At 43.9% G+C, this 72,089-nt stretch overlaps 3 protein-coding genes across 4 annotated transcripts; 1 reads left to right on the plus strand and 2 right to left on the minus strand.

Annotated features, from left to right (window-relative positions):
• Positions 1–17,161: 17,161 nt before the first annotated feature.
• LOC133895496 (cyclin-dependent kinase C-3) lies at positions 17,162–21,826 on the minus strand. 2 transcript variants are annotated; one of them, XR_009905609.1, is made up of 11 exons: positions 21,537–21,826; positions 19,839–19,920; positions 19,643–19,733; positions 19,534–19,560; positions 19,292–19,389; positions 19,135–19,207; positions 18,927–19,041; positions 18,669–18,786; positions 17,860–18,025; positions 17,706–17,763; positions 17,162–17,488 (listed from the first exon to the last, which is right to left on the minus strand). XR_009905609.1 is itself a non-coding variant. In XM_062335844.1 (11 exons), the coding sequence occupies exons 1-11, from the start codon at positions 21,650–21,652 to the stop codon at positions 17,441–17,443; spliced, it is 972 nt and encodes a 323-aa protein (XP_062191828.1). In that variant the 5' UTR covers positions 21,653–21,824; the 3' UTR covers positions 17,162–17,440. The 2 variants fall into 2 exon arrangements, 1 of the variants encoding a protein (XP_062191828.1); XM_062335844.1 differs by having other exon boundaries at positions 17,860–18,005; positions 21,537–21,824.
• A 2,257-nt stretch (positions 21,827–24,083) lies between these two features.
• On the minus strand, positions 24,084–24,914 carry LOC133895144 (MDIS1-interacting receptor like kinase 2-like). The gene has a single exon (XM_062335325.1). The coding sequence runs from the start codon at positions 24,912–24,914 to the stop codon at positions 24,084–24,086; it is 831 nt and encodes a 276-aa protein (XP_062191309.1).
• Positions 24,915–60,089: 35,175 nt separating this feature from the next.
• Positions 60,090–61,544, plus strand: LOC133894829 (5-pentadecatrienyl resorcinol O-methyltransferase-like). The gene is made up of 2 exons (XM_062335000.1): positions 60,090–61,017; positions 61,114–61,544. The coding sequence occupies exons 1-2, from the start codon at positions 60,202–60,204 to the stop codon at positions 61,411–61,413; spliced, it is 1,116 nt and encodes a 371-aa protein (XP_062190984.1). The 5' UTR covers positions 60,090–60,201; the 3' UTR covers positions 61,414–61,544.
• The last annotated feature ends 10,545 nt before the right edge of the window (positions 61,545–72,089 follow it).

Genomic DNA, 72,089 nt, shown 5'->3' on the forward strand with positions numbered 1-72,089 from the left:
AATAGCCTATGCTTCAAGGCAATTAAGGAAACACAAGGAGAATTACCCTACCCATGACTTGGAATTAGCTGTCGTGGTTCATGCACTCAAGATTTGGAGACATTATCTGATAGGGCAAAGACGCGAGATCTTCCCTAACCATAAAAGTCTGAAGTATATCTTCACTCAACCCGATCTCACTCTCAGGCATCGTAGATGGCTAGAACTCATCAATGATTATAATCTGGGATTCAACTACCATCCAGAAAATGCAAATGTAGTGGCAAATGCTCTGAGTAGAAAAGCCTATGTCAGTATGATGATAATACAAGAAAGACAACCTGGACTATGTAGAGAGTTTGAGAAGCTTAATTTTGGAATTGTATCCAACACAGAAGCAGTTGTAATGGAAATAGATTCTACCTTGGAGCAGGGTATACGCAAGGGTCAACAGGAAGATGAGAAGATTCTAGAGATCAAACAACTCATTAAGGAGGATAAGGCCCTAGGATTCATAGAAGATGCGAAAGGTGTGGTGTGGTATAACAAAAGAATATGTGTTCCAGATGTTAAGTCTATTCGGGAGTCAATTCTAAGGGAAGCTCATGACTCAGCCTACTCTATTCACCCGGGAAGCAGCAAGATGTACTAGGATCTCAAGGATCATTATTGGTGGTATGGAATGAAACATGAGGTAGCAAAATATGTAGCCCTGTGTGATACCTGCCAGCGAGTTAAGGCTGAACACTAGAGACCAATAGGGTTGCTTCAACCACTAAAGGTACCCGAGTGGAAATGAGAAGAAATTGACATGAATTTTATAGTGGGAATACGTCGAACACAGTTCGAGTATGATTTGATTTGGGTCATAGTAGATCGGTTAACAAAGGTAGCTCACTTCATACCAGTCAAGGAGACATATCGAGGACCGAAGCTCGCAGAGTTATACATGTCTAAGATTGTGTGTCTTCATGGTGTACCCAAGAGGATAGTATCTGACCGAGGCACCCAATTCATATCACGTTTTTGGCAGCATTTGCATGAGTCCATGGGCACCGGATTGAACTTTAGCTCAGCTTATCACCCGCAGACTGATGGACAAATAGAGAGGACCATTCAGATTCTAGAAGATATGTTGAGAGCATGTGCTTTAAATAATGGTAAGAGTTGGGATAAGAATCTTCCCTATACGGAATTCTCGTATAATAATAGCTACCTAGCAAGTTTAAAGATGGCTCCTTTTGAAGCACTATACAGAAGAAAGTGCAGAACCCCGCTATCCTGGAGTCAGACCTGAGAAAGCCAAGTATTTGGCCCAGAAGTTCTAAGGGAAGCAGAAAGGCAAGTACAGGAAATTCGAAACAACCTGCGAACGACGCAGTAAAGGTAGAAGAGTTATGCAGACAATCGATGTCGGGAGCTAACCTTCAAAGTCGGAGACTTCGTATATCTCAAGATATCCCTGATCAGAGGCCTTCACAGATTCAAGGTCAAAGGAAAACTGGCACCCTGATACATTGGACCATTCAAAATACTAGAAAGGAGAGGTGAAGTGGCCTATTAGCTCGAACTGCCATCCCACCTCTCCTATGTCCACAATGTGTTTCACATATCGCAATTGAAGAAATGTTTGAGAGTTCCAGAAGAGCAACTGCCGAGGGAGGAATTAAATGTGCAGGAGGATCTCTCTTATTCGGAATACCCTATCAAGATCCTCGAGACATCAGAATGTGTTACCCGGAATAAAAGGATCCGTATGTGCAAGGTGCAGTGTAGACATCATTCAGAAGTGGAAGCCACATGGAAAAGAGAAGAAGATCTGAAGGTAGAATTTCCCCATCTATTCTCCGATCTTTTCGAATCTCAAGGACAAGATTCATCCTAAGGGGGGTAGGTTTGTGACACCCGTTTGCTTTGCTGTGGCCTGGTTCGTCACCTCGCGTAGCGCAGCCCAACCCACTTCCCAGCTCTCTGTCTCTCTCTATGACAACTCAGGCCTGCTTGTCATCCCCGTCCCTCCGCTTCGCCTGCGCCGTGCGCAACCGCCCCCCACGCTGCCTGATTTTGCCGCCCTAATCTCCGTGCCCGCGCCCACGATCCTGCAACCACCCCGCTCTCCCTCACGCCTATAAATGTCGCCCCAACCCCACCGTTCTCCCGTTCTCCATCAGCCCCACCACCCATTCACCCCGAGTCTCCATTGCCGGCCGTAGAGCTCCGCCGAGCATCGTCCACAGCAGCTGAGCCCTCTCCGGTGCTTATGAGGTCATCATCGGCTGCGCAGGAATGCGAGGAGTCTTCTCCGCCGCCCCTCGACCCTTCCTGCTAAGCATTAGTAAGCACCGTCATCACCTCTCCGTCTCCAGTCCTTCACGTTGCGCCCCGAAGCCTGCTGACCGCCTCTTCGGCATCGCAGGACCCCAAGGGAGCTTCGTTGACCTTCAATTTTGTCTCCCCACCATCGGGACCGTCATCTCATCGAGCTCCAACCCCGCCACCCGCTTCTCTCCATCGCCAGCCTGCTCCGAGCCATCTCTGACCGTCGTGAAGCCTTCGGTGAGAATCCCCGTCGCTGTCTCTTTCGATTGCACCATTTTTTGTCATGGTTGGTAGCTCATAGCGCTAGTTCGAGCATCACCGACGATGCTCCAGCCATGCCCACGGCGGCATCGCCGTCTCTCTGTCACCGTAGGCCGCCAATCCTCTCTCAAATGCCCTCACCCGTCCGATTGTAGGTGCACGATAGAGATTAGAAGCCCAGATACCCTTTCGCATTTTAAATCTCAGCCATCCAATCTAGATCATGCACCCTAGATTTAAATAACCAAATCCCAGTCACCTTGCCATGTCGGTGCCTCGTGTCGCAACCATATCGGTAGCCTTGTCCTACATGGCAAGCCGCGTCAGCGCATCTACGCCCAGTCAGCCACTTGATAAGCCAGTGACATCAGCATGATGCAATATTTAGGTTTTTAAATTCAAAAATAAATCCTTAAATCTCTGACATTAGGAAATTTTACATATAGGCCCCCAAACTTTTCTATTTTCACAAAAAGACACTTTTTGGCCCATGTAATTTTACTTTTAGCCCCATGTAGTTTTATTTAATTGCATATAGGCCCCTAAAATTTTACAAATAAGTCCCTATAACTTTCTATTTCTACAATTTAGCCCTTGTTCTTTTTCAAAAGGCCCCCCAAGCTTCAAACCCTTATAACTTTTTCGTTATAGCTTCGTTTTAGGCGATTCTTGTGCTCACGCGATGGAGCAGCAAGTGCTATCCGTTGGTAGGCTTTCCGTAGCACTTTGCTTCTGTTTAGTGTACTGTTCTTAGATGTTTGTGGTTGCTTGTTTTTGATCTGCGTGATTGCAATAGGAGACGAGCAGTACATGAGCTTGCAGGACCAGATCTTTGAAGAGTTTGAGCAACCTGCTGCTGAAGGCAAGTGTCCTTGATCACATTGATTCAATTGTAGGAAAGTGTGTCTTTTACTTTCTAATTGCATGCTTTTGTCAATATGAATCCCATGTTTAGAGTTTATTAGTACTTTCCATTATTATACTTGTCGTCGGTGTTGTAGTTGGGTGTCTTGGGTAGAAATGTTTAGTTATGCTGTCAAGTTAGGTAGGATAAATGTTAATTTGATTAATGGTCTATGCAATATGAACTACTTTGGGTTATCTTTTGTAGTAACATAGAACATAGGGATCTCGACAAGTTGGTTTGGTTGGTATGGCTGCTGTGTGCGCATTGGGCGATGTGCAAGTACCTGTTTTAGATCCTAAGGACCGGTTCATGGACATGTAATCCGGCATAACAGCATAACCACGAGGCTTACATGGTACGGCCTGGCCGATTGGATGTCCTCCTTATCCTGTTCGCACTAGTAGACGGTTGAGTGACACAAGATGAGGCTTCTGTAGTGGATGGAATCCCTGTTCATGGTGAAACCTTAGTGGGCGTTTATGGATTTGGAGGCACCTTATTAAGGCCTTGTAGTGATCTCTCTGCGCACACCTCGGAAGTGTGTAAGGTACCGATGGGTACCGACAAAAGAGTTGATCATGACTCGTAGGTAAAGTATGCAGACTACAGAGTATAAAACTAATTGATTCGCCGTGCTCACGGTTAAGAGCAGGCTTGGACTCCTTCATGATTAGTGGGGATCTTGGATGGTTGGTTTTGGGTAGTCGGATGGTGGTACCTCGATGAGTTGATAACCATATATGGGATATTTGGTGAGTCTAATAGTCGGATTGAATCCGATGAATTGTCCCTTTAATGTTGGTGTCATCACACATAGTAAATAGGATTGCTAAGTCATTTATGAGTCCTAGATTAGGATGTTATAGATGTAGCAAATCTGAGTCAAGCCTTTCTTGCCTTAAGCCTTCATATCATGTTTTCCCACACTTGCTGAGTACTCTATGTACTCATGCTTGCCTTCTCCCAACCTCTTGATGCTGCTTAGAAGATGAGGACTTCGAGCACATCCCGACCAATGGAGCTAAGTCCTAGGAGAAGGAGGTTTTCGACTTGAAGATCATGTTCTAGGCTGGAACTCCCTGGACAACATTTGTGGATGGATGGAAGACCCGCTACCGCTGGATGTTATCTTAGTGTTTCCTTTAAGACCTGCATGTCCTTTTGTAATGAATATTATCGTTATGTAATGACACTGGTATGTTATCACTTATGAGGTCACCGCATGTATGAAACTTGATCTTGACATACATATGGAATGCATCTGATTTCTTCTTTTAAAACTAGGTGTGACAAGACTAATCTAATAGTGTACTGTTGCTAATCCTAACATGCATTAGGGAATGAAAAAAATACCGGGTTACAATAAATGCTCTCTATTGAGTGCACCTAGGATATTTGCCCTTTCACAGGGATTCGGGGCCATCCGCCTTAGTGTGACAGGCCCTCTCCCGCTTTCTTTCCCTCTCTGATTCACGTGCTTTAGCCGCGGTGCGCTCCTTCACTGTCTTCCTCATGAGCTTCTCCTCTTGACGCTCTAGTCGTAGTTTCTCCTATTGTTGCTCGTACTCACGGCGTTCGTATGCTTCCCTCCTCCACCGCATGCTCATGTTTAACCGCCGCTTCTGGTGCTCATTTTGCTCAATGTCGAGCTATTCCATGAAATAACAGATAGATGGAGGAGACTGGACAAATGAAAGAAGATGAGAGATTAGTAAGACAATGCATGAAATCATATGGAAAGTGCCACATGAGTGATCTATGTCGCTATACTGGTGGGTACTCGTACAGTCCATATCGAGGCTTGTCGTACTGGTAGTTAGCACACATGACGTAGCGTAGATCATATGTGCAGGAGATGTCTTGGGACTCCTGAAGCCTACAGAGGTCATCACAAAAGCACATCGGTGGTTCGACCTCCTGGGGGATTAAAATCCCCTAATGTTTCTTAGGTGGGTTTGGTGGAGTTGAGGAAGATATTACAGTTAAGAGAGCTGAGAAAAGAGTGATGTATCAATGGGCTGGGGTTATTTATAGTGGCTGGGGGTTGGTGCATGAGCTTGCATGGGGTTGGAGCATAGGATTCACTGTGAAAGCTGGAAAGATTGTGGCATTGATGCTTGACAGAGATTCCCTGTAAAAGTTGTTGCTTTGTGTGGTCATTTCATTCTGCAATTCAGCAAGGAATTATTGTTGCCTCAGCATGGAAAGTAGAGAATCTTTTGAAAGCATTGGGCTTAGAAAAAAGTATTGGTACAATGATAAAACCGGACCATTTCATTGAAGAAAGTAAAATACATCACAAATAAGGGTCATCGTAAGCATTAATTGCATGTATGTCTCGTACACCTTCTATGACAATTTACAATGGCATGTAGTACTCCATCGCTAAATGAAGCATGCCTTATGGACAGACAGATTACCGATAGAGAGAAAAGATGTGTGGTACTATAGAAGAAAGGATATGGTCACGGGCAAGTGTTTTCTCATCATTTTACTACATGTAATTAGGATGTGTCCAAGATATAGGATAGGATGCTTAAAGCTCTGTTTAGTGGTCACTTCGTGTGTAAATCTTGAGTTATGATAGATGTGTTGTCATTTAATGGTTAAAGCTGACTCGTGTGATCACTTCGTGTCTAAAGTGTGAGACATGACAAAGATGTTGTGCTACAGCAAGGTGTTGTCATTTCATGCTAAAAGCTGAGGCAAGTGGTCACTTCATGTCTAAAGCACAATGTTCTTGTTTAGTGCCTTTGACGGTGATGCCTTTTTACTCAATGATATATGATATTTACAGAAAGTTGAGTACACATCTAATTGCATCTATTTTGCAAAACAATATAAAGAAAGAACATGTGTTGCCGCATGTGTCTACTACTATCGGGACATCTTGTATATAAACACAACCTAATCGATTCTCTAAACACAACCTAATTGATTCTCTACTCACACATCTCCTGACCTCCAATTAAATCGAGAGAATGACATATCCTCATCCTATCAATGGCCCTATTGATCCACCACCTCTGCACCACCATTTAGACGTCTATGGTAGAGATATCTATGGAAACTACAATGCTCTTCCTTGCTCGTTTTGGCCGCCATGTCAACATAGATATGTTGATGTAGTCCAAGTTTATGAGCATTTCGGTGACACATGACATCAATTCTTTCGTCATCCACATTTCAGAGTATGAAAAAATAATACTCACCTTGTTTCCTATTTTCACAACACCATTTACTTATCTCATATATATTTTTTTCCAGACGAATGATTGTGGGTTCCAGTACTGGATTGACCTGTGCATAGAACCAGACATTGAAGAATATATCTGTCACCTTCACGTCGTCATCGAGGAACTACAGGAACAATTGCACCAAGAGAGAGCAAACATGTCAGAAGAAGCTATATCCCACCTCCCATGGCGGGTTGGAGGAACAACTAGAAGTAAAATCAATGTGATCTTGCGGTAGGCAAATGATTTAATTTCGTATTTTATGTGTACTATTTTTCATTCCCTAAGACATGTAAGGTGAAGTGTCAGTACACCACAAGAGGTATCGTATATGCCATCATACGTTTGGTCGATATGTTTTTCATACTACTGTTATGAAATGGTCATTGTACGAGTAGTTTGAAGAAAGATAATTATATAACACCATGAAAGTAGTAATGACATAGCTACCTACAAATTATGTCCCCTCTTAGGGATGAGGCCCCTAGTCGCATCCGTCCTCGGGACCCTATGCCTCCTCGCTCTTACCTGGTTAGCTGAGTACGTGAGGTGGTCTAGTGGAACGATCGGTCGCACAGGACGTCTAGCCGGTGGTGGAGTGGCGTACTCATCCTGGGAGGGTTGTGTCCCTGAGAGTGACGTGCTAGGTAGCTGCGACGCACCAAGCTCATTGCCCTATCCGAAGATGAAGTCATACCTAGGGACCTGAGTAACGTCCCTGCTAAGCAGCTCCATGTAGCTACCATGCGCATCTACATCCTAGAGATCTTTGATCTCTGCACATGGAACAACAAAGAAAACATATTAGCATCAATAAACCGTGACATACATAACAATTTGTTATACATAAAACGAGTGTCATACCTGAGCCGAGAACGCGAGAACTCGAAGGACCTGGGTCCATGGATTAAGAGTGCGTCGCCCCGTTGGTGGCGTAGAAGGGGTGACCAGCCCTGGTGAAGGACTGCCTCACCATAGTAGGGGTTGAATAGGAAGCTGGGGTCGAAGATGTCCTCGACGGGTTGACGGTGAAGCACAAACGTACCGGTGGGTGCAGTGGCTCGATGAAGGTGGCGAACGAGCGTGATAGGATATGGGCCGACATTCGTGGTCCCGTCATAACGTCTGAGGATGAACTATAGCTCATCTATTAAAAGTCCTTGGCCACATTCCGGATAATGCAGCCAAACACCACGCTCATCTCCGCCCTTGGGACCTCACTGCCACTATCGAGCCGCAACTTTGACGAATGTGCCTCGGCATCAATCTAGCGTAGTATGTCCCTTTGCAAAGAAACAACACTTCAGGACGTACTTGCCAGGTTTGGACTTCAATGAGTACTTATCAATGTCATAATACATCCCCAGATTCCTTTGATCAATGGTCTATAGTAAATGTGGCAGATTCTCATATGACTCTTCGTAGGTCCTGAACCTCATCTCTATTACCTTCCTCTTCGCCCTCCATGCCTTGGTGTAACTGATAGTGTACTTGTACTCCTCCTCAATTTGCTTGATTATGGACCCTGGTTCACAATTTGAGCATATATCACATTAGTGACAAAGGATGAGGTTATCTTCCTGTGGTTGTGCTCAAGTTTGTCCATCATGCAAGTGTGCTCGACCACAATCAACACCTCCTAATAGTCAACCCACTTCCCCTTGAAGTCATGCACCCACCACGGGCAAATCTCATTCGCACATTTCACATCATATTCCTTCTTGCTTGACTTGACAACATTAATCTGCCATTGAAACGATGTTGCCCATTGAGTCACAATATTGTTCATGGCCTGACTGATAGTATCTTTAGCACCTTGAGTCACCTCATTCTGCGTATACTTCCAATCCACTTGATTCCCCTCATTCACCATAAGGTTATTGAAGTTGGGATTGTCCCAGTCTGTGAGAACCAGAGTATCATCCTCATCATCTGAGATATCATACTCAAGGGATTCATTAGCCTCATGATCATCCCGCTCCATCTGTTCAATTCGAGAAGGGTTTCATTCCCCTTGTCTGCCTCATCGGTAGATTCATTCGAATAAGTCGGTGAATGTGCACCATCCAGATTGACATCCTACTCATACTCTTCCTCTGACCCCCACCCTGCATCTCCCCAATTGCCTTCTTATTCTTCCATTGTACAAGCAACATAAGAGACCAACCTCTATGCACAACATCCTGCAGGTACCTCTTCCACACTTCAGCTTCCCAGAGCAGGAACACCTCCTAGTACACTCCTTCTCTATAACAGTTGCCCACAATCTTAATGGTCAACCAGGCATATAAGTGTCTAACACTTTTGTGCATAGGTCTGGAGTTACCCTTGTCCATTAACTGAAAGAACAATACTACCCCTTCTGGACCATATAATATTTCACTGTCCCTATAAATAATCATAAATTGCCACATATTTGATATACCTAGCAACCATCGATAAAAACCCTAACATTATTGCAATAAAACTACATCTACGATAGAAAATTCATTACGAATATAACCCAACATGTAATCTATACTGCAACAAAATATTCCTGAGTCGTACATCAAACACCTTTAAATCCTACATCTACCACATAAGTTATAACTGTACTATGTCTAAAACCTACATTTAATGCCTAACATATGTCTAAATACTACATCTAATTGCTAAAACATACGTATTAACATGATCTAATTGCTAAACTATATCAAACTCTAATTGTAAAATTAGATCTATATTCTAACCTACGTCTAGTGGCTGTCCTACCAGATTTGTAAAAAATTCTAGATCTAGCATCTAACCTATGTCAAAACCTAGCACTAGTGACTATCCTACCGGGTTTATAAATAAAAAAAGCATACATAATTATCCAATGCATAAAAGGGAAAGATACAATGCATAAACAAACAAGCAAATGTGCATCACCCAAACATTCATTATACTTAGGGGCATACTATAGCAAATTCATTCATATTAATCATGAGGAGGCATAAAAGAAAATTTACTAGGTTGCTTTAATGGGTTAAACACACTTGCTAACCTACGTTCTAAGCATCTTTAGGCTACTTCCTTAAGCCATGTTTTGATACCAGCTGTGAGGAAACCGTCCAAACAGTATTCTAGTTAATCACCAGGAGGATCATTATTCACAATCACAACCTCGATGATTAACCAGAATGCCATTCCGGTAGTCCCAACACGTGTTTGCTTCCAGGATCAGAATACATGCCTTTACAAATCACAACACAGCTTAAGAAAAAGAGAGTAATTAAATTACATTATAAATTCTTAAGGATTTACCAAGTTATTACAATTAACAGCAATAGAGAGCTGGGAGGAGACTAAAACCTGCTCAACTCCTAACTTGCAAAAGAAACTACACAACAGAAGACTAAAACTACACAACAAAAGCAGGATGAAGCCACATGCTCTTAGGCTCCATCACAAAAGCACGTCAACAGAGTAGGATGCACTACTCATGCCCGCCACCACCCTTGGCAGGCGTGAAGTAGCCATAGACCAACTTCTCCTCACCTGTAAAACCTGTAGAGCAGCTGAGTACGAAGGTACTCGCAAGACTTAATCTATAATGGGCAACTTATAATTAGCCTGACTTCAAGGATCATGCATTTAGATGTTAGCAAGAAAACGGCCACATGGTTAAGTAAAATTTACATGCAAAAGCAACTTGACACATACATGTGTGAGAACCTAAACTTAACTAACAACAATACCACTTACACCCTACAAAGATCAACTGTACATAATTATAACTGGAACCATACGAACATAAATGCAACACGGACCATCTCCATCATAACCAACATAAATAACCACAATCTACAACGGAACTCTACGATGGTTCTCATGGACAGAAGGCATGCTCATGACCGAGAGCACGGTATTTCAAAATATTTTTATACACTGCAGGGGGATACTCCTTTACCCACATGACACGAGGACCATTCGGCTTGTGCCACCCGCTAAAGTGCACACAAGAGGGTACTTGGGACAACCTTTCCCAATAAGCCCCAACCATTTGATACATGCATCGCTCGGTGTGGAGGTATCTAGAACTACTCCCGGAGCAAACTAGATACCTCTTTCAAGCCCGTCTGCTCACACCGTCGATGTTCAGGCCTAAATGATCACAGCTACAAAGGTATTTGGCTCGTCTTACTATTAGATTGGCATGTGGTGAGTACTTTAAGTGCTTAAGCCAACGACGACCAACAATCGGTACTTAACCGATGCAAAGCGGTCTACGGTATCCTGGCTCCCTCCTTGAACTACCTCAGGAACCTCCTCCAGGGCAGATGATACCCCTAACACCACTCACATCTCGTCTCATGCTCACCACTCATCAACTCATCATCAATATCATTGTGTAAGTAATTATTAAGCCTATGCTTGCGAACGATGAAACATTTCACCGCTCGACTTCTATCGTAAACCTATGCAATACTAAGCAACTCGTATCACATTTTAAGTTAGACATTAACATGATGATGCCCAGGCTACAAGGATATGGATCAACAAAAAGTGAAGGAAAAGATCATGCATCTACATAGATTCTACCCACCGTATTCCAACATTGACTCGACTCATGCATACATACATAAGGCATATTTATCAATTTATACCATACGAGATCTGAAGTACTGGGATAAGTATGCTTAGATGCTTGTCTTGCTACTCTGGAGTTTGCCTTATGCTACCCACGCAACACTCGCAAAATTCGGGGAGATGGGCATCATCTTCAATCACCACCGGGTCACATGCCGGTTCTCCGCTCACTAGAGAAGAACACATGCAATGATGAGTATGATTGAAGTGCAACAATGCATGCCACAATATGCATAAAAACATGTTAGATGTGTAAGACACACGAATTAATGTCACACTAAGCGGTCTAAATGAAGTCAAAAAAGTATGAGGAGGCCGGAGTATCCAGGTTGACTTGGAGTATCCGGGTTCCGGAGCCTCCAGGCCAACCTCCGGGAGAGGTTCTCTGTTAGCCATTTTCGATTTAACCCAGAACCTTCGGGTTGGTCCGGACTATCCGGGTTGTGTTGGATACTCCGGCTGAGGCTTCGGGTGAGGCTGCTCGGTTAAATCCGCCGATTTAACCGGACCCTCCGGGCTTACCGGATTATCCGGGTGGGGCAGACTTTGACATTCTCAAAAATCTTTCCTTGGGCGATTTGACTCGCATGACAAATCTATGCTACATAAACATGTATATGTCCTACACAAAGGTTTCTAGACCCAACTTGCACCTTAAACCCTAACGATTTTTTAATACAATTCAATGGGCTTTTTCTTGTTGAACCCGAAGTATCCGGGCTATCCAGAACAGCCATTTTCGAGGGGATTTTGGGGTCAATTTGATTTGCGAGCCATACCAAGTCTAAGGGAAACATGCTAGGGATAGTTCAAGGAGTCTGGAACTCACTCATCAACCTAGCAACACGACTTCATAGCTCAAATTCGTCCAAAACTACATTTTGCTCCAAAAACTCAAGAACATCTAAAGAACTCAAGAACAACTCGATTCCTCCATGAAAACGAAAATGAATTGGATAGATGAGTAGCTCATGAGCTTGTGATCTTGTAGATACTACATGCATACCTCAAATCCTTCTCTTGAGTTCGGATTTTGGGACAGGGAGAGAATGCTTAAGAGAGAGTGAGAGGAGGAGCTCCTCCCTTGCTTGGCTAGCTGGAGAGGGAGAGGGAGGCATGGGGGAGTGAGGGAGAGAGAGAGGGAGCAGGTGGCTGCTGCCTCTCTAGGTGGTTAGGGTGGTGGGTTCACATGTTAAAGAAAAGGTTTGTTTTAACTGCGAATTTCATTATTTTCTCTCTCGAATTCATTTATCTCATCCAATTGACTTTAGATGAATTGCATTAGAGTTCCAAAATAAAATTACACAAAATTAAACATAATGCTTAAGAAGTGTGATTATGCTTAATTGTGTAATTAAGGATTTGGGACATGACAGAGGTGGTGGCCGCGATTGACGCCAGATTTGTTCAAAGGCAGCCATGTTTTGCACGGCGGCCGCTAATCCCGCTTGGCGGCAGTTGGAGATGCGGAGAGCAGCATCGTGTGTGATGACTGGTGGACGTTGGTGTTGCGACCGAGTGGTGGTCGACAGCGCGCGCGGTGGTGTGGTGGCAGCGACGAGTGTGGTGATAGTAGTGAGATGGCGAGGGTGGTGGTAGTGGTGTGAGGGGGGCTGCAGAAGTGGAGGCTTGGTGGCATGGGATCCTGGCGTGGCGGGTCCGGTGCGGTGGTGGTGGTCCGGGGGGCACGATGACTCAACGGCAACCGATCTTGCATAGTGGTGGCTAGTTTGGTGAAGGGTAGCTGTGCTCAATGGTGTGTTGTGGTGGCCGACGGCAGGTGCGGTAGTGCAGAGGTGTGGTGCGGGTTGTGGTCGGCGGTGCAAAGGTGTGGTGAGTGGGGCAGTCATGCTCGGCTTTGTGGAGGCGAGTGCGTCCCTCGTCCACTGGTGTTGGGCCTACAGGGTGTGGCGGCTCGGTGACGGCTCGTGGTTAGCCATGCTCGACCTCAGTGCAGTGGTGGTGGCCCTGTGGAGCATGGTGGTGATGTTCGTCATCGATCGGCGTGCTGTCTAGTCTCATACAACTTGTGAAATGCGACAGCGTGATGTTTGGGTAGTGACCCACGAGTTGTGGTGGTGGCCGCGTGTGGTGGCAATGTGGGGGCAATGGCCCACGAGAGTTGTGTTGGTGGCAGCGGGCGGCGGCTAGCCCTGCATGGAAGTGGCTAGTTCGGTGTGACGGCCAAGGACGACACGACAGCGGGTCATGGATTGCGACGGCTAGTCCTGCTTAGCAGCAGCTAGTTCGGCGTGGTGCCAAGATGGCGGCAAGAAGATGTGTGGCACGATGCGACGGCTAGCCCTTCATGGTAGTGATTAGCTCGATGCGGCAGACAAAGGCACCTTGGTGGCAAGGCAGTAGGTGGTGGCCTAGCTCGACCCTACGGCGACCGGTCCCACTTAGCTGCGGCCAGTTCGGAGCGGGGGCAGCTTGGTACCTAAGGCGACGAGGCGGTCTCGGAGATAGTGATTGGCACATTGTGTTGATGGTCAGGTTCCTTTCTACGGCAGTTGATCTCGCATGACAACGACCGATTTGGTGTGTGGGTGGCTTGGTCGATGCTCTACATGAAATGGAGCTGTTGGGGCACAATGGTGCGGCGGCGGTCGGTCACACATAGTGGTGGCCAATTTTGGCACAGGGTGTTTGTGCTCGGCGATGTGGCGGGTGATGTCGTTGGTGGTTCGATTCAGTTGTTGGCGCTCGTTGTGGTCCTTTATCCGACCGACCAAGTAGATAGTTACTACAGTAACTTATTGTTTTGGTTGCGTTTGTTGTTTTCTCTTTTTCTGACTATAACCTCCCAAGGCTATACTCTTGTAATTTTTCCTACTATACCAATAGAAATGGGCTCTATCCGGTGCTGTTCATTTTAAAAAAAAGCTTTGCTACTTCTGAAACACACTAGCGATAAAAATGGTGAGTACTGAATAACATTATTACGACTATTATGTAACGGACTGATTGGTTAGTTTTGCCAACCTATAAAGATTCTGAATAGTAACAGTGAATAGGGGCGTGGAATTTTAGTAACCGCGAAGAGAACAAGCAAATTGTATTTCGTATATATATAGCTTTGCTTGCAGCTGATATTTTTAGTACAAGTGCTAGATCTTTGCTGTTTTTGCTTCGTATCGTCTTCTTGGCTGTTATGTTGATGGGCACCGGACAGTGCAGAAAAGGAAAGAAAAGTAGTTCAGCTAATTAAGGACTAATGGACGATTCCTGTCCATATTACGACATGTCCGTGAATACTGGAGTAGCGTCAGGAGCATATTGGACATGAAGAAATTTATAGCCAGGACACCGTTGCACTGTTTTCACATAGTTTTCCAGTGACAGGGTGACACAGTGCATAAATGCGCTCCGAGCCACGTACAAAGATGGAAGTAAATTCTCTAGGATCCGGTTCTAAAAAAATTCTCTTTTCTCTTCAGCCTAACCATCGGATCACGGGATGAATGGTATAGATAAGGTCTCACGAGAGTCTTTTTGAACAGTGTAACAGATTTGCTATACTTGGTAGAATACTTTTCTTTTTGGCGGTGACTCAAATTTCTCGCCTGCTGATCACTGTTATCACTTGATATCAGAAGTTTCATCATTTTAAGATCAAACTAGATGACAGAAAAAATAATGATTTACATAAAGATTTATTTGGGTTCTCTGCAGTTCAGGTAGAAATACCTGATGAGGTCAGAGTGTAATTTACTCTTCTGATTACTAGTATGATACTAACGGAAGTTGGTGAAAGTATGAACATGTCCTTGTTGCATTTTTTTCCCCACTCAGGTGTGCCTTCTACCGGGGAACGTCTTGACCATAACAATGTTGAAGCCCTAGAGATTTCGCTACAGAAGTGGGCAGTACATATTCCTCCAGTGTCCAACAATCTCTCCATTTGAATGGTCGGTCTGCCTCTTCATCTGCTCATTCGATCAGCCTGGCTCCCAGTTTTTTGCATTTTTTTTACTTATCCCTGATACTTCTGTTGCATTCCCCACATTGTTCCAGGCATCCTTCCTCCATCACTTCAGCTCCTGGAGATGACTACATCAGTGTTCATATCCAGACAAGGGGGGACTGGACGCAGGAGCTCAAGTGCAACTTCATCGAAAACTACTTCACGCCGTGCATGCCTAGAAGAGCCGCATTCGGAGAGTTGGGCATGGCAGAGCAGATGAGGTCCATCCGCACCATATCTGCTCCTCTGTTGTCTGTCGTTTGCCTGCCTGATGGATGTGAAACTGAACAATGCCTTGCCTCTGCTGCAGTCCTCCAAGGTTGCTGATTGATGGTCCCTACAGTGCCCCTGCACAGGATTTCAGGAACTATGATGTTCTGCTCCTCGTCGACCTTGGAATTGGCGCGACGCCTTCCATTAGCATCCTGAGAGACCTACTGAACAACATTAAGCTGGCTGATGAGCTGATGGTATCTTCCTATTTGTAGCATACTACAATCCACTTTCAGATGTCTGACACGTCTTGCCTGACTGTCACTCTTGTCTGAATATTTCAGGATCTGGCAATGGAGACCAGCAAGTCTGAAGACAGCGCCAACAGCTTGAGCGTGTCGACAGTGAGCAGTAGCAACAAGAGGCTGGTGTACCAGACGAGTTGCGTACACTTCTACTTGGTCACAAGGGAGCTAGGATCATTCGAGTGGTTCAAGGGGGTGATGAATGAGGTTGCTGAGATGGACAAGAAGGTGAAGTCTCAGCCCTCTGTGTGCCTCCTTACAAGTGTCATGTACTAATGAAGGGGGTCCTGATGGGTGCAACCAGGGTGTCATTGAACTGCACAACTATCTGACAAGTGTGTACGAAGAGCGTGATGCAAGGATGATTCTGCTGTCAATGGTGCAAGCCCTGAACCATGCCAAGCATGGTGTCGACATAGTGTCAGGCACCAGGGTAATCACACTTTGCTTCAGTAAAGAAATACTGCCATGATTTCACTAGTGAGTAATCTCGGAGGCAGTTGATGAACGTGTGAGATGTATTCATGCCTCAGGTCAGGACACATTTTGCAAGGCCTAACTGGAAAGAAATCTTCACAAGAATCGCTTCCAAGCACCTGAATTCTACAGTTGGTAATATGTTGCCCCAATGTTTTCATTTCTTCCCTCAACCAGCATGAAGGCATGACAAAATTATTGAGCACCGATCAAGTTATTTGTTGTTCTGATCACAAGAAAGTTTATTTTATGCATGCAGGGGTATTTTACTGTGGGTGACCAACACTTGCAAAAGAATTGAAAAAACTGTCACTTGACATGAGCCACAAGACCAGAACACGCTTCCATTTCCACAAGGAGTACTTCTGATGGGCCTGATCTCCGTAGTAGTACATACTACCGATAAAAGACCCAAATTTTTTGCATAGAATCAAAATGACCCTCTTCACCATATGTAAATGTACATAGTATAAGTCAGAGGGTGAGGTATTTTTATTAACAAATGGAGGGTGAAAATATTCTTCTGCGTTCTCAGACAGCAATTTGTTACTACAGATATACATGTATAGTTCATAGCTACTCATAATATGCTAAGCATACAAGAGACCAGGGCCACAAATCTGAATGTATATCATTCAATTAATTTTTCATGTTTATTTGATTACTCACTAACAGTGGCATTGTGCAGAAATCATATATGGTTAATTGGTTCTTCAATTATGCCTCAACCGATATTTCTGAAAGCGTACTAATTTTTGTTTTGAGTCAACTAGAATGCTGCTAATGGCACATAAGCAGTAATGGCTCTTCTTAGTATTAGGTTTTGTAGTTTCTATGCAGATGCACATCATATAGCCTTCCCTAAACACTGTTTGCCCTATGAATTAGACCAAGAAGAATTGCTTGCTATGATTTATGAATTAATAATCAAATACAGTTTGCCACAAGCAATAATGTACAGTATATACGCATATATATTTAAAGCTAGAAAAGACAAAGTTAAATTGCTCTCTAGCCCTAATCCAAAGTCAGCTGGAGAAACAAGACTTCAGTCTTCAAGTAATACTTACACCAGTGAGATCCCCAGATCCCAGTCTGATAAGGTAAAAACCTCAATCAGTCGCAGAGAACAGTGAATCTTGATTTTTTTTTTCACCATATGAGTTTAATTCATGAAGTATGCCACACCAAGGGCATCTTGTGCGGAAATTCTCTGCAAACAAAGAAAGGCACCAACTATTAGACTGTTTCCAACAATTTCCAAAGAAGTTGTGATGCGTGAGCAGGTCCATTGACACTCCTAAGAACAGTAAACAAAAAGTTGATATGAAGTTTGCATTAGTCAGCGTCCTTCATATTGAATCTCAGATAGCCAAGCAAATGTTGAAACATAGACCTATGTGAATTAAATATAAGACAGAACAACATACCTGTGTAGGATTAAGGATCAACATGCGTTCAACTAATTCAACAGCATGACAGTCAAAGCTGGAGAGAATTTTTTACCACATTAAATTCAAATCTTAAAACGAAAATATCAACTACTCTCAATGTATTGGTGTTATGCAATAGTAAGTGGATTACTTCTGTAACATATCTCTTAGGCGTCGTTTGGTAGGCGTCACAGGATGGATAGTCATAGCCTTGTACAATGGTAGCTTGGATACACCTGGCCAGATTTCCTCATTTGGAGATCCACAAAGTTCAAAAATTTTCGATAGCTGCTCTTGCTAAAATAGCATACAAGCTTCTGTCAAGGTTTTATGCATAAAATAGCAAAACTGAATGATGTCAATAATTTGAGAAGTACTCAGCCCATATCCAAGGAAATATTATAAACAATATGCTGCCATGCTTAGAATGGGCGGAAGAGTTATAAGAACTGAGTGTATGCGAAAAAATGAAAAGAGGTATTAATGTATCCCACTAGGATATACAACAAAAATAGAAATCACTGGGCAAACCGGGAAAAAGATATGAATTGACGGTCAAAGATAATACATAAAAAAACAATAATATCCGCATCCAATAATATAAGTGGTCTAAAGAAAAGTATAGAACTTTGATGGTCCAAAGAAATATATCTATATTTCAAAGATTGGTATAGCTAGTTGCATATTATACTAAACTTATAATTCCAAAGATTTTTAAATGGATATCAGTGGTGAAAGAAAAGGCATAACAGAACAAAGTAAGACAGGTAGGGATCATCACACTATTACAGTAGTGACACCAGATACAAAGGCACAAAAAGCTCAATTTGATGAAACTGAAACTCAACGTGTTTGAAGTTCATGATACAAAATTAATGTAAAGAATTGTTCACTAATAATATCCCAAATAGCACCATAGCAAGAGCATAGAAAAGGGTAGGGAAAAGATGTACATCATACCTCGGTTCTGCCAGGAAATAATGGTTTCTTAAGTAAAAATTCTGCAAATATGCAACCAACAGACCAAATATCCACAGCTTCAGCATAATTTGTGGCACCAAGAAGCAACTCTGGGGGTCTATGAGCAATTTGCAATGATGCCCACATCAGCACATAGCGAAGGAAAAAAAAAATGCATTGATATATGTGGGTAAAACGGTCAACAAGAGAAATATGTCATGAGGCTATCTATTTTCTCTGATTCGTTGTCCCACTTACCGGTACCATAAAGTGATGACATGATTTGTGAAACTTCCATCTCTAGTGAATGGTCTTGCAAGGCCAAAATCAGCAAGCTTTAAAAGCTTACTACCACTTATTAGAAGATTAGCCCCTATAAATATAGTTCCACGGATAAGGAATTCTGAGATAAGAATACAAATGATCAGAGAAGTAAAGGTTGAAGCTAAATCCAAATAGAGTTAACCTTTGATATCACGATGAAGTACATTGTTGACATGGCAGTAGTGCAATCCTTTTAGCAGCTGCCCCATGAAAACCTAAAGAAATATAAGTTTTACAGGGATAAATGGGTCATTCTTAAGAAACACATTCATATTTTCTCAGTAAGTACATTAGAGTACCTTGACTTGGGATGGTGTACTATGGTGCAATACTTTCTTCAAATCATGGTCCATGTATTCAAAAACCATGTAGATATCTCCCCTATACATGTGATCATCTGCATATGTTACAGCACAGTTCACATGATAAAAAATTATATGCAGGTAAAATCAATTAAACAGGACAAATATAAAATGCATCAGCAAGCACCGCACAAATGAAGATTGTAAGCAACAAAACAGAAGAGAACCGAGTAACGTACCTAATCCTCCTGTTCCATGCGCAGAACCTGAAAATATTCAAAAATGGTTGAGCAAAGTCATCATACTCTATTTTATATATCTAAAATTGACTAGATGAACATTTGTTACCAGGAGATACTACAATCTCTTTCAATCTGATGATGTTCTCATGATCCAGCTTTTTTAATAGTTTAATCTCACGCAAGATTTGGCGTGGAAACTACAGAGGTACTGAACAGTTCAGAGGGGTCTACAACGCGCATCAAACAATGTGCTTGCTCATCATAAGGAGTATTATTAGCTTTGTTGAGATCATAAAGCTTACCCCTTCTTTTCCATCATCCAATTTTATTTTCTTGAGTGCTGCTCTTTCCCCAGTAATGATATCCACAGCCTCAAATACCTCACTGAGATTTGTAGGGGAAAAAAACAAAGCAGTAAAAACTTAGCAGCTTGGACTTTGATGGTGATAAAGTAATTATCTATGAAAATGATTGCCGGACACCCCTTTTAATTCATTTTGGAATTATGAATTGACCCTAAGGATAAACAAGAGCATCAAGACCGGAAAGTTAGCATTTTTTAGAGAGCTAAAGACATATTAGAACATTACAGCCCACCTGATTCAGTGAGAAGAAGGTTTCAGAAATAATGACTACCTAATATGGTACACGACAGGGGCAAAGCGCTCTCTAATCGTCGGGCTTTCTGGTCGAGAAGAGGCTCTGATCATAACCGATTGCTGGGCAAAGTCCTTTACTGAATTACTTCTCCATTGACTGATTTTCTAGACCTCACAGCTTGCCTTTATAGTACCAGGCATACAAATATACCAAACCGACTGCAATACTGCTAGCTAACCAACTTGGACTCCTAAAGGTTACCTTCCTAATACTAATACTAGCACTAACCGGCAGGGTTGATGCATGCATGGTTTTCATAACACTACCTTATGGCTCTATTTATTCTCCAAGAATGCCATAAATTTTTCTTAGGAAGCTAGTTTTTTGCATCATCGTAGACTTTGTGTATTGCACGGTGCATACCCAAATTTGCAATTTAAGTGCTTGCATCGGTTAACCATTTTAGATACAGAAAAAAAAAGGTAGGCACAGTTTTTTCATTGCTTTCCAAAGAATATAATCACAACTTGTCATAGGGAGCAGTTTACAATAGTCAAAAGTGAAGGTAAAGAAAGTTGCAAGATTCAAACGAGTTAACAATAGATTGCAAAATAATATATCGCAAACACTTTAGAATTCAATATCCTGCACCTAATGTGCTCCAACATATTGATACATGGATTTGGGAAACCTGCTTTGTGCAGACCAAGGCATACTTCGGAAAATCATGCTGGTGAAAATTGCATTGTCTGAATGTCCAAAAACATGCAAGGTGATGTAAATGTGCTAAGTTGTTAGCGTAAATAGCTGAGGTGTCTGGTAAAATACATCTAATTAGTTGATACCTAACATTAGGAGATTTATTTTTTCTTTCATCACAATAAAAAATAACAAGTAGCTAGCTGCAGTGAATAGAAATTACAAGTTTTCATGATTGCAGAACATAAGAACTTTATCAGTGTATCAGCCTAACTATTTGTTGAACCCAAAATAAATTACCAAACAAGTAAGTAATCTGCAAAGGCACTCTAGCTACAATGCCTGGTATGTAATACTACCAAAGGAACCCTAAGAATAATGAATGAATACATCTTCATTGAGCCGCAATGATAGACGGCATCAAGGAAGAATAAACTAGAGCACAGCTGTTCCCCGCACTGAGAAAAGAAAACTCGCCAGCGAGAATGGTCCCAAAGAACGCAATGAATCGGCGCGCCACGGACCAAACGGATCATCACCACGCCACCGCCGCCCGAACGATCCCACGGCTACACAACATCGACCGCTCAATCGCAACGCGCGGCTAATATTTCAGGCGGAACAGGCCAAAATGCGAGAGAAATTCTAACCACTCAGCGCGAGTTGGGAGGGGAATTCATCCCTAATAGTAGCTTGCTTACCCGTAGGTGCCCTCGCCGATCTTGCGGATGCGCCTGTAGCAGTCGACGGTGCGCGCGCCGGCGGGGGCGTACTCGGCCAGGTTGAGCGCGCCCAGCGGCGCCTCCTCGCCGGCCATCGCCGGCGGTGTCGCGAGGCTGGCAGCTGCTCGAGTCTCCGGCGCTTGGGCAGGCAGGGCAACGACGGCAGCACGACACGGAGGCAGCCGAAGGCCGAGGAGCCGGACGCAAGTCAGAGGCGGACCTAGTCGGACGTTTCACGGCTCCTTCTGGGCTGGGTTTGGGCCGCTTCGGGGGAGGGGCTGAGGGCGTTTGGTAGAGCCCTGATCTAAATTTAATTCGAGGAAGTGATTGCTATATTCCACTCTAAGAACTCTGTCAAATAAATTTTGAGGTTGTATGCAGCATATTTTTTATTTTTTATTTCGAAAATAAAAAATTATAAAATAGACATAGGATTGAAAATTTTATAAAAAGAAGCTATTGTCATATGTTGGGTGATATGATGGGCGACAAATTCCCTTAAAATAAAGACATGTCCAGCAGGCGGATGGGTGTCGCGCCGTTTTTGTGGTTGGGCCATCCTCCTCTTTTTCTACTCCGTGCTGCAGTCCTGGTAGTATGGAACGGTGGGCTGCTCGCGTTGCAGGCCCAGCTGGCAGTGCCCTGGTATCGCTGCGTGCTATTCTTTGTTTGGCTGGGGTTGGTCGTGTAAGGTTGCTGCTTCTTGGCCGCCAGCCTACACTGTGTTTCGTGTCACCATGTGATTGGTCATGCCAGCGTGGCCATAAAGTAATGCCCATCTGGGCCCACTAGCATGTTCATCGGCGCCTTCTTGTTGTGTAAGCCCCGGCTCCTTCCTCCTCCTTCGCTACGGGGTTTTCAGGTTCATCTCGCTCGTCGGCAGTGAGTCTCATCGGATTGGGTCCCTGCGGAGTTTAGATCTGATAGGATCAGGTTCGGGAAGAAAAATAATTTTGTGAGGCTATCAGGTCGGGACCTGATCTAAATCGGGTACAGATTCGGATCTTATTTTCTACCCGCGAAGCCACTGAAACTCAAAGTTACGTGGTGGGGGGGGGGGGGGACGAGTGACGCGACGCGACATAGGTAGCACGAGTGAGCATGGGACGGAATCGCCGCGGACACGAGAGGGAGCGGAATGTCAGCATGGTCGAAACTTTAGAAAAGGCTGACATGATCTGAAATTCTCCATTCTTATCATCTTTCATCCTCATCCACTCATTTTCATCTCCATCCCCATTCACTAGTTCTCTCCTCTCTTTCTTTCTCATTCTCTCTCTTTCTTCGCTAGCTCAACAGTGGAGGTCCGTGCGACGTGGCGGCGCATCGAAGGAGGCTGCTAGCTCAACGGCGGAGGTCCGTGCGATGCGGCGGCGTATCAGAGGAGTTCGCTAGCTCGGATCTATCACAACTCATATATTTTATAAGAGCATAGAAGTATAGATTTGAGTGTTAAAAGAGTCTCCCGATTCACTTTTAAGGTCATAAAGTTACCATGTTAATCGAAAAAAAGAAAGTGATCTAGATCAATTATTGTTATGAACATCTAACGGTCTAAATTAAACAAAAAATTCATATCAAATATGATTAATAAATAGTTAAATTATGAATTAAAAATTATGAAAAATTAGTAATTCGATTTTCATACTATTTTGGAAACAAAATATCTAAAGAGTCCAAATAAAATAAAATAAATAATAATTAAATTTTTTGTTAGAATAGAAAAAAGAAGGATGCATCAAATATAGTCTTAGAAAAAAAAATCAATAAGTGATCTAGATCATTTTCTTTCTTTTTCCGATTAATATGATAATTTTGTGACCTTGAAACGAACATATTTGCTCCTTTTAATATTTAAATAATAATATAATAGAATTATCTTAGTATAACAAAGTTAAAAGGAACCATCTCATTCGCTTTTAAGACTTAGAAATTACCACTACTAATACAGAAAGGGCAATCCTTGACTTCTTTTCACTGTCAGTCTCGTAAGCTCAAGATGCATATAAAATATCGAGCTAGTAAAAACCAACAGTGATACAGCATTGCTGATTGGTAACATAAACCAACAGTGATATTCAAATTATTAATGCTAGTTCTTCGTTAGAATCGACAGTGATATTAGTTTATCAAAAGATATGCCTTTAATTATCGGTAGTGATAATGACTATCACTGTCAGTTGTATTTATGAACCGGTAGTGATATCGAAAAGTCCGTACAAATTCCTGCGCTCGCCTGCTCGGCTTCTTCTGAGCTCCTTTAAATTCATCACACTTTGATCACTCCCACCCTCTCCCCTCCACCATCGCTCTTACAATTCTTCTCCCCCTCCAGCCACTCCGCTGCCGCCATCTTCTCCAGCCATGCCACCCTCACCAGCGCCATCGTCCGATGATGAGGCGGAGGCCCCACCGGAAAGCTTGGCCAAGGTGCATACTTCGGACTCTAGCGACTCAGGGGGTCCTTTCCGTGGATGACGTGTGAGACTTCCTCTCTCAAATATAGTCATAAATGAAAATTTTGAATCATCCATGTGAACAAAAACCATACAGTTTGACAATGTTGTGGTGCCGTATCTTCATCAAAAGTTCAATTCCACGGTGAATTGTAGCATCACCCACAGCTTCTCCAGTAGAGTATAGCTTCTTTACAGCAAACACTCCTCCCGTCTGTAGTTGTGCTTTGTAGACACTGCCATAACATCCTGCTCCGACACAATGTTTCTCATCAAAGTTCTCAGTGGCACTAACGATATCTTCGAATGCTAATCTTCCATCAAAGTTCAAGATAGAAAATACACCCCTGCCACTCCTGGTAGTTGTGTCTGTAGGTTTTTTCTTCTGTCTAACAAGTAGAAGAATCCCAATTGCAGATACCAAGTTTCGGCGTTTCTTCCCATTCTTGTATGCTGAAGGTGAATAACATGGTGGCAAACTAAAATAGTCACCACAGAGACTCTTGTGGAAAAACCAATTTATTGAAGCATTGCGGATCCCTTTTGGAACATGACCTTCCAAATTGTTGTGTGATGCATCAAGTATTGACAAGCTTTTAATACTTGTTACTGAGGATGGAATGCTTCCACTGAATTGATTTTGAGGGAGCTTTAAGAATTTCAACATGTTTAGGTTCCCCAGTTCTTGCTCAGATCTAGCACAGTCTGAAAGTTCATACTTGTTGTCATTTAACTTAATTGAAATAAGCTTTTGACAGTCTGCAAGCTCCATAGGTATTGTTCCATTCAGTTGGTTGCTAGATAAATCAAGAAACACAGGATCATTGAGTTGGCCAATCTGTGAAGGGACCCTCCCAGACTGTTGATTTTTACTTAAATCCAGCCTGCAGAGGTTTCTCATAATACCAATCTCCGGTGATATCTCACCAATTAACCTGTTTGAGTGGTTAAGTAGTTCTCTAAGATTTGTTAGTTTAGAGAACTCTGAAGGTATGGTTCCCTGATCATGTTTCCAAACATCCACATAGTTGTAAAATTATGACATGATCCATAATTCGGTGATAGGTGTCCATAGAATTTGTTTAGGCTTAAATTGAAGGCAGTAAGGTGTGGGTATATTCCTAAGTGTTGAGACAAATCTCCCTCTAATTGGTTGTTTGAGAAGCTAAGAAATTCTAAATTTGTGCAGTGCCTGAAGCTATCTGGAACAGAATCATGAAACAAGTTGAACCAAAAGTTCAGGTGTTGCAACATTTTCCCCTGGCATAGGTCTGGCAACTTCCCTGTGAACCTATTCTGGAAAAATCAGCAATTACCAAATTAGTAAGGTTTGCAAGTACGTGAGATAGAGGCCTGGAGAGATACGAATCATATTTTTGAGGTTCCCAAAACTCTCAGGGACGGAGCCTGATATATGAATCGAGTAGATCCGAATATACTCCAAGTTTGTTAGGTTCCCGAATTCCGGAGGGATGGTTCCAGACAGTTTCTTTTTTGCGAAGCTGAGAAAACTGAGGAAAGACAGATATCCTATGCTAGGAGGAATTACATCAGTAAAATTATTATATCCAAGATTCAGTTCCTCGAGATTAGAGAGATTCCTGAGGCTGGAAGGAATAGTGCCAATGAATTCATTTTTGCGCATGTTCAAAACTCAAAGATTGTAAAGATGTTCAACTTTGTCAAGGACGATACCGCCTATGCCATTTACCTCAAGCATGAGTGTCTTCAAACTAGTTAAGTTCACAATGGTTGAAGGTATAAAATATGTATGCAGATTGTGTGAAACATTAAGGCAGACAAGTTGCCCAAGGCTTCCAATCTCTTTTGGAATGGAATCAGTAAGCCTGTTGTTCGAGAGAATCAAGTAAGATAGACTAGTAAGATTTCCAATGCTTGGTGGAATGGTTCCTGTCAAGTTATTGCTAGAAATATCTAAATGCAGAAGACGAGAAAGCATTCCCAACTCTCTAGGGATTGAACCATAGGGCAAGTTATTATTCAAATATAAACCTCTGAGCATGGTGAGGTTACTAAATGAGGAGGGGATTCTGCCAATCAGCTTATTGTAATGCAAGGCTAGATGCTGCAAACCTTGAATGTGGGCAAGCACTGGGGGTATATGACCAGAAATTTGATTCCAAGTGAGAGATAACATAGTCAGCTTGGTCAAATTTCCAAATGAAGCAGGTATATGGCTGGAAAGATTATTGTTATCCAACTCGAAATCATTCATGTTCTGAAGCGATCTCATTTGCAATGGAATATGACCAGAAAACATAATATTATTGAGCCTCAGAGTTGTGAGCTGAGAGAGATTACCCAACATTATAGGGAGATGGCCTCCAAGATTGTTGTTTGAGAGATCCAACACAGCTAGCATCCCCATTCACTGATTGTTGGAGGTATACTTCCGTCAAGCTGACAACCAGAGATATTGAGGCTGGACAACATTTGGAGGGAGTCAATGGCTGGTGGGATTGGACCAGAGAGATCAGCGTTGTTGCTAAGGTCGAGGCTGATGATGTCCGGCAAGCTGAGAAAGTCAAGCGTGTCCAGCTGCCTGACAAGCCCAATGCCTTGAAGTGACAGCCAGTGCTCTAGGTGCAAGGTGGCATCTGGCATTGCTACATCTGATACCAGTCCAATTGCAAGGATGTGTGGGGGGGGGGGGCATCCAAGAACTGAGTAGAGTAGTACTGTTGCCCTTCATGGTGGATTTCCATCGAATAAGTGCTGCCGATTGAGATTTAAGGGAAACGCAATAATGGGCTGCTCCTTCAGTGGTTACCGTAAAGGCAAAAGCAAGAAGTGGTAGGACAAGTGGCATTGTGTGTGCAAGGGTTGCTGAAGCCCGTTGAGCTTGAGAAATCGCCATGGATGGCAGATAATGCAGGAAAGTGGTGCTTTGGTTGTGATTGTGAATCGCAGGTACTTATAAACTGGTTGAATCTCCTACCTTCGCTTCTAACAATTCTTTTTTTCTCAGATTACTAGGAATATCTAATCAAGACTGTAGCAAGTTGACCAACACAATACCTAGTATTTGAGGAAACTAACAGATTATTCATTTCATAAATTAGGCAATCCTACAGTAGTCGGGATGCAAGATATTGTACTATATTTCTGCAGAACAGTATTAGAAAATGTAACCTTAACCTTGTCAAAGGCCATAGGAATTTGGGAATCCATTTAAGAACCAGCAAAGGGAAACCAATATATAGCTGCCATTAACTATATATTGTCCAAGAAAAGTGAGCAAATAGCCTGGTGTCGATCAAGCTTTCAACCAAATCCATTGTTCTATAATTTCAAGGTCAATCTAACCAGCACTCCATGAGTGGTATAAACTTTATCCTCGTCAAATAATAAAGAAAAAAAAGGAAAGTGGGGATTTGTTTAAGGACCAGCATAGTGGCCCAGCACATGAATATCACAACACTGAATTGTGTCCTGCATATAACCATTAACTACATATCGTCCAAGAAAATTGGGCAACTAGCCTGGTCTTGATCAAACTTTTCAACAAATTCAAGCCAGCCAACACTCCATGAGTGGAATAAACCTTAACCTTGTCAACTACCAAAGACCAAAGGAATATGGGTATTGGTTTAAGGACCAGCATAATGTGGAGCAACATGGGAATTTCAAAGCAACACTAAATGTGTCCTGGATATAACCTTAACTATATATTGTCCAAGAAAATCGGGCGACTAGCCTGGTCTTGATCAACCTTTCGAACAAATCCACTCATTTCCCTGTTAATACGATTTCAAGGTCAAATCTTCTTTTGTATTCGGTAACGAATATAGGAATCAGTTGAAGGACCAGTATATAGTGGCGGGCCCAGAATTTCAAATTTGGGTGTACCTACTATATTATTATATTATATATAGCTACATTTTTTTCGATAACAATAAATATTAAATAATGACAAGATAATCAATTAAAAACGGCATGAAATTTGGCATATCAAGCTGTAGTCAAATTCACAATATCAAATGTAATCATATTGCAGTTTAAAACTAGTGCACAAAACATTTATATTGGGATTGTTTCTTCCTGACTTTTCATATGCACAGCAATTCAACATGGAGCCACAGAGATTTCAATTAGCATGTATACCTTACTAACAAAAGGTTAGATTTGAGCACTTGACTAATGGCAAGGAACAACACTGCACCAAGAACACAGCAAGTGCACCACGAGAACCACAAATGGAGGAGGCACTCACGCCGACGCCGAACGCCCACATGTACTGCACGAAGAAGCCGAGGGCCTCCCACTGGGGTCCCTCCCAGAAATCGGGCGTCTCAGGGTCCGGCAGCACCGGCATGGGCTCCGTCGACACCTCGAACCTCCCCAGCGGCTCCCCTTCACCCTCCGCCGCTGCCTCCCCCGCAGCCGCGGAGGCGTCCTTGTCCACGCCAGGCGCCGCAGCCCGCCCCGCTCGCGCCCGACGCACCCCCGCCACCGCCTTAGCTCACGTCACAGCCGCGGTGCTCCATCTGAACGCAGACACTCGTGGCGGTGCCGCCACTACCGCCTTGGCCTGGCTCGCGCCCGCGAGGGAGTCGCTCGCGCCTGCGCCGCCACTGCCGCCGCCGTCGCCCTTGCCCAGATCCATCTCACGTGACTCAGTGCCCAGTCGTGCCGTCGTGCCCTTGTCCAATCGTCCTTGTGGGTCGTGGGCCATGGTGGGGAATCCGAATGGGCCGTTGGCCGTGGCTGCAAGTGGCAGTGGGCTACGGCTTAGGTCGTGACCTACGATTACTGTTTAATGGATAAATAACCCGTTGAATACTATGTATAGATATTTTTTTTATAAAAATTTAAATGTACATATATACATTCAAGTCTCTTGCTGGAACCCTCCCCTGCCAGTATAGTGGGGCAGCACAGGAATATCAAAGGAACACTGAATGTGCCTCCATATAACCGTTAACTATACGTTGTCCAAGAAACTTGGGCAACTACCCTGGTCTTGATCAATCTTCAGAATAAGTTCGTTGATTTTTAATGCCATTTCGAGGTCGAACCTCGAAAGTCTACTTCTCTTGCCAGCACTCTATGAGGAAACCTTCAATTCGAGGCTGGCTTCCCTGTATGACGTATACCATGTCGATTTCAGCTAGCAGCCAGACGCTGAAGTTATACGAAAACATAAACATGGACCAGGTCACTTTTGCTCCAGGGAGAAACCTAACCTAAGGCTGGTGTGTAACGAATTTTTTTACAGGAATTATGACCCTAGGTGGGGCATTATTTGCTCCGGCGGTAATAATCAAAGGAGGGTTTACTATCCCAACATCATCTGCAAGGAAACGGTCACTCCTCTCCTTCCGCTAATGCACATGGCCCGCACCTATGGGTGGATGAAAAGCTCGAACCTCACGAGCGAGCTTAGCTTGGAGCTGGCTCGGCTCGACTTGGATTGGCTCGTTGTATTTTGTAACGAGCCGAGGTAATATTTTAGCTCATTTTGCAAACAAGCTGGCCCGAACTAGCTCGTGAGCGTAGCGAGCCAGACCCAGTTAGCTAGCTCACCTGAGGCTTAAGCATTGCTCCATGTGACCACGCCCTAGCTTGACGCATTGATAACATCCTTTTCCCTATCCGTCGTCCCCTCCAGCCCTTGATGATGCACCGCCTGGAGCCCTCAACATTGGCACATCGTGCCGCCTAGAGCCCTTGATGTTGCACCGCACTAACACCCGATGTGGTCGCGTGGAGTCTGATTGTGTTGTCTATCATATTGTCAGGTTCCATGATCTTATTGTGTCGTCTGTCACATTGTTGTGGACAATTGCATATTTGTCTCTTGATCGTTGTGCTGAATTTGTGTCTATCCAATTGGTGTTGGTGCAGTAGTCACTTTGAAACAAATCAGGGAGTTGATGAAGGTGGATGGGCTCACAAATGGTGTTGGTGCAGCACATGACGTCGCATCACAGCATGTCACAGTCTGGCTCACGCCCAACGGCCCCTGTAGCTTACTATGTCAAGTAGGGTCGTATCGGTGACCGAGGACAGCGACGACTATGTCTAGCTCACAAGCCTAATGAGCTATCTCACGAGCTGGACCGAGACAAGTTGAGCCTATCTTTTAGCTCGGTTCCAAAACAAGCCGAGCTGAGCCAGCTCATTAGCATAACAAGCTGGATCGAGCTGAGTCGAGCCGAGCTGAGCCAGCTTGTTGTCCACCCCTACGCACCATCGCTGGTCAAATTGCAAGAGACACATCGAACGATTCAAATGAATTAACTAAAAAAGATGAAGTTTTTTTGTTACCTGTGGCGTTCTTACCGGTCGGAGCCCTCGCCTCTTGCGGGTAGAGCCGATGCTGCTGTCGGGCGCTCAGCCAGGTTGAGGGGCGCTTAGGGAATTCGGTCGGCGATGTGTGGCTACGTGGCGGAGCGGAATTGCTAGGTAGGGGAGCGAACGTCATGAGTAAAACTAGCTAAATGGGCCGTGCCTACTGAGCGGGCCAAGGTCCAACACTGTAGGCATGACCCAAGCACGGCACGTGGCAACAGGCCGTGCCTGCGTCGAGCACATGGCACGCCATGCTAGCACAACACAGTCCAGTCGAGACAGGTTGGTACGAGCATGGCCTGGCCGAAACAGGTTGGTACGAGCACGGCCCGGCTAGGCACAGCTGGCCCGGCACACTAGCGGCCCAGCTAGGTACGGTTGGCCTAGCACGACATGGCATGCCAACCCCTAGCCGTTGGCACGTGGGGCCAGCCTAGCTGGGCACGGGTGGGCACATGGGGCGTGCCCAAGTTAACAGGTTGAATGGGTTGTGCTCACACCGTTTAATTAGTTTGAATTATTGCCAAAAATCCGAGAAATTTCAACACTATCATCCTACTGTCTTGAAGATATCTGGGTGATTTTTTAATCGTTGTTATTTTTTGTTCCTTCCGTTCTTTGTTTTATTATTTGATTATTTCTAAATTAGAATTTTTAAATTTTTTGTAGTGTCATTCGACATCGATCCTGGATGCCAGTGATCATTATTATGATAATACGTCCATTGATCATGATTTTTTTTCTTCAAGAACTCACAGGGGACTACGACCCCTTTGATAGTAGTGCTGTCTGTGAAGAAGGACATGATAATATGTTGCCAAACAGATACTAGAGTTTCTTGAATCTCTTTATGATTCAACTGTGAGTTTATCAGTTGTTTATTATCCAATAGCTTATTTAGTAGTGTATAATATTGTTGAAATTTCTATTCATTTAAATAGCTATGAAAATGACAAATCTTCTAAGAGATTGCGTAGTTCCTACGAAATCTAAAATTTAAAAATACTAGAAAGAAATTCCTTTGTTGTATGCATTTGCCTTTATTTTAGATCTTAGAGCTAAAATCATAGGTTTTTGTAGAGTTCTCACAATTCTAGGTGATACTCTTGGTCACGATTATTCTACTTGTTATACTAATGTTCATTTTATGTTATTCGATGTTTATAGTAAATATGAAACAAAGTATATCGGAGTTTACCTGCAACGACTTCCACTAGCATCCACAACAAGTAAGAAGACAATAACGTGCCGGAAAGGTATGGACCCTCCGACATCTTGAAGGCATACCCTCCGTGCCAGAGAGGTATGGACCCTCCGGCATCTTGAAGGCCTAGCTTCCGTGCCAAAGAGGTTTGGACCCTTCGGCATCCTGAAGGCCTAGCCTCCATGCTGGAGAGGTATGAGCACTCCGGTATCTTGAAGGCCTAGCCTCCATGCCAGAGAGGTATGGACCTTCCGGTATCGCATCAAACCTCAAACCTACGGGAATTTACCTTGGCTCACAACCAACACAACTAAGCAACCCAAAAGAATCGTACCCTTCGGCCCCTAACAGCCGCAGAATGTGAGGGGGTTGGGAAAGGGGAAAAAATGAAGCATCGGTGTGACCAAGATTAAAAGGCAAAGAGTGAAGTCAACATGGCACAAGATTATTCATACTAGACATATACAAACATTGTGCTCGGCTAGTTGCCATACATTGAATCCAGGCCTAATAAACACGTTAGCCTATTACGCCTCCTCAGAGTACTACGGGATGTGGAGGGTGCTAGATTTCCACGCCTCCCCGAGGTGCCATGAGATGTGGAGGATCGACTCCTATAACGGTGCACGGAGTGGTGACATAGAACCCCCAGTGCGAAGACCTTCCGTCGAAGATAGAATCCCCCCAAGCCCAGGGAGTGAAAGGTTCCACCTAGAAAGGATACGTGTTGAAGGCCAAAAAATCCAGCTCTTCCTTTGACAACGCCTCTACCGCTACCGCAGCCTCTGCATCCTCCGCCTTGACTTCAGCAATAACGACATCAAGGATTTTCGAGGGCACCCTCCCATCAGGACCCCGTGGAAGAGCAAGACGCCGATAGATGCGTGGGCCAGCCGCTTCCCAAGCTATCCACCAATCATCCTTCTTGACATAACATGCCTTCGAGGCATGAGCAGAAGCGGAAGTGGTGAGGTCCTCTAGTTCTTCCTTAACCAAGATGTCGACGACCACCTCCGAATACACGTGCCCTTGGGAATTGTGGGGCATAATGAATCGATCCCACCACCGCCATTGAAAAGGTAAGGTGGCCCCGAACGCTCGGGACGCACTAGACCCCTCCTTGGAGGCGGCATCCCAAGCACGGGTAAGGGCCCATCTGGCCTCCGGTCGTCACACCTGTAGGCACAACTCCTACGCAAGTTGGCCACATGGCACGAGCATTCCAGAACAACACAAAATAGGTAGGAGGCAGCCATCTCTCCATTTGGCAAACAAAGTCAAAATACATGAAGCGGGAGAAGGTGGTCAAATAATAAGACCCCCTCCCCCCTCCCGCACGAAGAGAAGAAATAAAATAGCCTACTCAGAGCTACACCTCTGGCAGTGGAGCTTGCGAACCATCGTCCACGCGTGGAGGCTGTTCATGCAGAGCGATGGTCGGACGAGAAGGATATCCGGATGGCGGCGGTGCATCCAAGAGATCTTGGTGGGGAACCTGAACTCCCACGGAGGAGCCCAAGTGGAGAACCCCTCTGGTGCTCAGCTTTACCCGAGCTGCCATGAACTGCAGTGTCACAGCTCGGCCATGCCTCGCCCATACACCATGGCAAAAGCTGTCCAAGGCCGCACGAATCCCTGTCTGAGGCACCTCGGGCTAGAAGTCCTCAACCACGGAGTCTGGAACTGGTTGCGCCAGTGTTTCAAGTTGAGATTCCCCGCTCAATGCAGCAACGCCAGTTGGAGCACCGAGGCCACACGTGCACTAGACCTTGTGTAGACCTCGATAGCGGTGGCCATCACCTCTGCAACAGACTGGAGCTAGCAGAGCGTCCATTCTAGCACATCCAGGCCAGAGGGTATTAGCGGAGCCTCAGCTCTGAGTCCGCTCATGGCACTATGAGTTGTTTGGGCTGCCTTTGATGTGCGCTTGGTGAGCCCTTAGCCCTTCACATGCAGTACCTCCTCCGTTGCCTGGGCCTCCTTCAGCTCTCGCTGAATCTCCACCACTATAATCCTAAGGTCCCTAGCATTACCTTCTGTAGCCAGGCGGACCTTGATGGCCCACGCAATGCTCCTTGGCCTGGTGGGTTTCGGTGGCTTCCTGGGCTGTTTCCTTCGTATGCTCCCGCTGCACCGTCTCTTCCTGCTGGAGGCCCTCCCCACACTCCCGCCGCGCCACCTCTTCCTGCAGACAACCCTCATGAGAATTCACTCACTTCTTAGCCTCATCCAAGGTGTGAAAAAGCCTTGCTGCTTTGTCTCGGGTCCCGTCATGGGTCATAGTGAGAGCATGGTGCCACGAACATCCTAGCGCCCTCGTCAAGAGCAATTGCTAAGGAGCGCAACATAGGAGAAGTAAGGTGAGGTCCCCAAAAATAAGGGCCTAGACCCTTCGATTAAAATACCAACCTACCAGGACGCTGCGTTTAGACGCACCTCCACTTCCTCCAGAGGGCTTTGAGCCATCGACAGCTCGATCTCTCCACTCCTAAGGAGAGGCAAGGCTGAGGCGAAAGCCTTCATGCCTCTGGACGAAATGCCAAGTCTTCCGGGGTCAGAGCCTTGAAGCCAAGGCTGCCCTTGGCAGGCGCTGATGCCATCGTCATGAAGGGTATGGCTCCCCCAGCACCAAGCGCCAAAACTAGGTCTAGAGCCAGCGTGACATCCCATGGTGGCGACGCCGCCACGTCCGAATTGGCTATCAAGGTCACGTCCGGGGGGGTCATCATTCCCCGCAGAGGCTCTGTGACTTTAGGGGTTAGGGCTGAGGATGCATCTACTTCCACGCCTCCTAAGAAACACCAGAAAAATGACAGAGGTCATGATCCCTTGTGCATCACCACTAGAAAATAAAACCCCGCAAGGCAAGATTTGCCTTACCAATGCCCCCGGTCTCTTCGGCCAAAGGGCTCGTAACATCCTCATCGTCGGAGAGGTTGGAGAACCCCCATGCTGCGTGGAAGTCCAGGGAGGCTCCACCGACTCCCCCACCCATTTGGCCATTGCTGGAAGGGTCCAGAGGAGCCAGGCCCTTTCCATGGTTACCCCCTCCGGGCTGGGTTTTGACCTGGGTTAGGCCGCCTACGGTTTCAGTGCTCGCAGCCTGCCTCTGATGCTTTGTTCCCTCCAACAACTCCTTGGATGACTCAGTTGCTGAGCTAGCCTGTGAACCTTCAGAGGCAGGCAGGCAGGGGCCGAGCCTAGAGAGAGCTCACAGGAATTACGGAGGGCGGCACCAGAAACCCTGCACCCTCTCTTCTTGACGACTCAGGGCTCCACCGGGCCTGGCCACGCCGGAGCTATCACCCTGAGGCGGAGGCAAATGTTGTTGTACCGCTCCCAGCTCTTGACCAGCTCCATACTCCGATCCCACTCTTTGGCAGTTGGTGGGCCCAAAAACTCCTCCACGATTTTGGTTGCTGGCTCCAACGGGAGGCAATTCTATGGAAGAAAAGGGTATTTCACATCTGCAGGTCCAAACTAAACAACAAAGAGGACTTATTAGAACTGATGGTGGGCATGGACTACACATTTGGCTTGTCCTTCCCACCTTGTTCGAAGACATGATTCCAGTTTGCCTGAAGGGGCTAGATGCGCAGCATCGTGAACTCCTCCACGAGATCACGCATACTCATCCTCCGGGCCACCTTCTGGAGAAGCACTAACCTCAAAGCAAACTGTGTATCGGAGATATCCGCCACTGAGGTCCGAACATACTCAATCCCTTGGTTCATAGAGCAGAGGGGCAATCTGAAGCCAACATCATAGTAAAACCACCACTCCAGCCATTTGATGTACCACCAGCTGTTGATGGCCTTCGTTGGAAATGCATCATTGTACTCCGGCCGTAGCTGGAAGTTCACATTACTAAAGCTGAGGGCCTTGTTCTCTCCATCGTCTGTCCATATCTTTGGTTGGCAACTCTCTTCATGAATGATGGTGAAAAGGTTTGCTCTCCCTTCACATCCCTCTGCTTGCATGGCCCACTCAAAGATGGTCAGGCGGGCAATGGTGTTGGTCGACAAATGTGGGAGCTCCACGTAGAACTAGCGAAGCACCCATTTGAGGAGCAGCACAACTGGAAGGCCAAAACTCATGTTGAAAAAGGCCTCAAACACCACAGTCTCGTGACCCAGAGGCTCCGAAACTACTTTGCCTCGTGGGGCTTGGGTGATAGATCTAGAGGGGATCTTCCCCTCCGTGACCATCTGGTTGAGCTCGGTCTCGGTGACAACGGATTCCCCTAGCACGATGGTCTGCTGAGGATGCTTCCGGTTGGCACGGTGGTGATCTACGCTCGGTGACGGGCCAGGCAACGACAGAGGAATTGGCACCTTCTGAATGACCACCGTCCCATGCACATCAATGGCCCTACCCGACGACGATGTGTCAGCCCTGCCTTGAGCACTAGAACTAGCCATGAGGGTCCTTGTGAGGCGGCAAGAAGCGTTGGACAGTGATGGAAGATGGGAGTGCTATGGCTGGCACAACAGGCAGACTGAAGTAAATGCAGATGGGAGTAGAGGTGCAGAGCAAGGTTGTCGCTTGGCCGAGATCCTCCCCTCATAAAGCTAAGGGAGAGGTTATTTCCTCCTGGGGAAACATGCACATGCCCCGTCCTATCACCTATGAGGCCATGTTCATGGGGGACTGAAACTGCTTCCCATGACCCTCCAACAACGAGATGCCACATGCTCCACTACCGCTTCACAAGGCGTAACCACGTCACTAACCGTAGGTCGCATTTAATGCCCCCCTTTCATAGGAGTCATCAGACGGTCAGTTCAAACCAATTGTACTAGACTAACCAGAACAATTCAAGCAATACAAAAGACCATAGGCCATCGGCTACATAGGCAGGAACTGTCGAAGGCCCTGCTCTAAAGAAACCGCAGGGCTGATTGCTCCGCTGGCGCCCTCGCGAGGGGCTACTATTGGGGGTCATCATTAAGGACCCACGGCGCCCCTAGCCCTGCCAACCTACACCTGTGGACCACAGGTCCCAGGAGGCCTTGCGGATCTCCAAGCTCCGGAACTCTCAGGAGCCCCAGTCCTCCGGAGCCTGGGTAGGGTCTCCGAAGCATGAGGGACGAGTAATTAGGTCTTGGGAAAAGAATAGCCAGAGGGGAGGCCTCCAGCCGTCCTCCACCTGCAAGGAAGTGACTAAAATTTAATACCGATGCAAGCGGAGGCCGTTCTGACATCCCATCTCAAGTAGGAGTTGGACTGACACCTTGGACAGTGCAGCGCTGCAATAAGTGACTGGTTGAGTACCATGCCCTTAGGGTCACTTGCACCACTGCATTACCATAGTAGATAATATCTTCTGATTAAGGGTAAATGTATCCTAACTAAACCCATGTTGTGCGATTCGATCGGCCCTAGGTCCCTATGGTATAGTGATAGTTTATATCGCTATCTCTATAAAGGCATACTTGCACATTTACATCCTGAACGACACTATAAATATAGACCCATCGCCATCAGGTCCGAAGACGAATATATTTTTTTACTTTCAACATATTATTAGTTCTCCTTCCTCTCCACTTCTTCTCCAAGCTTGAGTCTCCTCTTTAGAAGAGACCCTCGCCACACTTTGTTTGTGGAAGACATCTTCTCTTCCCCCAACACACCCCTAGCCACCGTAGACCGCACATTGTAGTACCACATGCGCCATCCATAGCTGACCCGCTGACTGCCGTCCTCAGGCGCCAGCCCCAGCCGGCTACTGCTCCCAGCCGGGCGCCGTCTTTGGGCGCCACCCCAGTCGACCATCGCCCCAGCCAGCCGCTATCCATAGCTGACCCACCGAACCCAGCCGGTAGCAGCTCCTTGTCGGGTACCAATACCTACCAATGCTGTTGTTGTCAATTATCTGTGGGCATTTTGGGTACCCAGTGAGCACAGGTACAATATTCTGCCTATCAGCCTTCACGGGTATGGGTCGGGCACGATTCTGCTTCGCCCGCACCTGAGTTGTTTCTATCCCTAGGAAAAGGTGAAGCCATGACGGGGGCGAGGGTGATGAGTCCACCTTGAGCAATGATGTCTTGCCCACTAACTTCGCTGAGATCATCATTCTCTTCCCCAAGAGCCACCTTGCCCACTGTTTCCTTCCCTCCATGCAGGTTCTGGCTCCTTGAGGGCGGTCTGCTAATCTTTCCAAAAGTCCATGCCTCCTTCAAGAAGAATGACACGATAGCTCCCCATCACCTGCCAGAGGTTGGATTCCACCCTCTCTATGTAAAGAAACACCGGCTACTAGGTTCCACCATGCTCCGTGTAAAATTGATGAACATCTTGGATGGATACCAGACATGAGGTAGGAATAGTATTTACTATATATAAAATATAGTTTTAATATATCACGCTTCCTAAATTTCAGGTGCTTGAAATTTAGGAGCGTGAATCTGGTGACGACTGACGGTGAGGTTTAGGGTTTGGGGAGAGGGTTTTTGGGGTCACTGGTGTGCTTCCTGAGCTTAGAGGGATGCCCGGGGAAGTAGGTCGGCTTGGTGGAGGAGGCAGGTGTAGGGCTGGGTGGTGAGGCAATAGGGGCGCTGCTAGCCATGGGAGGTGAAGGACGGCCAGTGGGCTAGTGCGGGCGGTGGGGGAGTCAAGGACTCTGGGTTAGTGCGGTGGAGGGAGCGCCGCCGGAGACGAGTGGAGGAGGGTGGCAGGCAGGGGCGAGCTATGGCGGTAGAGCTATAGCATAAGTGAGACTTTGGGCGGAGGTTGAAGACGACTGTGAGCCATTGGATGTCCATCCAAAGGCTCATAGCCCTTGCCTATTTTTTTTTTTCAAAAACAGACACGTTTTTTTAGCATCCACCTTAATATATGATACGGGGTACATGTTGGCAAGCGAGCATATCAGATTCGCTCATAGGGCCTGTTCGGTTTCGCCTATGCGACCCTCTCTCCCCAGACACCGTCTTCTTCCACCTTCTATTCTCTCCCTTCCCTCCGGTGAGCCCCACGCTGCGTCTCATTCTTGATCGTTTCCAATGAGACATTCACCATGCCACGTGCACATATCGAACAAGCCTTCTCCTTGCTGCCCCGCCCACCAACATCATGTCTCCAGCAGCTCCATGGCACACAGCTCATGTTGCTGCGCACTAGCGATCCAGCTTCTAGCCCCAGGCCCCAGCCATATCTCAAAGCTCAGTCCAGTGCAACCTGAATCCAAGGGCGAACTTGGGCTTGCCCAACGACTAGGGCCACTGAATGAGCCTGTTGGACTGGACTGCACGTAAAATAGGTGAAACTCTATAGTATAACTGGGCCGCGACTAGGGCCATAGCCCTAATCGCACTAGTGGCACATACATCACTGCCTGAATCCTAGGGCCCGTTTGGTAGGTTCCAAATTTTTTCAGAAACATTTTGGTTATAGTTTCTCCCTGTAAACATTTCTCCGTAAATTAGAATCAATTTATGTAATCATTTGGCTAGTTCAATGGATTCTAATTCTTGAGAGAAGGACAACAGTTGTAAATAAGAATGAAATGATTTAGAAACGAAAGAATCATATTTTGCCTATTTCTCCCTCGTGGTGTAATAAACAGAAACGTTTCTCCCATTTTGAATCCTAATCACTTGCCAAAAGCACTATTTGATAGGGATTCCACTTATTATGACTCTCATGTTTCGGATTCAAATCACTTACTAAAATGACTGTTTGACAAGCATTCCACTGATTCTAGCTAGAATAAAAAACGTCCCTCGCATCCAAACCGGACCCTAACCTAGCTCATGAACGCTGACCTAAGCAAGTGCATGGCACGAGGAGGAAGACAACTGACAAACGGGAACCACTGTCAGCGACTAAAGTAGGGGTGTGTGAGGCGGACGACGTCGGGCAGTGTACATGGACCCACGATTCCCGGGAACTCTAGGCATCATCTTACAAGGATGGGATCAGGCCGTGAAGGAAAACAACTCAAAAGAATAGAGTCCAGGTACACTAAGAAAAGATCCATTTCTATTACCTGTTGCCGGACGAGAATCCTCTCTAACGTACTGCATGTCCGCTGACACACGGAGCCCAGATCTATATGTCAACGGACGTAACCATGCGGTATGTTAGAGGATCCATGTCTCCACTGGCCTACTTGCCTGCTTCGCCTCCTGCGGATGGAGTTCCAAGCAGTGGACGATGCGGGCACCAGCAGCGGGCAGGCACGCGCGCAGCCAGGTTGTACGGCAACACCTCTTCCTCCTTCCATCGCCTGCCCGCGAATTCAGACGGCAGCGAGCGGCTTCGCGGCGGCGTGGAACTGGCAGCAGGGACGGGTGCGAACGGCCGCACGTGCAGTTCGTTTCTGGGGCCTGGGCTCTACCAGCCTATCAGCGCGCCGCCCATGCAACACTTGCAACTTGCCATAGGCTTGACTGGATGTGTGGGCCTTTTTTTTCCTTTTAAGCCGTAGTGCTGCTATGTAGGAGTAGGTTTTATATAGTTTTCTTGGTTGGGCTGTTGTTGAGCACTAGAGCTAGCTGACTAGAATTCGATTAGTATCATCTCAGAAAAAAGAGAACTCGATTAGCATAAATGTAATTTCCTTTATTTCGTCATTCTTATTTATCACGATTGCCCTTTAAGCATATCAAGAGTATTCTTGCAGAGAAAAAGGAAACACAAATATCAACCCAGATAGTCATTATTTTAATATAATCCATGCCATGGTAAAAATGAATTACACGTGAACAACTTGAAGATATCATTACATGAAAAAATATTATAAGTGACGGGTGATAATCGTCATAGGTGACAGGTCTCGAACACTGAACGTATCACTGATGACTAGTTATAAGTGATGGTAAGAATCCGTCACCAATGAGATCATTCCTGACGGGTCAAGACTTTATCCGTCGCTACAAAATGTCATAAGTGACTCATATGTGACGGGTTACAGTTATGACTCTTTATTTATGATTGATGCACATTTTTTGTATTTTTGACACGAAAAAAGTAAAAAGTATTTTTTTTCACCCGAGCCATCCTAACGTGGGAGCCATCATCACTCGTCACATGTCTCTTATTATTTTTCAAGTTATTTTCATACTATACGTTTTATGGGAATCGAACTCACGACCTCCTCCCTGCGCACGTAGCCCCCTTACCATCTCAGTCTTGCGTGCGCTCTAAAGAAAGACAGAAAATTTATCCTTTTAACTTTTTTCATCAAAGGGCATAGGTGATGCGTCATAATCGTGACTCGTCACTTATAACTGATTTTTATTTTAGTGATCCGAAGTACCTTCCATAAAATGAACGTAACTTTTACATACAGACTCTAATTTTGATATTTTCTTGACTCTATGGATATATATAGAAAAAAGTTATATATGTTTCTCCCCAATTTTATCGGATTCAGGAAATTTTTCGAGCCTAAAACTAGCTAACAAAATAAAGACGTTTTTTTGGAATATAGTCCCGAACGGAAAACAAAATAAAGACACGAGCAAAAAACCGTTACACCTAATATTATTTTTCTTGGAAAACAATGGACCTAATAATTTCTTGTTGATCTCACTGACCACCGATCGAGAGGCACATGGGCTACAGATTGTCGCTTTAGGAGCCCCGTGGATTGCTGTATGGTGTCTTTTCAGTCGTTGTAACAGCACTATCAGAAAAAAGTGTTACACCAACAATGTTTAATTTTCTATTGCAAAAAGAGAGAGAATGTTTTCTTGCGAGTAGCGTGACTACATGTTAAAATATTTCCCTTTCTTGTGAGTAGCGTGACTGTAGGATACAATTCGTCATTAACGATCTTTTTTAGTGACGTGTTTAGATAATGAATACGGGACTTATTATTAATAGCGGTTATTACTCAGTACTAATGAACTTTTTTTTACGTAGTGAGTGGGATACATCAGCTTTTTGCTGTCGCGCATGAACCGTGCACGACGATCCAGGCAGCTAGTCGTTCACTAGGCTCAGACTCTTAGCATTGACTGAATTTTCTTGGCACCTGTATCTATATGTTGCTAGATTTGTGCTGGTCCAAACAAACACTACTTGAAAAATGTACATCAATAATGTACAGTAACCATTATTAATTATGATAACGTATTCGTCATTTCGAACATGTCACTGATGAGAGGTTATTAGTGACGGATCATTAATAATCATATTAGTGATAGGTAATGATAATGATATATTACTGACGTGCGTCTTCTATGTGCTAGAGAGAAACACATCAGTGAGAGTTATAAGGTTACCCATCACTTATGTGTAGGTCATAAGCAACGGCTAATGATCTTCACCCTTCACTGATGTACGTCTCCTATATGCTGAGGAGCAACACATCTATAACAGGTGACGAGGTTATCCATTACTTATGTGTAGGTCATGAGTGATAGATAATGATCTTCATTCGTCACTATTGACCTTAGCTCTTGCAGGTTTCTCCTATTTCCTGATTGCATCATGAAGCATAGTCTGGATTTGGTAGCCATCTTTCCCCTGTAAACAATAGTAATGCATCCATGTTCATATCAACAAACACACTTCTGTAAGAACCCATTTCACCGCAGAATTGTAAAAGTTTCAAAGCTCCAATCAATTCATCACAGAACCACAAGTTATAAAGTTATAATCACTTCATATTATATGAGACCTCACGACCTAGAGTTTCTGTAGTGGAACTCGTCATGTGGGTTGATGATTATAGAAATTATGAACTCGGCAATCCGTTGTCGAATCCCCGGGAGTACGTCGTCGAAAAAACAAGCCTCATAATCTTACATAATTTGACGCATAACCAATGTCATGTTATCGTAGAATTAAACTAATTACTGAAATTAGTTATGAATAATCTTGTATTGAACTTACATAAGGAGATTTGATATCATTTGCTCAGATCATGATTAGGAGCATGTTGTACGCTGTCGGTATACCAAGTAAAGGGGTACCCTGGCTAAACAGACCCACATATGGCACAAACGGCCAGGGGAAGATCTCCTAAAAAATCTAGTCAGTCCATGAGCTACCCCAACCGGTGCAAAGCCTCCAGTGACCAATCTCACCGCATCTTCACACAAACCCATGACCAGCCCCCTGGTCGCAGGACTTGATTGGACACTTGCTCGAAAAATTCTCTTCACAGGCACCGGCCCCGATGGATAAGGTCGTGGGCGGTGCAGGGGGACATGTCGCAAGTGCGGTCCTGATCACCGAGCGAGAGGGCCTCCAGCGACTGGTATACTACATCAGCGAGGTCTTACACGACGCCAAGGCTCGATACCCACAGGCTCAGAAACTGCTGCACGCCATCATGATAGCCTCTCGCAAGCTCAGACACTACTTCCAGACTCACAAAATCAAGGTGATCTCCTCATTCCCAATTAGGGAAATTCTTCATAATAGAGATGCAACAGGGAGAACAGCAAAGTTGGGAGTAGAGCTTGGGGATTCGACCTTCAGTTCATCCCCCGAACTTCTATCAAGTCCCAGGCGCAAGCCGATTTCGTAGCTGAGTGGTCGTCCTCCAAGCCCGAGTAGGTGCAGCGATCGGAGGCAGACGAGCACTGGACCTTGCATTTTTACGAGTCGTTCACGCTGAAGGGAGCTGGAGCTGGGGTGGTTCTGACCTCACCCATTGGTGACATCCTCAGGTACGTCGTTCAATTATATTTTCCAGCCACTAATAATACTGCTAAATATGAGGGCCTCTTATCCGGAATGCGAGCAGCCTCCACACTTGGGATTAAACGATTATTAGCGATAGGGGACTCTACTAGTTGTAAACCAGGTGCAAAAGGAGTTTCAGTGCTCTAACCTGATGATGGAGACATACCTCGCCGAAGTGAGAAAATTAGAGTAATGCTTCATTAGCTTTGAGGTCAAACACGTCCCTCGCAAGGACAACTTCCTAGCCGATGAGCTGGCCCGTCTAGCTTCTTCTCGAGAATCTGTCCCGATCGGAGTATTTGAAGAAAGACTCTCACAACCATCCACCACGGCCTCAGGCCAAGGTGACGGGGATGCTCCGCTCAAAAATGGAGCACCTGAGGCAACATCTTTGGAGGCAACGCCTCCTTCGGTGCCGTCGACCTCGGACGATCATCATGTGGTCGCCCTGCTCGGTTCGGGTACGACCTGGATGGATCAGATCTTGGACTACCTTCAGAACTGAGCAATTTCTGACGATGATACGTTAGCAGAAAAGGTCTCGCGGAAAGCCCGCAAATACCCCCTAGTAGAGGGACGCCTCTACCGCCGAGGGAGCAACAGCCTCTTACTGAAATGCATCACTCAGGAAGAGGGGAGCACAATGCTCTCTGATATCCATGGAGGCATATGTGGTAACCACGCTTCATACCGCACTCTTGTCGAAAAGGCGTTCCAGCAAGGATTTTATTGGGCCACTGCCCTCCAGGATGCGTACGAGCTGGTGAAACAGTGCGAGTCGTGTCAGTACCACGGCCGAAATACTAACCTACCAGCCCAGGCACTGCAAACTATACCACTCTCTTGGCCTTTCGTTGTCTGGGGGCTTGATATCGTGGGATCATTCCTAAAAGCCCCAGGTGGTTTTGAGTTCCTGTTCGTGGCAATCGACAAATTCACTAAGTGGATCGAGGTCGAGCCCGTCAAGAAGATCACTTCCGCAGTAGCGATTAAGTTCATACGGAGGTTGGTAGTGCGATTTGGCAGTCCAAACCACATAATCACAGACAACGAAACTCAATTCGCCAGTAGTGCTTTCCAAGACTAATGCGAGGAAATCGGGACCAAGGTTTGCTACGCATCTGTGGCTCACCCCCAAAGCAACGGACAAGTCGAGAGGGCAAATGGGATGATACTACATGGGATCAAAACTCGGGTTTTTGATCAGCTTAAAAGCTATTCAAAGCATTGGGTGGACGAACTCCCCACGGTACTCTGGTCGGGGCCACGGCTGAAACCCCTTTCTTCTTGGTCTTTGGCGCGGAGGCCATGCTCCCCTCCGAAATCGCCCTCCAGTTACCCCGAGTCAGCAACCACTCGGACAACGACCAAGTGGCATGATGCGAGGATGACATAAACCTGATCGAAGAGTTCTATGATCGCGCTTTGATTCGAGTCGTCCGGTATCAGCAGAGCCTCAGATGCTACCACGATCGAAGGGTACGATAATGAACACTGGTCGTAGGCAACCTGGTCCTTAGGCAAATTCAGAATAAGGCTGGTCGGAATAAACTCTCCCCCAAATGGGAGGGACTCTACAAGGTGGTCAATGTCACCCAACTTGGCGTAGTCAAGTTAGCCATGGAGGACGGCCATGAGTTACACAACTCCTGGAACATTGCCCTGTTGCGCAAGTTCTATGTGTAGGGTCACTCAAAAATAGGCCTATTTTCTATATTTTTGTAGGACCTTCCAGACGAGCGTGGAATATGACCTGTAAGTCCTCAAATTAAAAACCAGAGTCCTTGTTTTGTAGGACCTCCTGACCAAAAATGGACTCCCCAAAAATTGGACCTCCGACCACAACGTCCGACCATGCTTGACGGCCACTACCTAACGTGGAGACCACCGCGAGGCTAATGTGTAAAACCTGCCATACACTCACCTCTATCTGCCCCTGAACAAATCAAGGAACCACTTATACTCCTCCCCGGGAGGGCAGCACGCCACTCCAGGGGTCAAGTGGCGAATAGTATAGGGGCCAGGATGCGCGACCGACACAAAAGCCCTACTAAGGCTGTTGACCAACCCCAGCATGCCCCGAAGACCTCACTTCCGTTTCTCCAAACTCTTCCTCCTCATCGATCTTCTTATCTAGAAGGTTCCAAACAATCCCCCCCCCCCTCATCATCTGAAATATCGATGATATTGGCCAGGGGGTCCGCCCAGGCAGGAGAGCGAGACGGCCCTACAGAGGGCGGCTTTATGAAGAACGGCATAGGCTTGCCAGTCACGGGCGCCGTTTGGGCGGGTATCATCCCTGATCTCGCAATCACGACCGCGACAAAAGATTCGCCCGGAAGCACCACGACAGGCAGATTCGGGGAGTGAAGAAAACCCCCCTCCATCGATTCATCCAAAATCGTCAACCTCTCCGGTAGGAAGACGGGACGAAGAAACTGGACTCTAGGCACAAGAGTGCTCAAAACAAGGAAAGAATGCAAAAGAAGGACTTGGAGGACCCTCAAACACCCGTCCTTTAAAAAAGACTACAACAAACCTTCAAACCGCTCGATACCCGAAGGGGCATGCAGAAAAAGCCAAGAATCCCTCAGGTCATTTGAAACCTCCCCCCATGATGCAGAGCTCAAAGGTTAAAACTTTGAGGACGGACGGTGACAATAACCACTCTTGGGGGAAACTACGTTTGCCCTGGGACCTAGGTGGTAGGATTTGGCTGAACCGCGATCACGGGGGAGCTTGGGGGCTATTGTCGATGTACCAAGTAAAGGGGTACCCTGGCTAAACGGACCCATATAGGGCACAAACGGCCAGGGGAACATCTCCTAAAAAATCTAGTCGATCGATGAGCTACCTCAACTGGTACAAAGCCTCCAGTGACCAATCTCGCCGCATCTTCACACAAACCCACGACCAGCTTCCTGGTCGCCGGACCTGATTGGACACTTACCCGAGCAATTCTCTTCACTAGGCACCGGCCCCGATGGATAAGATCGTGGGCGGTGCAGGGGGATGTGTCCCGTCCCATAGCATTAAAGGCTAAGGTGTGAGACTCTACAGGCCGGCGTAGCGCCGCTCAACAGATTGGATGTTATCAGCCATTCAGCAGAGGCAAGTGGGCGAGAACGGCACGTAGAGGCAAGTGGACGAAGACGACGCGTAAACGCAAGTGGACGAGAACAGCGCACAGAGACAAGTGGGCGAGAACGGCGCACAGAGGCAAGTGGACGAAGAAGATGCGCAGAGTCAAGTGGACGAGAACGGTGCGCAGGGGCAAGAGGACAGGGATGGTGCAGAAGTGCACCGTTCCGTCCCGTCGTATTAAATGCAGCAGGGTAAGGTTCTACAGGCTAGGCAAAGATGGCACGCGGCAGCACGATGTACAATACTGTCAGAGCAAAGTTGCGTGCCTGATACTCTGTAAGGATGATCTGAGATATATATTAGAATGAGCAGAGGCCATCTGTGTAGAACCAACATGTTAGTTCTCCCTCTCCCTACTATATAAAGGGATGAAGACCCCATTGTAAAGGCACGATAGATCAGTTCTGGCAATCCTCTAGAACATCGCTGTAACTAAGTGAGATCTACTATAACAAAAAAAATTAGGACGTAGGGTTGTTATCCTCCGGAAGATCCGAACCTGTATAAACCCCGGTATCCCAAAAATCCTTTGTTTATATGAATAGACACATTCTCTCCCTGAAACGCTGTTCACGCACCCACCGACACACCCTGAAATCACTGTTAGAGATTTACCCTCGACATACGCAATATAGAATCTGCAGGTATTGTCCGGTTGTTGTTGATAGCACTACGGAAAAAATTTACTGTTAGATCAAAATAAAAAAAAACTGCAACAGAGAGGATTTGATAATGGGTTTGGTAGCATTTACTGTCTGCACAAAGAGGGATTGATTAGGAAATATTTTAATATTAGAAAAATTAATTATGTAAACTAAGCTAGGCATAACTTATGCGTCAAGGAGTCCATTTATAATATTGTAATGATACTATCTAGGTTTGCCTTTTGGTCCTATTTCTTTATTTTAGGTTATGCATGGCACTAAGTCTGTTTAATTTGATATTACTGGAAATTTATACTTAAGGTGGTTTAATTATGAAAGTGTGCTTATTCTGCAGCGAAGATGAAAACGACTTAATTCTTAGGAAGTATAGCTCTAGGCCATACTTTCATCAATTAGGTAATACGAAACATATCCGGAGTGATGATTTACTAGACAGATAAACACACTTTTCTTTAACCTAGCCAGCCTATTTCAACAAAGATGCTGAATGCTTTATGAACACACAATATGAACAAGGAAATAAAAGTTGCTTCCAAATTTTTATAAAATTAATAAAATTTGGTTTTAACAAATATAGAGGGAAAAAGATAAAAGGATTGTTTATATTAAAGTGTGACGAGGTTGTTGTGTGGGCTCGCGCACGTGCATATGTACATGTGACGAGTTCAATTCCCATGGACCCAATGACTTTGTGTCAATCCTTCTAAGATTTCAGTTATAGATAACAAGTGACACTTAGGAAATAGGTAATGATGTTAATGTTCTAGTAAGTCGACCCCAGTGATATCTTTTTTTCTGGATTCGTCCTTGCTGAACTTTCAAAGGTCTCTTTAGGTTGGTTAACATTGGGTGATGGTGTGCACTCTTGTCTTTTGTGTTTTGAGTTTCTGGCTAATATTTGCCGAATTCTTGGCTGATCGCTTTATTTTCAAATCGGACTTTTTGCCATAGCTTCAGATTGGATCTCCGTCGAAATGGGACCTACAAGAGTAGAGATCTTAGCTTCGGTCAGATCATTGGAAGACATTGAAACAGGACCTACTTGAGTGCAAAGTTCTGTTTGGATTCATTGTCAGAGACAGTTGTACTATTTCCAGAAAGAAGAGTGAGAAAGATTTTGTACCAGGTTGCCTTATGAGTAGTTCTGTTTGTCTATCTATTTGTAGGACCTGTCTACGTTTAGTTTATGGTTATCTAGGTTAAAAAGTCTATTTTATCTTTGAATTTTATAGGTTACACTAAATTTTGTCACATGTTTTATCATGTTTTTAGGAATTAGTTTTTATCATATGTAACACAACACAAAGACAATGTAGCGAATATAACACTTTTAGGGCATGTATATGATTTTAATGCTTAATGATAACATAGTCAATGGAGCTAATATGTTTGTAGTGTAAAGTATATATTTTAGTAGGTCTCATGGATGCAATACATGAAAAAGCCACCGAGGCGGAACTCAAGAAAGTTTTAATTGGACGAGTTCAGAGAAGATTGCACTCACCGGATGGTCCGGTGCTCAGAAAAAAATTCACACAAGAGTATGTTGACTTAGAAGAGGTTCTTTGATGGTCCAGTATTGGAGTGATGTGCATACTAGAGTGTTTTTCAAAACCTGTACAAATCTTGAGAGGAAAGATTTTGAACTCACCGGATGATCTGACGATCTCTAAGATAGCTTCACCAAAACATTTTCCAAAAGATGTGCTTTCGGCTTAGTGGAGATGTAGTTCTACTCACCGAATGATCTGATGATCAGAGGATCTACACACCGGATAAATGGATAGTGCGAAGTGGCTCAGTTTCCTCAAGTATACACATCAGATGTCTAGTGATGGAGTTCAAGGTTACACCGAAACATCCGGTGTTTGGAATAAGTTTGAGTGCAGGTCCAACGGCTAGTTTTTGCTACTGTACAAGCCGGATGCTCCGGTATTTATGCTATTGTTAACACCAGATCATCCGGTGTTCACATTCTTTTTTGACCATTGGAGCAACGGCTAGTTCGTGGGTTTGAGGCTATAAATACCCTCCCACTCAGCCATTTATGTATGCTGGAGTCCAGGGAAGCTCATAGACACTTAAGAAGACATCTAAGCCACCAAAGTGCTAAAAGTGATCATTAAAGGTGAGAAACCAAGTTGAGACGTGCCTTGGTTTGATTGTGATGAGCCATTGACAATGTTTGAGTTTAGTTAATCTTAGTTAGCATGTGTTTATTGATGATTGTTCTTGTTCATGACTAACTCGAGTTGAATGAAGAATGGAATTCACAATTTTCTCTGAGTCTAGGAATTTTAGCCTCACTGGATTATCCAGTACTTGGAATTTTGGCTGTAGCGGATGGTCCAGTGCGTGAAAGCAAAGGAAGCACCGGAGCATTTTTGTGTGGCGGCAAAATTTGAAAGGGTCACCGGATGATACGATGTATAGTGACGGTGAGCAACGGAGTATTTTCTGCAGGATAGAAAGTTTAGCGCCAAAATTTGAAGTGCACACCGGATGTTCTGGTGTTGGCAAGGAGTGCTCACCGGACTAATTTTTTTAGAGAGCATATTTTTCAGTAGATAGAGTAACACTCACCAGATGGTCTGGTGGTGTGTACATTGAATACAGGAGGCTTCACTGGTCAAATATTTGCAGAGAGTTTACAAGCTTGTGATCTAGAGAAGTTGAACGCACCAGATGCTCTAGTAATTGGAGTGTGTACACCAGAGTTTTGCACCGGACAAATATTTGCAGAGAGCAAAACTTTTAGCATGTAGAATAAGCTATATTGACTGAATGGTTTGGTCTTCAGTCCGGGAGCACACCGAAGCATCCGGTGTTCTCGAGTTCTGCGGAATGTGCTTCAAATTGGGGATTTTTGTTTTGATCTAACCTCGAGATGGTTTGGAGTAGAAGAAACATATTTTCTTGTTTCATGGTGTGAAGGTGATGGATGCGACTTGACGGTCGATGAAGATGATCGGAGCTAATGTCAAGACCCGTCTAAATTAAATTTGAATTAATCACCAATGCGATCATTTGACAAGATGAGAGCTAGCTCACACATGTCTTTCGACGCGTTGCGTGCAAATCCACATCTAATCACAAAGATCAAACCACCAATGATTAAACCGAATTCAATTTTGGCAGTTCTGGTATGTGTGCGTTGTTAACTCCCAGGAAAGCTATTGCCCACACATACCTCAACAACATGAATACCACAACAACAAAGGATTTACAAGATTACAAGCTTTCAAGTTGAGACATAAAACAAGCGACAAGGTTTCAATTAGCGTTAACTTACAGCAAACATCACAACGGAGAAACAAAACTAGTGGCACCATTTGCCCACAAGGCAACCAACCAGGGGCTAGAGTAGCTGGCACCTAACTCCACCTGAAAAGAAAATAAGCAGTGTGAGTACAAAGGTACTAACAAGACTTAATCCATATTAAGCACATATAAATAGCCCGACTCTAAGGATTATACATTTGAATGTTAGCAAGAGCGGCCACATGGTTAAGTAATTTCGTAAGGGAAAGCAAAATTTGACATAAACGTGTGAGAATCTACACTAGAAAACCTAAACGAAAACTATCCTGTAATTGACAACTTAAACATAAATATAACTAGAACCAATATAAACATAAATGTAAGACATAACCATATCCACCATGCCCCAACATACCAAACCACCTCAAATCATCCCATATTCGTGACTCTACGACTGATGCAAATAGACAGAAGCGTGCTCAATAACTGAGAGCGCGACAATTCAAATTAATTTTACACCTTATAGAGGGTACTCCTGGACCCACACGATTCGAGGACCATTCAACTTGCATGACCAGCTAAAGTCCATGCAAAGGGTACTCGTGTCAACTTTTCCCAATAAACCCTAACAGTTTGATCATGCGCCCATAGGTGCAGGGGTCATCCAGAACTACTCCCGGAGCAAACCGGATACCCCAACTGGTCTCTCATGCCCGACACCATTGACTCGCATGCTGAAAAGCCACAACTACAAAGGTATTCAGCACACCTGTCCCATACCCAGGTATGTGGCAAGTATGGAAAAGTGCTAAAGCCAACTGCACCGACGGACGGGGCTTAAACGATGCAAGCGATCTGTGACATCCGGGCTTCTCTCCCGAACTACTCCGAGGAACTCCTCCATGGCAGATGATACCCCTAGCACCGTCCACATCTCGCCTCATTCTCACAACTCATCTAACCTACATCATCAACCCAGTATTGTGATCATGTGAAAGTAATTAACGCCTATGCTCGCGAAGAAAAAACATTTTACCACTCGATTTCTACCAGTGACTTGTGCATTGCTAAGCATCACGAGCAACTTTTAACTTAGACAACATCATATTAAACTCAGGTTACAAGAATATAGATAATTAACAATTCAAGGCGGAGAAATAATGCATCAAAATAGGCTCTACCCATGGAACCCGACATCGACTCACTAACATGCAAACATACATAAAGCATAATTTACCAATTGAGATGACACATGATCCAAAATAATAGGTGCAATATACTTAGATGATTCCCTTTCTGCTTTTCTTCAATTCAGGATCAACGACAAACCTCCTCATGATAACCCGCTTCTCTCCAGTACGACGATCGCAATAAACATGATGAAATTCTACACAATATGCTTTATAATGCATGAACACATTTTTCCTAGTTATAAAAATCATAAGAAAACTAGCAAAATTGGTTTCACCAATTTTGGAATCATAAAGAATTAATGGTGAATTAATGAATCCTTAACATAATTAATTTATCTCAGAATTTTAATTAATTATTTTATGTCTGGGGACAATTTTAATAGGTAGAAGATTATTATGAAACCAAAAAAAATCTGGTTTCATAATTTGTTGTGCTAAAAATAATTTATTATGAATTTTACAAGTTTTAGCAAACAGTGAAGTGCACTGAAAACGGTTCTGTCTGAGTTGACCGTGGTCAGACTGCCAACATGGGCGGCTGGGTCGCTGGGAGTGGCAGTTGGACCGTGGGAAAACACAGTCAGACCGCTAGCATGTAGAGAGATTTTGGGTCTAGCGGTCAGACCGAACCCTTGGGGGGTCTGACTCCTGGAATGGCGGTTAGACTGCTAGAAAACACGGTCAGACCGCTATGCTCGGCCGGGAGCACTTGGTGAGCTCACCGGCGATGATTCGATGATGCCTTTTGCCAAGGCCGGCACTTAAATGCTCTATGCGTTGAGAAGAACCTATTTTAGGTGGTTTGAGTGACATTCATGGGGACAAAATCTAGGGCCCCATGGATCGACATCCATGGCTAGGGAGCTCGGTTCTATGGCTATAGGGAGTGGAAGACCTCGGGGGAAACAAGGGACAAAGGGGTTAGAGAGCTTCACCTTGGTGTGGGGAAGCTTGCTTGTGGGTTGGCCGGCTTCGGGGAAGCTCCGATGTGTGGATCCGCTCCGGGGTGCTTCGACCGGTCTAGAGGTGGAAGAAGCGCTTTGGGCTTGCTCCGGTGAAGGGGTTGCTTGGAGATGAGCTCGGGGACAACGTGGGGGACTCGTGGGCAATCTCCTCCTTCGGTCTTCGGCCTCCATTGAGCTCGGGTGGGGACCCCTCTTCTCTTCCTCCTCTCTTCTCTCTCTTTTCTCTCTCTCTCTTTTTCACAATGTGGGGAAAAATGAAATGGTGGGTGGATGGATATGTTCTGGTCGAGGGCTTAAGTGGCAGTTCTATATACTGGCGGTCGGGTCGTGAGGTAGCTCGGGCAGACCACCCAGGAACAGAGACTCTGGGAGTTCTACATGCGTCTGGCGATTAGACCGGCAGCAGCTCGGTTGGACCGCTAGGGGGTTTCTTCCTGGCTTCTTTCTAAAAGGTTTGGGGGCTTTTGGGGTTTTGGGTACGATTAGGATTTTGGAGATGATTAGGGAGAGCCAACATACATTTTTGAAATGTTTTAAATACTTTAAACATGATTTCAAAACACTATAATGGTTATGCATGCTCCGTGACCGAATTAAGATTTTTGAGCCATGATAGCCAAACGGGAGCTTAGTGCTGAACGATCAAGAAGGACGGGCAGAGTCAAGGGCGATCCTAGTGGTACAAGTAGAGGTCAAGCAAAGAATGGATAGAGAAAGATGAAGACGATATGTTGACAAAGTCAAGCGAAGGGGATGCCAGTGTAAGTGAAAGGAGGCCCCAGGGATAGGGTGCAGGAGAGACTTGCTAGTGGTCAAGATCGCAAGACGGAGTACATACGTTGACATCAGAGCGCTTGTTCGAGGTAAAGAAAGTGATGGCTAGTCATGCTTTGAGAAGCATGTTAGGGTTTCACGGTTTGGTCACAAAACCACAGGAGGACTGGACGGTCATGTTGCATCATTGCGAAGTTTGCATCGAGATAAAGCTAAGTCATGAAGAAGCTGTGGTTGTTCGATAAAAGGAGCAAAATCTGGACCAAAATGCCCCGGTGGTAGGTAGGAATGCACTACCGGTGAAGGGTATTTTAGGAATAAAGAAACTTAAGAGCCAAGGAAGCTCCCAAGGGCTATAAATAGAGGGGTAGAGATATGGAAGAGGGTTGAGCCAGCTATTTGAGAGCCTAGTGATAGGTTTTAGAGGAGAAGAGATGATATGCTTAGTCTTTGTAATAGGCTAAAGCTTTTGTGATAGAAACAACTTTGTAATCTGCCGAAAATAAGGCTGACCTCTGTGCTTAATGAAGTTTATTCTCTCGCATGAGCTTGTGTTCATCTACTACTGGTCTCCTTTTGGTTCCCTTGCCTTTGGTGCAAGTTTTTTTTTATTTCCTTGTTGATTTTTGTTTTTGTCTTTGAGCTGCAATTTTCAACCTTGGTAAGTTGTTCTTCTTATTGCTAGAGGCATACACATTCATATACTCATGTATTTGAGAGGGTCTTGAATCCTCTTGCTCTAGATCATCAACTTGGAGAGTTGCTTCTTTCGGTGACTATTTTTTGTATTGTTCTTCATTCAAGTTTCAAGCTTTTGTGTACAAAGACACATAGAATGGTCTTGAATAGAGTCTATAGTTCATATTCCATCCATAGAGTCATGTTGCCTTGGAACATTCTTTCTTGCTTTGTCTCTCTAAAGTGTATGCTTCCGTTTGTGCATTTTTTGAGGAGCTTTGGGTTTACATGGAGTAGGCCATCTATTTCGTAAGAAATTTGCAAAGGCGCCTATTCACCCTCCTCTGGTTGTCTATCTCAGTCCTACACAAGGTAATTAAGCATAAGATTAAGGGAGTGATTAGTGTTAATAGGTATAGAGAGAGTTGTTGCTAGGTGTTGCTGCCTAGAGAGGAGATCAAGGAGTAAACCTATATTGTACTAAATGGTATACCGATGCTTTGGAGTCTTGGTGACTCACCGGCACCATGAGCATTGGTGACTCATGCTTGTTGACACTCCAACTTGGTGTGAAGCGGTGACACAAAGACTCTTTCTTTGGTGACTCAAGCTCCAAAGTGAAGATGGCAACAAGTGACCTAGGCTTGTGGTGATGCCTTGTCTTGGTGGCTCAACTTACTTGAAGCATAGGTGGCTCAGGGGATGTAATCGGGTGCCGTTCGGGAGCTATAGCCTAGGTGGCTGCTTCAATATGGACTATGGGTGACGTTTATGCCATCGATACCATTGGATAAAAATCCCTTGTTCTAAGTTGGCTCTCTCTACCATCTTTACATTTTCGCATTTACATACTTGTAATTTATCTTTGCTTGTTTACCTTTCTAGAGTAGTTTGCTAGGATTGACTATAGGTTGCAAACCTTTTGAACGGTAGAGTAGACACACTAAATGAACCTAGAGCATATTTAGATTGAAATTGATACAGGTTTATCTTATGAAGCTTTTGGAGCCAATTAGTTTTAGGTGTCCTAATTCACCGCCTCTTAGTACGTCACCGATCGCTATAGTTGGTACCAGAGCCAATTCTCTCAACCCTACATTTGGTAATTAGAACCTTGTGCTCTTAAAAGCTTAACATCCTAGAGAGTTATGACGTCCAGGGTAGGGATGGATATCAGTAGTACTCCACATTTTGACGGCACTCATTCTCCCGTTAGAAAATTCTAATGATTTGTCATTTAGAAGCTAAATGTTTAGATATTTAGGGAGCCACTGAGGAAGGGATGAAGAAACATCCCACAATTAAGGAAAGGCAATAAGATGCTTTAGCGAAGAGTATAATTTTATCATCTGTACGCATTGATGCATTCAATCTAGTGTATTCTCTTACCAATGCTCATAGTATTTGGACTAACCTCATTGAAATACATAATGTCACAAAGGATGTACGCAATGAGAAATATCATGTGCTAGTCTCTAAGCTCAATTGCATTAAACAACTTGCCTATGAAAGTGCTAATGATATGTACTCACGTTTGAATATTCTTGTCAATGAAATCAATGGGCTAGATTTGACATCAATTAGAAACGATCAAATGGTGAGAAGAATACTTCAAACTCTTCTTCCAAAGTATAAGTTGATTGTGTCCATCATCTACGACAATAACAACATTAGCAAAATGACTCCGAGCCAAGTTCTCGACAAGATCACCGTCCATGAGATGACCATAAACATGAAGGTTGAAGGTTCATCCTCATCCGATGCCAAGAACCTTTCCCTCACAAGCAAGCAAGTTCCTTGTCCACACATGAAAGAGAAGATGAGAAGGAAAGAGTAAGAGTCAAGCTCAAGCTAAGAAGATGGTGATGAAGATGAAGAGAGCGATAAAGAAGATGAGATAAGCACCTCAAGTGATGAAGAAATAGATCCCAAGATTGGCAAGCTCATCTCAAGATTGGAGAAGGACCTCAAGAGGATCAATGCCAAGATTAATCATCTAATCTTCACGAAAGACTTGGTCAACATGATTAATCATATCAAGAAGGAGAAGAAGACCAAAAACAAAAGAGAGACAAGGGGAAGAGGCAAATAATTTGCAAACATTGGAAGATGGGTGAGTAAAGACGAAGATTCAATCTCAAGTGATGAGAGCTTCACCATCCACTCCTCTAAGAGAAGTTCTTCTTTAAAGTCGTCATAACGCAAGTCGTCATCATACAAGTGCCTTATGGTCAAATGTATAGAAAGAAATATAAGTGATGATGAATATGATGAGGATTCACCCTCTCAAGAGGAACTTCTTGAATTGATCAATGGGCAACAAATGGCCTTAAAGAAATAAGTTAAATAACTTAAGAAATTCAATCCTCTTAGTGACATTCATGCTTCATTTTTTTAATTAAAAACAATTATTGAGAAAATTTGAACTGCTAAACAAGGAGCATGAAGAGCTTAAGATAAAACTTAAGTGCATTGAATCTCGACCTAAGGCACTTTTGAAGCAATCTCTCTCTCTCTCTCTCTCTCTCTCTAATTTCAATCCTAAAGTAGATGCTTTCATTTCTTGTGATGATTTGAATGATCTATGTAGCTCACCCTTTTGCAATGAGACATGTGTTGAGAATGTTGTTATAGAATCATGTAACGATCTTATTGTACAAGAGAATGATAAGCTCAAGCAAGAGTGGAGAAGCTCAAGAAGGACTTAGCAAGATTGAAGGGCAAGAATCATGTCTAACCTCCTCAAGATAACTGTGATAACATGGTGAATAAGCTTGTGGAGGGGTCCATCGTAACATGTTTCAAGTGTTATCAAGAAGACCACAAGTCTTTCTAATGCAAGCAAATCAAGAAGGATACTAAGGAAAAGAAAAAGGCAATAAACCTCTCAAACAAGCCCTTTAACATCTACACCAAGCCCAACTATAAGATAAAGACTAAGAGCAACCATTACAAACTCAATAAGAAGGATAATTGCAAAGTGGTTACATATATGGTTGGGAGAAAGAACCGGAGGTGGAACCAACCTATTTGGGTGCCAAGAAAGTCATCACCAATATGAAGGGGCCTCAAACGGTTTTGGTTCCAAAGAAGACTGGAAGTCCACGGATCGGCTTAGGGGATTTGGAGACTTGACGCACAAGATGAAGTGAAAGTTCAAACAAAAAGGTCACGTGTACAAAATTGGGCGCATTGATAAAAATCTTGATAATCATATAACTAACATCCTTCATCCAAAGATAAAAGAGGTAATGATAGCTAAATTTTTATTCACGCCTTTTGATTTGCATCTAGTAGTTTTGCCTTGTCTAGGATTGTACGTGCACATTTCATTTTCTTGCAATGCATATTTCATTTTCATGCAATATTTTTTTTGACCGTTGGAGCAACGGTTGGTTTGTGAGTTTGAGGCTATAAATAGCCCGCACTTGGTAATTTGAGTGTGCTGGAGTCCAAGAAAGCTCGTAGACACTTAAGAAGACATTCAATTCACCAAAGTGTTAAAAATGATCATCCAAGGTAGTTAAGCAAAAGATTAAGGGAGTGATTAGTGTTAATAGGCCTAGAGAGAGTTCTACTACCTAGAGAGGGGATCAAGGAGTGATCCTATATTGTACCAAGTGGTACGCTGGTGCCTTGGAGTCTTGGTGACTCACCGACACCGTGAGCCTTGGAGTCTTGGTGACTCACCGGCACCGTGAGCCTTGGTGGTGGGTCATGCTTGTTGACCCTCCGATTTGGTGTGAAGCGGCGGCAAGACTCTTGTACGGGGATGAGGAGACTCTTACCTTGGTAGCTCAAACTCTGAAGTGAAGATGGCGGCAAGTGAACGGAAGAGAGGCTTGTGATGAGGCATTACCTTAGTGGCTTTGCGACTCAACCTACTTGAGGTCTAGGTAGCTCAACGGTCATGACCGGGTGCTATCTGGAAGCTATAGTCTATGTGGCTGCTCTAACGTGGACTAGGAGTGACGTTTACCCATCGATACCATGAGATAAAAATTATTTGTGCCGAGTTTTCTCTCTATCATCTTTACGTTTCCGTATTTACATACTTATAATTTATCTTTACTTGTTTACCTTCCTAGAGTAGTTTGCTAGGATTAACTATAGGTTGCAAACATTTTGAACGGTAAAGTAGGTACACTAGATGAACCTAAAGTACATTTAGATAGAAATTGATATAGATTTATCTTGTGAAGTTTTTGGAGCAGATTAGGTTTAAGTGTCCTAATTCAACCCCTCTTAGGACGTCACTGATATCTACAGACAAAAATGAAGGTTGAATCAAGATAAAAAGACGTAAAAAATAACTGAAGCAAAATAAAATTGGACACACTTCTTTACTAAGGCAATTCCAGTCACAATATAAGACAAGGCAAAAAGGTATTCTATTTATCATTCGCATGGATATTTTATTATTTCTCCCACTTTTATGTGCATAGGATATGCTTCAAGATGCGTTCTTCTGTAGTAGGTGAGGATATTTCTAATTTTTCTTTTCATTTCAACCACTTATTTAGTGAACACACATATTTTTATACACAACTAAAATATATGTACAATACAATTATACTAAAATTAAATCCATTTATTGTAAAATTAAATACTTTTAGTATTATAATTTTAGGTTGAACCATATGTTATTTTAGGTGATGAAGAAAAAAGAAATTTTAGACACACTCTATAAAATTCGATGAAGAAAAGTAGATTAAATGATAAAAATATCAATTTGAATAATATTAAAAACAGTTTGTGACAGCTAAAGTTGAGAATCCTCTGTGACAATTGATTATCATAAACTGTTTTTAAAAAAAAAATTGTATGTGATAAGTGGGACAAAAAGTATCTTCAAACTGTTCTATAAAAAAATAGTCTATAATACTACACTATCATGAACGGTTCTAAGTAAAAACCATCTATGATAATATTTCAACTAGAGTAAATTTTAAAAACCTATAACTATTTTGACATATATTGTAAAAAAACTATAATTTCTATTATTCATTTAAAAAACCTACAACTATTTTGACACATGTTGCAAAAAACTATAATTTTCTCACCATAGGCCTACCTATCATCCTCTGTCAACAGATGGATGCACGGTTAATCCTCCTATTGCATGCCATAGATGATGACAACCTCTAGTTCTGCTCATCATTTTCTGGCTTCTTCCATCAATCTTCGCTCATCACCCTAGGATTTACCTGTCGTATTCTATATTAAGTCAGGCGGTGCCTTGATATCTAGCATGTTTAGGATGGAATACATCGCTTTGGAGATGTCGCTATGGAATGCATTTTTTGGAGATGTCGCTTCCCCAATTAATCAATTCAACTCATATGCCATGAATCTTTGGTGAATGTAGAATCCTTGATGTTGTACGGGATATAGCGGGTGGTGTGTAAGATGGGTGAAAACTATTTTCGTGGGGACATGTAGAGTAGTCCTTCGGTGAGGATGATCTTGGGGGCTTGAGATAGCGCGTGGTACTCATTGCCAATGTTGAAAATGCCTGCCTCAGCCGTATAAGTCCTGAATTATTGTGTTGTCATGCTAAGCCAACCCAATGCAACCATGCGTCCTGTATGGGTAGGACTAGACTTTTCTTTCTCTCGACTGAGCTGGAGATTCTACTAGGAGGGTAGTGAGCAATGAGGATGCAAAGTGACTATCTGGCTCTCTATTTGGGTGTGCAGGATCGGCAAAAGCCTAAAGGGATTTGACATTGGGTATGAGGCCTCTGGTACTTGACGTATCTCGAAGTAGTTGTCTGGCAAAGAAAATTGATTGAAGTATCTCGGTATGATTCGCTCCTCCGCTTGCAATGGTTGGAGGCTGAGTATGTTGTATGAGTACAATGTACAACCTATGCAGAGTGTAAACCTATTCGAATATCAATATCTATGGTCATGGATATGCAAAACTATAACCTCACTTGGTTAGACTCAGGGTGCGTGTATCTTTAATGAGTGAGTGGAACGTGAGATGATCCGCTCAGATCGTAATCGACTTTTTGAGGCAAAGATGTACACCGATTTTTTATGTTTAAAATTAGACAACAAAGGGAAATAATGTGTTCGAAAGAAATAAAACGTTGATGCTCTAAGAATCCGTAAACATCAGGAGGCATACAAACCTCGCGCGCGAGGTACTACATGTATTTCCCGATGGCGGTCATAATTATATTGGTGATCAATACGGAGCCAATCAGAAGTCACTAGCCATGATCCTTTGATTGCGGCCGCAGCGCACGCAGTAGTATTTATACACATGCATCCTCGTTCCACTCCACCCACCACATACTTCCACACATTAGGAGCTCCCTATTAGCTAGAGTACCATGGCGACCTTCTCAAGCTCGGAGCTTCTGCAAGCACACACGGAGCTTTGGAACATCGGCATCAGCTACCTCAAGCCCATAGCGCTACGATGTGCCATCAACCTCGGGATCCCTAACGCCATCCATAATTGTGGCGGCAGCGCCTCTCTGGCCGACCTTCTCGCCGTCGTCCCGGTACCCGAGCACAGAAAACCGTACCTGCGTCGCCTCATGAGGTTTCTCGCGGCCACTGGTATTGTTACTCTTGACGTTCCCTCCGCAGATGGGTGCACCACTGAGGAAGCGTCAGCGACAGGCGTGTACCACCTCACACCGATGTCTCGCCTCCTCGTGGACGATGTCGACGTTCACGGGTGCATCAACGACCTCTCTTCGTTTGTGCTTCTATGTACCACGAAGTACCATATTATGGCGTCCATGCACTTGTCCGCCGAGTGGTTCAAGGGAGAGGACAGGGCGGGGTCGGAGATGCCGTTCAAGACGGCTCACGGCATGACTATGTGGGACGCTTTGTGCCATGATCCACAATTCAATGAGGTCTTCAACACTGCGATGGCATCCGATAGCCAACTTGTGTTGAACTTTGTTGTTACCACCCGAGGCGATGTGTTCGATGGCATAAGCTCGTTGGTCGACGTCGGTGGAGGGACCGGCAGCGCGGCAAGGGTCATTGCTGAGGCTTTCCCTCATGTCAAGTGCTCGGTGTTGGACCTCCCGAACGTGATCAGTAGCATCCAGCCGGTTGATGGCGTGGTTGAGTATATTGCAGGTGATATGATGGATTCCATCCCACCAACTGATGCCGTTCTGCTTAAGGTATATACTTATGGTCATTCGTCATTAAAAGTTTAAAACCAAGGCAATAAATATATTTCTTTTGTAACTAGAGCGTCTAATAATAAGTGATTGCAGTATGTGTTGCATGACTGGAATGACGACGAATGCGTGAAGATCCTAACTCAATGCAAGAAGGCTATTTGTTCTCGAAACCCAGCCAGCGGAAAGGTAATAATCATAGACACAATCATTGGATCTCCTTCCAAGGCCATATTCGAAACCCAGGTCTCGGTGGATTTGATTATGATGGTGCTAACGTCGGGCAAGGAGCGTGAAGAGCACGAGTGGCACAAGATATTCATGGATGCAGGGTTTGGCCACTACAAGGCAAAGCCTGTTATGGGGTTTCTATCCATCATTGAGTTGTATCTGTAGCTGGAAAATAACAACACATACTCGTATTAGCTGGAACATGTGTTCTTCAACTTCCAGTACAGTCTATGTTGCAAAGTAATTTGTGTGTACTTCCATTCTATGTTGCAAAGTAATATCATTGTGTTGTTCCATGTCCACATGATAATACCGGTACTTAAGCTAAAGTCTCTTGTTCTACTTTGATGGTCTCTGCGATATGATATTGTCTAGTGCGCTGTGCGGTGCCTCTATATAGTGGACTGCCTATGCCAAATTATCAAAATTTTAAAAAAGAGAAGTAAATTTTATAATACCCCAGGATTTATAGTCCTTGTATAAAAAACCATAGGTTTCTTGGCTTGTGCCACATACCTCATGTTTTGTGGTACTAGCGTTTCATAAACCCCATCCTTCACAAACTAACTAACATCTGCCATGTGGGTCCCATTGGTAGCCATAACTGGTTGCTCCTTCCACTAGGGATACTGACCTGGACCTCCATTGACATGCTGGATCAATCATTCACTGGATTGGTTTGAATCAGGTTTACACAGGCTTCGCAGTTCGCTCCGGACCAGAGAAACAGCCGGGGGAGGCCCACGGCGGACGCCGCCCTCGTCCCTCCGCTTGTACACGCCATAGCTCCTCTCGCGACTAGAGCTGGGACTTGGACCGTGCCGTGCCGCGCGGGCAGACACGGTCTTAATCATATCGTGTTTCGCGTCACGTCGTGTCATATTTATTAGGTATGATTAGCCCACCCTGTCCTGTCATGTTAGCACGAGTTAATTTTATGAAGGTCTAAGCATGGCTCTCGACATGTTGTACCGTCGTTATGCTGTGCTGATTCAGACACAGTCCTGCTCTATATCATCTGACAATATATATTATCTCTTACCATCTCACACTTGTGCCTCTCATACTCACACATCTCTCTTATGCTCTATATCACCTGACAATGTTTACATATTTATCTCTTATCATTACACACTTATGTTTCTCATGCTTACATATTTATCTTTTATCATCTTTCACTAAACAAACAGAGTCTTAATATCTCACAGTTTGTATCAGAGAGATTAGAAGATAAATACATAAAAAAGATCATATAGATTGTGTCGTGCCCTTTTTATACCGTGTCGACGGACATGCCATGCCGGCACGCCCACCGTATCAAAATCCTAAGCATAGCACTGTCCTCGTGTCGTGTCATACCGACTGAGCCCAAAATATTTTATATCATACCGTGCTTTGAACCATACCAAAACGTTATGCCGTGGGCAACACAAGAATAACGCGGCCCAAAGTCCCAGCTCTACTGGCGACCCTGTCCGCGTGCCTGTGAGTGCAATCGCTCCTTGCCACAACCCATTGTTGCAGGAGCATCAAAGGCCGCCGATTTGGTTTGAAATTGTTGGCGGCGAACGGCGGACAAGTGCCGACGTCTATATGTGGATAGGTCGTGAAGTGAGTTTGCATATTTGTTGGATGCGAATGCGATAGGTTTGGGTGCAGGTTTTTTTGTTGCTATGTCATTTGTTTTGATCGGTGATGTTGCGAATTCTGTTGGACGAGGACGATATGGACGAACTACATATCAATTAGAGCTCAATAGCAATCTATTTTAATTGGTTTGATAGAAAACATGAGCTAATATTTAATTAAAATTCTCTAAAAAACCTTATAAACTCTAGTAATTTTTAATATCTCAAATAAATTTCTAAAAAATTGAAAAAATCCACTATATTCTTCTTATATGATGTACTAATTTATAAAAATATTTTTAACCTAGGTTATTTGGTAAAAAAATAAGTTCCTTTATAATACTCTATTTATATACATTTTTATTATTTCATATGATATTCTCTTTTTAATTCAATTTAAATTCAAACAAATTTAAACTTACACAAAATCAAGCGGTAAGTCCAACCTTCCAACTCAGCTCATCCAATTCATCAAAACAAACAGAAAACTAGCCCATCCTATCTATTCTAATCTCATTAACCAAACAGAAAACTGACTCATCTAGTCCATACTAACCAAATAGAAAATCGAATCATTCCATCTTAAAAAATAGGAATGATCATATCTCATCTAACATCGTCCTCCAACCAAACACACCCTAAATCATTGTGAGCTATTCGATCTCAAATGGACCGATAAAATTTAATGCTATAATGACCTATGGACAATAAAGTGATACAATATTTTTTAGTGAACAGTGAATATAAACAGCTTAGCTCCTCGCATAACGCACCGTGCGCCTCTAACTTCACCCAATCAGACTATCTGGATCCCAGCCCCGACCTAACCAGACATTATTGAGATAACTTCTTATTTATTATCACAAGATAAGATAATTTCCTCTATACTACATCATAAAATAAACTTTCTTATTTATCACTACTTTTAATTTTTATTGACTAAAAACATTTTTTATTGACTTATAAAAAAACATATTTATCTTTAGAGAAGGACGGCGGGCTCGGCAGTGGCGGCCGGCGAGTCGTAGTACCTATGATCTTCACAAATAAAAAAAATTTCTCTATATTATTAGCGTCGCTTCGTACTGTTGTTTGTCGTGCGCAGGCAATGGTGACCATCATGATGGGCTGTGACTGGACAGGTCGTACACGTATGTCGTAATGCCGCCGTGGCGAATGGCGCGGCGCGCGGTTTCTTGGCGACGAAGCGGTGGTTGGTCTACTAAATACGGCGACATTTTTGGTCGCTTTCTTTGGCTCCTCTCGCAGATTCGGAGAGGTTTTGTCGTGGAAGAGTGGACGTCGCGTTGGTTTGCAATGGAAGAAACGCAGGAGGCACGCACATCGTCCCAGAACGCTCGCTCGTCCGCTAACCACCCAATGGTCCGAGATACTTTTGAAATTTAAGAGCACAAGTCTCATTGTAATTTGTGTGCGTGCGAGAGAGAGTCTTGACTTTAGGCTGCACTGTAAAAGCATAAAGTTGTAAAAATTTCTCCTTACAGGTATGCGCTATAATAAATTTTCTTCATATGTGTTAACTTTGAAGAATAATTAACTACATGATGAAAAGGCTATTTATGTATTGTAAATGTGCTGCACTATTTTTTTAAAACCCTAATACAATACGTAGAGCTTAGATATTGATGAAGTCACCGTATACGTCTCGTCGTTGACGGTTACGTCATTTAGCACTAAAAGAAAAATTCTACCTTAGAAAAACATATAAAAAGTCAGTCTTAAGTTTGATTCCTGCCTGGATCAACCCTGGAGGGGGGCAAGCGGGGTGTCCATCTCGAGCCCCCAAAATCTAGTGGCCCCCTCCCATATCGTGCAAGTGCATGAGTTTTGACCTTTGGTTATACTTAATCACACATAATTTTAATACGTAGACGACAGTAATACAAACTTAACAAAATTTGTTTAATATTATTTTAGTTTTAGATATTTTTCTGTGCATTTTAGATTATTTCAACCGATTTATCAATATAACTATTATACCTTTCGCTATTTTTCTAAAATTTCCTAAAAATTATATTAGACATGTAAATATACGAATACGTATATATACATATATATATCAATATATATACATATATATATCAATATATATACATATGTACATACGTAGGACCCACATAAACAATACCTACAGTACCCTGGACATAGAATCACTCTAATTCTTAGAGATTTAATATATAGTATTGATTAATTACTATAGCAGCTCCAATATTTAATTTCTTAACCTGCTGATCATCTTAACCGGTCGAACGCAATCCCCACACCGGTGATACCTACCCACACGTAGATTCACGGGGACGTGGCAAACTGGCAACCACGGCAATGACCGTGGGGCCGACGCCGAGTGGTCGCAAGTGGCCGCGTGATGGCTGAGGGGACTACACGAGTGACGGCAAGAGGGTGTGCGATGGCTGGGGGAAGCAAGATATCGATAACGAGGGGCTGACAGCGAGAGGGGCTGTGAGGGGGCGGAGTGCACACGTGTTGAGCCGTGACCAAAGGCTCTATGGTAGTCGGGTGCGCTCGACTGACAGCAAAGACTCAATCTAAGCAGAACAAACTTAAGAGGAAAAATATCCAGCGTGTGAGTGGATGTCCATGTTAGAGTTGGTTTGGGATAGTTTAGCTTTAAAATTTTCTGGAGTCCATATCTCTAACTTTATCTCAAGCGGAAGCTAGAACTATGAAAAAATTAATGATCTTTGATTGAGATATCTTATTCTTATTTTAAACCGAAAATATATATTTAAATCACTTTATTTTATCTTATAAACTCTAATTTTTTATAAATTTTAGAACTGAAGTTTTGTGGAACAAAATCTATACACAAGAAGCCTGTTTCTTCTCGAAACCCAGCCGATGGAAAAGTAATAATCTTAGACACAGTAGTCGGATCTCCTTCCAAGGCCATGTTCGAAGCCCAGGCCTCGGTGGATATGTTGACACTGGTGATGACGTCAGGTAAGGAGCGTGACGAGCACGAGTGGTGCAAGATATTCATGGATGCACGATTTGGGCACTACAAGGCAAGGCCTGTTATGGGGTTTCTATCCATCATTGAGCTGTATATATATGTCACTATATGAAAAAAAAAATGAAGGATAATAGATGGTAATCGTTTTTAGTGACGGTCCGTATTCGTTATTTTGAACTCGTAACTGATAAGTTGTTATTGGTGACGGATTAAGACTCATCATCAATTCAATCATAGATGGTGGGTTACAAATCGACTCGTTTGTAGCGAAAATGATCATATTAAATCATAATTGTGATTTTGGTGATTAATAATAATATAGTCAATAGGACTAACATGTTTGTCAAGAATATATGTTAGTAGGTCTTATGGATACAATACATGAAGAAATCACCATAGCCGAGACAAAGTCGAACTAAATTAGAGAAGTCACAGGAAGATTTGCCTCACCGGATGGTTCGGTGCTTTGAGCGTTGAACTCACCAGAGCATATTTGGCAAAGGGGAGAGATACATGAAGACCTCATCGGAAGGTCCAGTGATAAAAAAAGATACACACCAGAGCATTTTATCCAGAGAAGGTTGTAGCCATTGAAGTTGAAGATCAAAGCACCGGTTGGTTCGATGATCAATATGTTGCACACACTAGATAATGAATAGTGCAAATAGACAGAAGGAGTTCAACACACCAGAAGGTCCGGTGTATGTGTTGTATATACCGGAGGCTTAACACCTGACTAATTTACATAGGGTGCCAAGTGTTGAAGAATGAAGTTCAAGGCACATGATGGTCCGGTGATGGATGTTATATACATCAGAGTATTATTTCCAGAGAAGGGTGCATTGGCTCTATTGGCTGAAGTCAACTCACCGGATAGTCCGGTGATGAAGTGATATGCACTGGATGTTTACACCGTAGCAATTTATCTGTTGGCTGAAGGCAACTCACCGGATAGTCCGGTGATGAAGTGATATGTACCGGATGTTTACATTGGAGCAATTTATACAGAGAGGATGCAGTTGGCTCGGACGCTAAATATATACTCACCGGATAGTCTGGTGATGGAGATGAAGTATACATCGGTGTGTCCTGTGTTCACAGAGGCTTAAGTAGGGTTCCAATAGCTAGTTTGTGAGAGTGTCCTCACTGGATGATCCAGTGTTAGTACTATTGTTGTCATCGGATCATCCGATGTTAACAACTTTTCTGAGCTATTGGGTTAACGGCTAGTGCGCGGGTTTGAGACTATAAATACCCCTCCACTCAGTTATTTGAAGGTGTGGCATACTGCTGGAGTCTAGAGGAAGCTCATACACATATGAGAAGACATCCAAGCCACCAAAGTGCTTAATGTGATTATCCAAGGTGATTAAGCACAAGATTAGTGAGTGATTAGTGCTTATAGGTCTAGAGAGAGTGTTGCTAGGTGATTGCTACCTAGAGAGTGGATCAAGGAGTGATCTAACCTTGTACCAAGTGATATGCCAGCACCTTGGAGTCTTAGTGACTCGCCGGCAAACTTGTTGATCCTACGACTTGGTGTGGAGCGACGACAAGAAGCGTGTACGGGGATGTGGGGACCCTTGCTTTGGTGGCTCAAGGTCCGAAGTGATTACAGCGGAAAGGAACCAGAAGAGAGGCTGCTGGTGAAGCCTTGCCTTGGTGGCTTGGTGGCTCATCCGGATGGATGCCTTGTATTTGTGTCTTGGTGGCTCAAGAGCCGTGACCGGATGCCAACCGGGAGCATATCCTTGGTGGAGCTCCAACGTGGATTAGGTGTGGCATTCATGCCATCAATACCACGGGAAAAAAAAATTCTTGTACCGAGTTTACTCTCTCTACATTATTTACGTTTTCGTATTTACATTCTTGCAATTTACCTTCTTAGTTAGGTTGTAAGCGTTTTGATCGGTAGAGTAGACACACTAGATAAACCTAAAGCACATCTAGATAGAATTTGATATAGGTTTATCTTGTGTTATTTTTGGAGCCGAAATACTTCTAAGTGTCCTAATTCACCCCCTCTTAGGACGTCATCGATCCCTTCACCGTCACTTATGAAGATCATAAGTGACGGGTTGTAACAGTTACCTGCCACTTATGACTAAACGCAAATGATGTGTTCTAATAGTGACTTGTCACTTATGACTTTTCCACATTTTTTCTACACAAAAGAGTTAAAAAAATATTTTTTTACTTGAGGCACCCAACACAGGGCTCATCACATATGCCCCATAAGCCACACCATTTTTCAAACAACTTTCAGTCTTTGTGTTCTTTGGGATCGAATCCACGACATCCCCTTATGCACGTACCCCCTTACCACCTCAGTTATCACATTTTTGTGATAAAAAACAGATATTTTATCTTTTAACATCTGTTGCCGAAGGTCATAGGTGATGGGTCATAACCGTGACCCATCACCTATGACTGAAAAGGTGATTTGGAGTGTCACCTATGACCATGTTACCAAATAGGTGATCTAGAGCGTCTTCGGTAAAACGGGCATACTTTTACGTACGGATTTTGATTTTAACTTTTTTTAGTCACAGACATCTACAGCAAATGTTACATCTGTTTCTCCCCGACTATGTCGGGTTCGGTGAATTTTTCAAGGCCAAAATAGCCTGAAAGATTGAGTTCTCGCCCCCTAAAGTTTCTACACTATTTTTGAAACGCGTGTTTGTGTCCATAGCCACCACCCCTTACATAAAACTTGAGCAGAAATATACAATGATTCATATTCTAGTGCTGCTGAGGTGAGAAAGAAATAAGAGAAAATTAAAAAATATAGCATCATGCTATGTACATATTTACTATATAAGCAAAAAAAATTAAGTAAGTTGTGATAAGAAATTGATTGACTAATACATCTAATGATTGATTAATTAAAATTCTTTCATCTGCTCTGTTTTATTAAACTGGTCATTAGTGATGGGCCACAACTTGACTCATCACTAATTATTCTCTAGGATGACCCATCAATGACGAGTTGGTCATAATGACAGGTCATAATTTGAACACTCCACTTATGACTGGCATAGAATGACCCATCACTTATGACTTGTAATAAGTAATGGGTCACAACTATCTTTCCACCAGAGCAGCAAAGGCAACAATGCAAGTGACGATTCGCCCCTCCACTTGCAACAGTTGGAAGCTGAGCATATTGTGTGGGTACAATGTACTACCTCTGCAGAGTAGAAATCTACTCAAATATCCGTGTTCACGGTCATGGATATGCAAAGCTATAACCTCACTTGATTAGACTCAGGGTGTGTATATCTTTGATGAGTGAGTGTGTGGACTAGATGTTTATGTCATGAAGTTGCTAGCTTGATCCGTCAGGAGTTGTGTCGTACTAGAGGTACACCAGACACAATGATAGGGACTATGGAGTGAGGTATAGCCCCTCCTAGGACCGAAAAACCCCAGATATACCCTGTTACCTTGTTTGAACTATCTCAAAGTTACCTGTACAAAATACAACTGAATATCTGCATGAAGCTGCTTTACGCTTAAAACTAAACCGTAAAGCCTTGTCCTTCAGATATCTCTTATGCATCTATTCAACTCCTTGAAGTAGTATTAGGACTTGTTGATGAGTACCTTCTGTACTCCGTTTTGCCACTTTTAGATTGTTGAGATGGAGATCAACCTCAACCTAGATGAAGTAAAGAGAAGAAGTCTTAGGGTGTGTTCGCACCCGAGTTGCCTCTGGCATTGGGTTGTCCCGCTTTGTGCTTCTTAATTCCACTGTAGGCTTTTTTGCCTAGCTGGTCAGCTGTGGATCCTAGTCCACAAGACCATCACTCTCTCTTTTTAGGTAATTATTTTATTCAAAGTATGTGTTTAATATCGTTCTATTGAATTATGTGCATATTAGCTACTTGATCTAGTGACTGGTATAGGAGGCACAGGGGAACCCGAGATCAGGGTCCTAACTTATCAAGTCATGGATGAAGCCACGGTAGAGGCGGGGAGGCGAGCGCAGGGAAGCTAGGCAATGAGGGAAGACAGAACGGCGGTAGGGGCGCTGTGGGGGAATGATCCAAATTGTATTCTAATTAATCATTAGGGCAATCATTTACATAATCACAACCATAATGATTAACTATAATCTAATCCCAGTAGTCTCGGCAAGTGTTTTGTACCCAAGATCAGAACATAAGCCTTTACAACATGATTCATCACATCAAGGTATAATAAAGAGTGAGTAATGAAATTATATTGTAAGTCTTTAAGTTATTACAGATTTCCATCCATTTACAGAAACGTATGCTAAGAGGACAAACAACTTAACCTCTTAGACACTTAGAGATACTACACAGCGGAATATAAAGTCTAGGACAACAAAAGATAGGTAGAGCCTTTTGCCTAGAGGCACCATCCCAAAATGACATAACCCGAGTAGATGGCACTACTCTTGCCCGTCGCCAACATCAGCGGGGGTGAAATAACCAAAAACTACCTCTTCCTCACCAGCAAAACTCATCAAAGCAACGTGAGTATAAATGTACTAGCAAGACTTAATCTATAATGGGTATAATAATAACCCGTCTCCAAAGATAATGCATCTGGATGAATTAGCAAGGAACCGGCCATAAGGTTAAGTGAATTTGTATGCAAAAGCAAAATTCGACTCAAGTGTGTGAGTAGCTATACCTAATCACTTATACCCTTCTATCCTGAGATCAACAACATAAACATATACGGAACTTGAAACGTCTCAACTCATCATCAACCATCACAACTTTACTTCCCAGCGTACAATAACATCATTCCACATCGGGACTCTACGATTGATGCAAATGGACAGAAACATGCTCATGACCGAGAGCGCAACAATTTGAATTGTTCTTACACCCTGCAAGGGGTACATCTTTACCCACATGACACGAGACCACCCTCCATTCCGTCAGTTGCAAGCGATGATTCATGTGACAACCTTTTCCAAATAAGTCCCAACCATTTAAACATGCGCCTATAGGTTATCTAAAACTACTCCCCGAGCAAACTAGATACCTCTACAAGCCCATAGCCCACAACACCATAGAGTTGCATGCCAAATGGCCACAGCAACATAAGGTACTCAGCTCACCCGTCCCATATAAGGATATGTGGAAAGTACAGAATGTGCTAAAGCCAACTATAATAACGGCTGGTGCTTAAATGATGCAAGCAATCTATGGCATTCGAGTTCTCTCCCGACCTACCCCTAGCACCGCCCACATCTTGCCTCATTCTCACATCTCATACATCCCATCATCAACATTATCCTTATGATCAATAATTAAGCCTATAGCTCGCAAACTATGGTCGAACAACCGCTGGACTTATACCGAGGATATATGCATTGGTTTGCATCTCGGATAACTTTTAAGTTAGATAACGACATGTTATACCCAGGTTACAAGGATAGGGATCATCTGCAAAACAAGGTAGAAATAATGAATCAACATAGGTTCTATCTATGAAACCTGACACAGACTCACTAAATATGCACAACATACATAGAGTGATAACTTATCAATTTAGATTCTATACGATACAAATTATAAGGTGAAATATGCTTAGATGCTTGCCTTAGTGCACAACTTCACAATCAACGGCAACAAACTCGGGATCGCCCCTGATCATGCTTGCGTCACGCTCTTGTCTTTCGTTCTCTAAAAAAGAGCGCGTGCAATGCGATGAGCATGAATGAGATGCAAAGAGGTCTGCTACAAGATGCCTAAAGAGTGAGGATGCAATGCAACAAGGTAATAGTACAAAGACACGCGAAAGAACAAAGAAGCATCCGATCCAAGCAACATCTGAAATTCTGACTAAATATCAGAAGTTTTGGATTAAAGTCAGAACTTCCGGGTGTGGTTCCAAACAAGGGTTCCCGGGTTGCAATGCTATTTAATCGGAAGTTCCAAATTAAGGTCAGAACTTCTAGGTGGTCGGAACTTTCCAGTGTAGTTCCGAAAAATGGTTCTCGGGTTAGCTTAACTCGGATTAATCTGGAACTTCTGGTCGAAGGCCAGAACTTTCGGATATGGGTTCTCGGGTAGTTGTAACTCGGATTATCCGGAACTTCCGGCTAGAATCCGGAACTTCCAGGTTAACTGGCAGATGTGAGTTCGCAACGATTTTCTTGCTGGTTCAACTTGCATGTTAAAACCTATCCCACATGAGCATGTGTTGGCACTAAAGCATGCATTATAGACTTA

Source organism: Phragmites australis, chromosome 16 (assembly GCF_958298935.1).
Source record: "Phragmites australis chromosome 16, lpPhrAust1.1, whole genome shotgun sequence".
Classification (NCBI taxonomy): Eukaryota; Viridiplantae; Streptophyta; class Magnoliopsida; order Poales; family Poaceae; genus Phragmites; species Phragmites australis.

What these genes read in the sequence shown, in the direction of transcription:
- LOC133895496 (XM_062335844.1), bottom strand. Translation starts at nt 21,652, where the DNA reads ATGGCCGGCGAGGAGGCGCCGCTGGGCGCGCTCAACCTGGCCGAGTAC. An exon ending in AGAGATTGTAGTATCTCCTG is followed by an intron (nt 19,561 to 19,642) that starts GTAACAAATGTT and finishes GAATATTTTCAG; the next exon opens with GTTCTGCGCATGGAACAGGA. An exon ending in CTAAGAGATATGTTACAGAA is followed by an intron (nt 17,764 to 17,859) that starts GTAATCCACTTA and finishes AATTCTCTCCAG; the next exon opens with CTTTGACTGTCATGCTGTTG.
- LOC133895144 (XM_062335325.1), bottom strand. Translation starts at nt 24,914, where the DNA reads ATGAGAAACCTCTGCAGGCTGGATTTAAGTAAAAATCAACAGTCTGGG.
- LOC133894829 (XM_062335000.1), top strand. Translation starts at nt 60,202, where the DNA reads ATGGCGACCTTCTCAAGCTCGGAGCTTCTGCAAGCACACACGGAGCTT. An exon ending in CTGATGCCGTTCTGCTTAAG is followed by an intron (nt 61,018 to 61,113) that starts GTATATACTTAT and finishes AAGTGATTGCAG; the next exon opens with TATGTGTTGCATGACTGGAA.